The sequence below is a fragment of the Eumetopias jubatus genome, unplaced genomic scaffold (genome assembly GCF_037043125.1).
Source record: "Eumetopias jubatus isolate StellerSeaLion01/CBP00866 unplaced genomic scaffold, mEumJub1_p1.0 scaffold_4, whole genome shotgun sequence".
Taxonomy (NCBI): Eukaryota; Metazoa; Chordata; class Mammalia; order Carnivora; family Otariidae; genus Eumetopias; species Eumetopias jubatus.
The window spans coordinates 156188769-156260857 of NW_028274810.1; the positions used below are offsets into that span (position 1 = coordinate 156188769).

General features: G+C 39.5%; 1 protein-coding gene and 1 pseudogene across 1 annotated transcript; both read left to right on the forward strand.

The window, feature by feature from the left end:
* The first annotated feature begins 4427 nt into the window (after positions 1-4427).
* PSKH2 (protein serine kinase H2) lies at positions 4428-22366 on the forward strand. The gene is made up of 3 exons (XM_028108902.1): positions 4428-4612; positions 8725-9391; positions 22061-22366. The coding sequence occupies exons 1-3, from the start codon at positions 4428-4430 to the stop codon at positions 22364-22366; spliced, it is 1158 nt and encodes a 385-aa protein (XP_027964703.1).
* A 12015-nt stretch (positions 22367-34381) lies between these two features.
* LOC114214873 (26S proteasome non-ATPase regulatory subunit 8 pseudogene) lies at positions 34382-35357 on the forward strand (annotated as a pseudogene).
* Positions 35358-72089: the final 36732 nt, after the last annotated feature.

Here is a 72089-nt window from a genome sequence, read left to right on the forward strand (position 1 = left end):
ATCTTCCCTTTTTTTTTTCAACGGCTAGATGGACACAGTGGTCTGGGTCCTCAAGAGACTTACTATCTAGTTATGATTAGACTTGACCACATGAAAGATCACAGAAACCCAGGCTTGGAAGAGGTTTGAATATTCATCAAGTCCAATCACTTTGAATATTCTCTTCCCCAACAAGGCCAAGTGCTTAAGAGACTACTTAACTCCAGTGAGAAAAAGAGCCTGCAATTTCGTCTCTAGCTATCTTTGACTTTCGAAATGCCTCTTTATAATGAAGTTTCCCTCTCTGGTCTGTGTTCTACCTCTGAGGAAGCCAGTTTCGAAGATGGCCCCCTCAAATGCCCACCTCCTGGTAGTCACAGCCTTGCTTGGCTCCTGCCCACAGGGTACCAGAGTTGTGTGACCAGGAACAGATGGCAAAGGTGATGGGATGTCACTTCTGAGATGGAGTTATAAAAGACTGCAGCTTCGGTTTTGAGTGCTTTCTTCCTCCTTCCCTGGTGCATATTCCCTGGTTCTCTTCCTCTGTTGTGGGGGAAGCTGGCTGCTTGCTGTGTGGAGAGGACATTCAGGCAACCTGTGGAGAAGCGCGTGCGAGGAGGCTGTTCAACAGCCAGCAGGGAACTGAGACTTGCAATAGTTACAGACATAAAATTGGAAGGGTGTTCAGGCTTAGTGTAGCCATGAGCTGCCTGCAGCCTCATTGGACAGCTTGACGGTAACTTCCTGAGACCCTGCGCCAGATGCACTCAGCTAGGGTGCACCCGTCTTAGGTACCTGATCTTTGGAACTGGGAAAAAATAAATCCTTGTTGTTTGAAAGCTGCTAAATTAGGGGGAAATTTGTTACAGAATAATAGATAACTAATACCCCTTGAAGTCATTTACTTATATTTGTTTTCAATGTAACATATTTAATTATATATAATATATAATAATAAGGATATTTATTGAGCAACTATACTCTTCCACGTACTGTTCTAAGTGCTTTACATGAGTTAAGTTATTCACAAAAACCCTATGACATTTATATTGTTATTATTTCAGGTTCCTAGATGAGAAAAATTGCGGGGGGTGCCCAGAAGGTTAAGTAACCTTCCTAAGGTCATAGAGCTGGTAGAGAGTGTCACTGGGACTTGAACGTGGGAGTTCTATTTTCTGAGCCAAGCTCTCAGGAGGTCACATCAAGCTGTAGGCTGGCGCTCTAGCCATCTCAAGGCCCAGTGGGGGTTGGAGAATCTGTTCCCAAGTTTGCTCACATAGTTGTCAGCAGGCCTAATTCCTTACTGTTTATTAGCCAGAGGCTTCCTTCCTCACCACAGGAATTCATCTCATTAGTGAGTTTAAAAAATGAGATCACACCACAAAGGGCTTTCTTTTTTTCTGCCCACCAACATATTATAAATGTTTTTTGATGTAACTAAACATTTCTAACCATCATTTTTTTAAGGCTTTGGATTCAAATTGCCACCTTGAAAAGACAGAATTTCTTTAGGCGAATCAGCTAAAATAGTGAAACACTTTCCCACTTGAATTGATGCACTAAAACAGGGAAACCTCATTCACCATGATGGCTGTCCGCTTCTTGGTTTGCTACTATAAAAAAAGTGAAATTTGTGTTTTTATTTGACAACAGAGCTCTTACCTACAGTATAGTACTACATATACTAATAATTTGTCTTCTTTTTTGTAATTATAAGGTAAAGAATGTTTAAGACTTGAAATTCTACAAAAGTTAGGTATTCTTTATTTAGTGCCAAATGCAGAGAGATATGCAAGTTAACATGAATAATTCACTACTGTAGTGAAGGAAAAACATTTTCGGTCATTGAAAATTTCTTCCTGACTTGTCCGGATTATGGTCTTTGTTTCTTCTTTCTTTTTTGGTAAGGTGTCCTGAGAGTGAGAAATATTCTGCCAAGGGAAGCAGGAAAGTTTCTCCTGTCTCTGACTTTCACACAAAGGCATCCTACTTAGAGACTCTTTTATTACTTGTTCATGGGAACAAAGCTCAGCAAGCAGCTTTGCACTCTTGCTTGCATGCAGTCACATCGCTGTGTTTGTGAAATTGGCTTAAAAGAGCCCCATGCGAGTTGTCATTACAAACACAAATCCTACACCTTGGGAAAAAGGAAGTCAATCAGATGAACACCTTCAAACCGATGTTTCAGGCATGAGATCACTTTAGGGAAAATGGAATTCCAGCAGGAGGGCTCTTAAGAGAAGTAAGACTTGAAAAACAACCACAGCCAAGTTGCAGCTATTCCAGAAGTATCTAATTCTAAATGAAACAAATTCTTCATGTTATCTGTTTAAAATGTCTTTTGGTTATATGTATTGTTTTTAAGATACGAGAGGGTATAGAGTTGTAGGGCTTCCCAGTGTTTCATTTCTTGTGATATCCCTAATTTCTTGTTCTACTCTCCATTACTGAACTGTACTGAAGATCGACAATAGACTAGAATACAAAATGTTGATAATTTTTTTTCATGTTTTCCACTAATCTTGCTCATGTAAGAGTTAAATGAATTCTTTCTAAATGATCATCTGAGTCTTTCATGGGTTTTGTTTTGGCATAATTCCTTACATGCTCTCAGTGGAATACCCTTTAAAAGAGTTGGATTATAATTTACGGGTATAGGTCTCACAGGTCAAGTTACAGAAATCTATTTATGAAGTACAAGCCAGGGCGTTACTTTAGGAAGTTTCTATGGGTTCAGAATCTGTATTGCCCGGAATAATTTTTAGGATTTATCCTCTTTTTTTAGGATTTAACTTCTAACTCTAATTTTTAAAAACCAGTTATAGGATGGAACCTAGCATGGAGTGATTGGAGCAATATATTACATATTGTTATGAATATTATGGCTGACAATGTCATAAGAATTTGTGACTTCGGGGCAATGAGTGGAAGTTGAGAATGAGGTAAGGTTTTTTTTCTTCAGAAGCTGGAGGTTCAATTCATTTAATACTCTTCAGAAAACACCATTGGAGTAAAGTTTAGCCCAAAACCAGACGCTAAACACCATTTTCATTTATTTAGCTGAGTGTTATAGGAAGCCACTCATGGGCATGAAACACTTGATATAAAAATAAAAATTCATTTAAAACTGGCCTTAAGGGGTGCCTGAGTGGCTCAGTCGTTAAGTGTCTGCCTTCGGCTCAGGTCATGATTCCAGGGTCCTGGAATCGAGCCCCTCATCGGGCTCCCTGCTCAGCGGGAAGTCTGCTTCTCCCTCTCCCACTCCCTTTGCTTGTGTTCCTGCTCTTGCTCTCTCTCTCTCTCTCTCTGTCAAATAAATAAATAAAATCTTAAAAAAAAGAAAAAAATAAAATTTAGCAATGTAAATTATATATAATCAATATATTGATATTTAATCAATACATAAAATACCATTTATCAAAAAGAAATATTTGTCAAATATATAAAATATGCATACCCATACATATATGGTAATTACGAATGCAAAGTTGAAATATATAAAACATAAGATTGTATATGTATAACTATAATTAATATAATATTTATATATTATATGATAAGATTACACACTCTCTATATAATATATAGAGAGATTATACAATTTTCTTCTTATTTTTACATATTTTATTCTTGTAACTGCATAACGTGTTGGACTGTGTTCTAGACATCTGGTTTTCTCCCAGTTGTTTTTTTTTTTTAATTTTTTAAAAGATTTTATTTATTTGAGAGCAAGAGAGCACAAGCCAAGGGGGCAGAGGGAGAAGCAGACTCCGCACCGAGCAGGGAGCCTGATGTGGGGCTCCATCCCAGGACCCTGGGATCATGACCTGAGCTGAAGGCAGATGCTTAACTGACTGAGCCACCCAGGCGCCCCTCTCCCAGTCTTTCTATTTCAGGTGAATCATCCAGAGGGAAGGCTCTTCCAGCTGTAGGAGAGTTAGTGGAGTACCAGAAACAGACTAGTGTGTTTAATTAATGCAAGAGAGTACAGTAATATTACATACTCTAAATATTATAAGCTCTTAGAGTTTAAAACATATATATTTAATGTTCATATCATCTGGATATGAGCTCAGCCTTGGAGACATTAAGATCCTTTAAAGAGATGATATCCTTCATTGACTCATATAATTTTTTATGTTCACATCTTCACTTTTCAGGTGAGAAAACAGGCCCAGAGAATGAAGCCGAGGCTCCTGTCTTTTCGCTGTCCACTTTGCTTTTACCATGTCAAACTCTACGCATAGATAAGTGGTCAGTGGCCATCAAGGCGGCCTCACGGCAGCGGGACCTTTTGAAAGTTATTTTCCTAACAAAGACCCACAGTGGGGTTTCTTTCCAAGCCGGCCCTGGGGGCGGACCGATCTGTCCCGCCTCCTCTCGGCCGCTCTGGGGATAAATCGCAGCCCCACCCAGAGCTCCCGGCCCCTCTCCCGAGCGCGGGAGGCATGGGTTGCGGCGTGAGCACTAAGGTGGTCCCAGGGTCGCCTGTGCTGGCGCCGGTCAAGCAGGAGGGTCAAGGCCAGGGCAGCTCCAGAGGCGTAGGCCCCGGGCCCGAGGCCGTGGCCGAGGCGGCTCGGAGGATGCAGGTGGCCCGCTTCCGCGCCAGGTTCGACCCGCGTGTCCTTGCCAGGTAAAGCGCCAGGTGAAGCAGTGGCAGAGGGGCTAGCCTGGGACTGGGTTGAGGAAGATAAACCAAGCACCCATCTCAAGATGGCCTTAACGTTCCCCTCAGTTTGATTAAACCTTAAACAACCTTCTTTCAGATGACAGACCCCTGATGTCCCTAAATTCTTTCTCTGTCCCTTTGAGATGTAAGTCTTCCACAGCCCGGGAATGTCTTTCTCAAGGACAGGGCAGCCACCTCTTTGAAATGTAATCAGGAGGCCACTTTCTCCCAGTCTCTGTGGGAAGGCAGGAGCCCAACTTCCTCAAGCACCAATTAGCAAACACAGGTGGCCTAGTCACGTGGACCCCCCCCCCCCCCCCCGCCCCAGGGCTTTTCTACAAGCCCGCTCAGTAAGGAAAACTCTCTTGCCTTTTGTTTCAACCGAGTTGAAGTCAGTCTCTCTCCCCTACTGCAATAGTTTTGACTCCAGTTGTAATAGTCTGGAATAAAGTCTTCACTGTTTTTTTAATAAGTGTCTGGGGCAAATTCTCTTTGACACCTCTGAGCAGGGAGGGCAGAGGATTGGGAAAATTCCAGACTGATAGTAGAGGAGGCACAGGAGCAAGGAAAGGGAGTGAATCCCTGACCTCAGAGCTGGGGAAGGAGGAAGGCCTCCCAACCCTTACAGGGCTGATGGGGGCCTTGCCACAGATATGCTGGGACTGGGTCCAGTCGGGCCTGTTTGTGAAGGATCTTTACCACATTCTGGAAAAGGAGACCATAAATCATGGAATAGAAACAAGTCTTTGAATCAGCCAGACTTGAGATCCACTCCTGTGTCTTTTATCATGTGTGATTGAGAATGTTCCTTAGCCTTTCTCCTTCCTCAGTTTTTGCCCCAGTAAAGTGGGAATAATAATAATATCGACCCCATACAAATGTTGTGAGGATAATTAAAGTAATATATGCAAATTGTGGTGCACGGTGCATGACAAGTCTTTATTGAGATATTAGTGCAATATTTAGTATTGTCTTCATAAGGCACACGTAAGACCTAGCTGACTCCTTGTAGGAAATGAGCAAGGATGACAAGTTGGTTTGACTTGAAAAAAAAATTTCCTCAGAGTGTACCATTTTGGACATATAGCGGAGAAAATCATGAAATCCTCTTCCACTCTACAGGGCTTGGTGGGACACAGTGGTGGGTGGCTCATCTGGCTTCTCAGGGACATTTCTAGCCCTCGAATTGTATGCACACTTCATTGCAGTGCTGTGAACAGAGTCAATGCCTACTTGGGAACTTCTAATATAAGGAAACCTTGTGGATTAGTCCAGTAGCTGCTAAGCTCAAAGACAAAGTTGGCTGACCCAATTGAACTTGAATCAGAATGGACATAGGATCTTATCATGACTGAATTGGTTAGATGGTGTCTCTGGTCATCTGTAGCCAGAGACATGAGGCTGCTGTGGTCCAGTCTTATCCACTCTCATAACCTCCATCTGCAGCGTAGTCCCAGTCCTTTAGAGTGTGAAGGGGCAGAGAGGTGGAGGGTCACAACAGTGTAAGGGCGACTAACTCAAGGCTCTTTACCTGATGAGGAGTTAAGTCCCAGAAGATTAAGTGAAATAGAAGAAAAGTCTCTTCATAGGTATGCTAATGCTGTTTTATGTTGCTAGGGAAATAGGGCCCTCTCAACCAACTGAGCCACCCAGGCGCTGGAAATAGGGCCCTCTCAAGCCAGAGCAGGAAAGTCCTCAGGGTCATCCGGGTTGGGAGCAACGTCTTGTGTCAGCACTTCTGCTCTGGGTCCATAGTTCTCTGCCCAGAAGATTAAGTGACTTGTCCACGTTAGTGGCAGGATTGAGTCTAGAATACACGTGTCTTTCTTCTCCATTGTGATTCCACTTATAACTCTTGCAGAATAGACGATAGAATTTAAATCTGACTATATGCACTTTCTCCATTGCTTCTATCAAATAAGTTGTGGCATTATTATTGTTTCCGGGTTTCATTTTTTTTATACATGTTTAAAAAATTACTAGTTTGTAGCAGCTGAAGTTTAAGTAATAATTTGAATTTCGAGGATGATGTAAAACTGCACCACCCACAAAATTAACGTTGAGGCTGCTCTGTTGGTGGTGGGCAGGAGTGGAGGAGTGGAAAGGGGAAGGAATGGAATGACCTTGTAATGCCTTCTCCGAGGCTTGATTCGATCCTTAATGTTTCCAAAATATATGTGGTCATTTGGAAATAATACGTGTTCAATGAATGATTCTTTCATTCAATATTTATTGCTGTACCCTCTGTGCCAGGCGCTGCAGAAGATATAGCCACTCAAGTCATAAATATAGTCACCGTCCATGGCCATCACAGGCTCACAAGCAAGGCTGCAGTTACAGGAATTTGTTATGGGACATTTGTTATTCAATCTAAAACCATTTATTTCCACTACTCTACATTTTGGCTTAAAGCCTACTGTTCTCTTCACTGCCAAATTACTAGCATTTTTTTTCAAGTATTTGGTGTATGAAGGCCCCTTAGTATTGAATAAAGCTACTTTTCTTTAAACAAAAGAGTGCAGTTAGTCAGTGATGGTAATTCAACTGATATCTGATGATTAATACCACGAGCAAATGAATTTGCCTGCAGTTTTGAAAGCATAGTGATAAATTAGTATTTGCAAAGTGCTTTCATCCACATTAGAGGTAAATGTAAATTTTGCAATAGAATTTTGAAATGCCTGTGATTATCTTCAAAAATCAACCTGAGAGTGCATGTGAATAAAAAAGCAAAGTTGGAAAGAGAAGAGGTGACAGAATCTATTTAAAATGAGGAAATTGCTATCTGTTTTGATAAAGTAATTGGACAGAAAATTAAATGCACTGCATAGAACAAAGCTGTTTTCTGTAAGCTGGTACAGCCAAATGCCATTTTTATCCAGGAAGCACAGGAATATGAGGAACAGATAGGTAGGGGAAAAAATTACCGGAAGAATAAACTCAGCAAAAAGAAGTAAGGCTATTTACCGCACAGATTGATATTTGCATTTGAATCTCTGTTACTGAGTATGCAACTGAAAGCATTACTTTTCCCTGCATACTCCCTGAGCACATTCCATTCACTGGCACCCTTTTGTGGGAGAAATTTTAATAAGGTGGAAGAGCAGCGAATTACAGTAAAAGTAAGGCTACCTGGGTTCTCATCCTCATTCTAGAACTTAAACAACCAATCTGCTAACCTGATCTTTAAATTTCCTCATTCGTAAAATGAGGGGTTGGATTAAGTCATTCTCTAATATTTTTCCCAGCTATAAAATCATGATTCTAAGTGGAGCACTTTCTCGACATTTCTTAGATAAAGGGTTAAACTTGATAGAATTCTTAAATTCACATAGATGTTTACACAGATAATTCAAGTTTAAGATTGCCAGCCTTTGAAATCCTAGCTGACTTCCTGGCCTTTCCCAGAGAGAGAGAGAGAGAGAGGGAGAATAACTTCATGCATTGACATATATCCCATGTTAAAATTCTGTTTCTTGTGTAGAAATTGCAAGTGCAGGGGGTTAGCTGGGAGGAAACTGTGGCTGTAACCCCGTCCCCACCAGATGTGTTTATGTTATGAATGCTCATCTATCAAGGAGCTACAGGTGGGCGAGATAGGGCATGTGCCCTCACTAGGTGAAACACCTTTGAAGGGGTTGGATTTAAATCCTATCCATTTCAACTACAATCTGTGTGACCTTGGGAAATCACTTAACTTTTGTGATTCTTAATTTCCTTATCTGGAAAAGGGGGATAGTATTATGTTAGCCCATGGGGATATTGTAAGAATTTTTTTCAAAAAATAAATTTTCCGGCGCACAATAAACGTATAATAAATGGTAGCTGCTCTTCTTAAGACTGTTGTCGTAATAGTTATCTTTCCACCAACTAATTACTTTTATATCACTTACCTCCATTTCAAAGAAGAATCTGGGGAGGGTTTCAAAAATAAGAAATACAATTAAGCAACAATGAGCAAGGGAACTGGATTGGCGGGGTATAAAGATAAAAAGAGATGATATAAAGCACCAACTTAGATAATTTTAAGAATCTTCCCTTCAGAGGATAACAGATTTGGCTTTTCTTCCCAATAGATACGACATCAAGGCTCTAATTGGGACAGGCAGTTTCAGCAAGGTTGTCAGGGTGGAGCAGAAGATCACCAAGAAACCTTTTGCAATAAAAGTGATGGAAACCAGAGTGAGGGAAGGCCGGGAAGCGTGTGAATCAGAGCTCACCATCCTGAGGCGAGTTAGCCACCGCTACATTGTCCAGCTTGTGGAGATCTTTGAGGCCCAGGATCGAGTTTACATGGTGATGGAGTTGGCTACGGGAGGAGAGCTCTTTGACCGAGTCATGACTCAGGGATCCTTCACAGAGCAGGACGCTGTCAGAATTCTCCAGATGGTTGCTGATGGCATCAGGTATCTGCATGCGTTGCGAATAACACACAGGGACCTAAAACCTGAAAATCTCTTATATTATCATCCAGGGGCTGAGTCGAAAATTTTAATTACAGATTTTGGTTTGGCACACTCTGGGAACAAAAGTGGAGACTGGACAATGAGGACACTCTGTGGTACCCCAGAGTACGTAGCCCCTGAGATTTTGCTAAGGAAACCTTATACCAGTGCAGTGGACATGTGGGCTCTTGGTGTCATCACATATGTTTTACTTAGTGGAGTCCTGCCTTTTGATGATGAAAGCCATACGAGACTTTACAGGAAGATTCTGGAGGGCAAATATAATTATACTGGAGAGGTAAGAAATAATTTTACTCCTATTGAGTTAACCTAGTGTAGTTTCTCAACCTCAGCACTATTGACATGTAGGGCTGGATGATTCTTCTTTTTTTTTAAACTTTGAACAAAAACAAGATTTAGTAATTTATTACTCACAAGTCCTGGAGGGTACGTGACATGCCCAGAGCCACACAGTGAGGTTGTATGGGGGGGGCAGGAGAGACAGGGCTGGATGATTCTTTCCGGGGGAGCAGGGGGTAGTAGGGTAGGGGTTGGGAGTGGGGCTGTCCTGTGCATTGCAGGATATTTAGAGGCATCCTTGGCCTCCACTCCACCCTCTGTACTACACTTCTGGTAGATACTGGTAGGTACTGGATATCTAGTAAATACACTAGATTCAACACCTTCCTTAAGTTGTGACAACAGAAATTGTCTCCAGACGTTGTTAAATGTCCCCTGCAGGGCAGAATCACCCCTGGCTGAGAGCAGTTGGTCTCAAGGTAGCGAGGGCCTGAATTACTGAGCTGTCTGTGGTTAGCACATGACATTGATAATTAAGTAGACAAGCGAGTTTATAGTTTTTCTTTCATCAGCTGAGTAGACTAATGTGTACTCCCAGAAGCTCAGCATGATGCTTGGGTGTTTGGTGAGAGATTTTCTGCCTTGAATCTAGATGATCTAAGCCCTTTTTGTAATATAATGTTTCCTCAGTGAAATGTTTAACCTCATAGCTTGTGTAAAATATTTATCCACTGTTTAAACTTGGAACTCCCAGTGTTTATGAATGTGTTCACTTCTTGTCGTTTTTGACTAGAGAAAGTCGTCAATGCTTATGTGTAGGAAGCCTGACAAAAGGGGAAATTCATTTCATGTTCAGCAAGTGGTCAAATGTATGTTTAACTATGAAAGTGTTCTTTTTCTCATAAAGGAAAATATTGACAGTTTGATTATAGCTACTTAAGGCCTAACATCTATATGTATAACATCTTAAGCAAAATCAAAAGTGAAATAACTAATTTAAATATTATATTTTCTATACTTTTACAAAGCTTTAGTATCTTATTGTACATGTGTACATTTTTAAAAAACTCATCCAAACTGGTAATTAAGAACTAGAACTTACATGGGAAAGTAGGAAAGGATGGGGAGAATTCACAGACAATGTAGTACCATTGATTATTTAAAAGTTTGAAAGATGTCCAGCCTCACTGATAACCAAAAAATACAAATGAAAACAGTCTTTTAAAAAAATTTTTCAAATCAATAAAGATTAAAAAAAATCCACTTCAACTCTACTCATTGCTGCTAAGAGTACTAAGAGATCAACCATCTCAGTCACTGCTGGTAGAGGGCAAATTTTACAGATTTCTTGGGATGCAGTTTGAAAATATGCATCTAGAACTTTTAAAAGTTTATATATTTCGATCTGGTAATTCCACTTCTAAGAATCTAAAGAAATAATACCAGATGCAGCAAAGGTTTCAGTATAAAGATGCTCATCTGAGCTCTAGTTACAGAAGTGGAAAATTGAAAAAACCCTAAGAGAAAGTTTGACTAAATTATGGGACATCCATATGATAGAGTGTGATAGTACCTAATTATGCAAGCTTAAATATTGTATGGGTGTTGGAAAACGTTCACACTATGCTACCAAGTGAAAATAAAAGGGGAGAATTACAAACTGTATAGAGAATGATCACAATCATGTGGAAAAATGTATGCATAGGAAAAAGGCTTAAAAAATACAGTAAAATGTAGAGTAATAATGATTCCATACTTTCACACACTTCTTAAAATTTTATACAGTTAGACCAATTCCAGAAAGTCTAATGTCTCAAAGTAAAATACACTCCTTACTACTTTTTAGTGAGACATCAAGTTTTCTTCTTGAAGGCAGAAAGACCTTAAAATATTCATACTACTTAATGAATATGTTAAGGACCAGGTTAAATTATTTTCTCAGCTGAGAACTTAGTGTGCCTAGGTAAAGGTGAAACGTTGCTGACTCTGAGAAGCAGTGCTTAGCTCTCAGATAATGGGATCATGTCTGCAACTTTCAGAAACAGTGCTTTATTGCAGCAGTCTTTTCGATTTGACTTTTTTTTTTTAAGATTTTATTTATTTATTTGACAGAGAGAGACACAGCAAGAGGGAACACAAGCAGGGGGAGTGGGAGAGGGAGAAGCAGGCTTCCTGCCGAGCAGGGAGCCCGATGCGGGGCTCGATCCCAGGACCCCGGGATCATGACCTGAGCTGAAGGCAGACGCTTAACGACTGAGCCACCCAGGCGCCCCTTTTTTGGTTTTTTAAATGACACTGAAAATTTAGAAGATCAGTTCATTCTGAAACCTTAAAGGTACCAGATATTTTCTATACTGCAGGATTTCTGATGACATTGAAAGACATATTAAACAGCTTTAGTAAATTCTCTTTCTAGTGCTTTAAAGTTTCCTTTTCAGAAGTAACTCATTTCATTATAAGTAGTTTGAGGCTAAATATTTATGTTCAGATTGAATATTAAATTAACATCATTAAAAAGAAAACAAAACTAAAGTCAACAGTGTTGAAAAAATCTTAAACATAAGATTGATTTTTCTCCAGAATCCCAGAACCATTTATTAATAGGCAAATTGTGTTCTTTATTATTTTTGAGGAAATACTCATTTAATAAAACTGAAAGTCCTAGTACTTATCAGCCTAATACAAATTAAATACTTAAGAAACTTGTTTCAATTTATATCTTATTTCAAAGCACATTTAACTGTTTAAAGCTTTGCATTTTCAGTTACAACCTACAGAAATTTTGAGCCTCTTTTTTTGGATACTTGAAATAGGGAAGGCGATAGAACACTTTGTCATGTTAAATCTGATAAACCTGTTGCAGGAACCATAACTTTGAGGAGTTTCTAAATGAACTATGGGGATCCAGGATTTAGAATTTCTTGATCTAAACTTTATGCTGCATATAACATTAGAAATGCACATTTCATAGTATAAAATATGAAACACATTTTTATACCTTATTATCTAAGGTACTATATGCACCTTTCAAAAAATCAGTGTGTGTTCAAGGAAAGTATATTAGAATAATTATGGGTTGACAGGATTTTTTTTTTATTTGAGGGAAGAGTATTTGTGTGGGATTTTGTTTGTTTATAAATAATCAGACTATAATATCTAAACATGCAAAGTAATTGGCAGTAATGTTGCACTTGTTTACTAAAGATACACTTTAAGTTGTTCCGTGGGTGCCCACATAGACAAACATAAACACAAAGCACTGCACTGAGAATCCTAGAGCTGTGTTGCAGACCATAGCTCAAGCTGTATTTTCAATCAGAAAGAATGTAAAACCTGTCATGAAGGTATAGAATAATTTGGTGGTGAATGTTTTTCTGTACCATTCATGTGCAATTATAGTCTAAATTCTGCTACACTACATGAAAATAAATGGACATTCCAGAATATAGATGGGATTATATAGTCTTAAACTAATTATTATTAAACCAAGATTGCTGAAAATCAGTGATGTATTTGTTATAGAGTATAACTCGTTGTTTACAGTATGTTTTAGGTGATATCATCATAACAATAGAAGGTGATCAAAGTATCCCAGGTAAATTTATATAGCAGTGAAGAATTACATGCCTTCTGTGGATATTTTATAAATGCATTTTATATTGCAATAAATTGTTTTCTCTTTAAAAAAAACACAGTAAAATGTTAACAGAACTTATTCCTGGTTTGGGGATTATGGCTCACTTTGAGTTTTTTCCTTTATATTTATATTTATTTTTATTTATAAATGTATTTATTTTTAATGATTTTATCCATTTGACAGAGAGAGACACACAGCGAGAGAGACAGAGAACACAGCAGGGAGAGTGGGAGAGGGAGAAGCAGGCTTTCCTTGGAGCAGGGAGCCCGCTGTGGGCCTTGATCCCAAGACCTTGGGATCATGACCTGAGCCGAAGGCAGACGCTTAATGACTGAGCCATCCAGGCGCCCCTTTTTCTTTATAATTTGAATATCTTTCTGTTTCTGTTGTTCTTTTGTTTACAAAGAATACGTATTTCTGTTTTGGTTAGAACTCTGTGACTCTTCTGTTCTACATGATGTTGGGAGGAACTGCAGTCACCGGAGCTTGACTGGGATGGAATGTCCATGATGGTCCCTCAGATGTCTGACAGCTTGGTGGGGATGGCTGGACATCTGGGATCAACTAGGTCACTGGAACCACTGGGCCTTATTCACCTTCCTCTCTCAGTGCTTCATAGGGCCATCTCTTCATGGGGGATTCTCTATGGCATCTTCCCAGCAAGGTAGTCAGACTTTTTACATGGTAGTTTAAGCCTTCCGAAAAGGAGTATTCCAAGAGGGAGACAGTGGAAGTTGCCAGTGCTTTTCAAGGCTGGGCTTGGAAATAGCACAGCATTACCTCTGCCTCATTCTGTTGTGAGTCCTGTGAGTCTTATGCTAGCCCAGTTTCAATGTGGAAAGAGACCACATGCAGTCTCACTACTGGGGGTGTGGCTTATTGGGGCTTGTTTGGACTAGATGTAACCATTCCATTTTAATGTGCAAAAACAATAAGCGATATATTGTTTAAAAAGTCCTTTTGTCAGGTTTAATTCAGAGGGTTTCTAGGGTTGGGTTCCTCAAAACCTGAGAAACCCCTGAGAAGACGGTTGATGTTCAAGTGACTTATTGAGGGTGGACTCCCAGGAAGACAGGTAAAGGGCAAGGAGGACAGGAAAGATGAGGAGGCCAGAGCCGTGACAGTCAGCCTCATCTGGCGGGGAAGAATTCTTCAGCGCTTTTCAACCTGGGGCAGGTGAGCTGATTTTCACACCTACCACTCTCTGTTAGTCAATGCAGGTGATGGTGGTGGGGAGCTGGTGGTAAATTTTTTCATTCTCTGGTGATCAAAGACAAGTGGCTCCAGGAGCCCCAAGGTGGTCACTGAAACAAAACAAAACAAAACACCAAAAAAACAAAAGTGTTGGCTTTTAGAAGGAAAGCACTCCAAAGGAAAGGGGTGTGTATACATACAGGAAAGAGGGGCTCAGGGTCTGGATGGAGCACTGACATTGTCTCCATGGTGGCACCCTCTACTTCTTGAAGAAATGCCTATTTGTAGCCTCAGACAACATGCAACCCAGAGTAGGATTGTGGCTGCTTTTAATACTGGGTTTATAGCCCCTTGGCTTTCTCTCCTGTGTTTGTCAGGCACCGATGTCCATCATATTCACCTTCTCTTATAATATTACCAAGTGTCTTAGTCATCTCAAGCTGCCATAACAAAATACCACAGACTGGATGACTTAAACAATAGAAACTTATTTCTCACAGTTCTAGGGGCTGAGAAGTCCAAGATCAAGACACCAACAAGGTAGGTTTCATTATGAGGCCTCCTCTCTTGGTTTGTTGGAAACTGCCATCTTGTGGTGTGCTCAGGTGATCTCTTGTGTGTGTGTGTGTGTGTGTGTGTGTGTATGTGTGTGTGTAGAGATGGGGTGGGGAGAGAGGGAGGGAACTCTGGCGTCTCTTCTTAAAAGGCCACTGATCCTATCAGATCAGGACCCCACCCTCATGATCTCATTTAAAACCTTAATTACTTCTTTCTTGGCCTCATTTCTAAATATAACGATACTAGGGATTAGGGCTTCAACGTACGAATTTCAGAGGGACACAAACATTCAGTCCATAATATCAAGGGAACACAGATTGATAGACTTAGAAAAGCATATCATCATGTTTTCTCTGTCATCATATTATTGTATACCTACCACTTATCAATAAGCATAGTAGTTTCTAAATGCACCGATTTTATTTAAATACTAGGGTGACCATCGATTCTGGAAGCGTAGGTTGGTAGACAGAATAATAGCCCCCTAAAGATGTCCCTACTCAAACACCCAGAATCTGTAGATGTGCCATCTTACGTGGCAAAAAAGAATTTGCAAATGTGACTAAATTAAGGATCTTGAGATGGGGAGATTATCCTGGATTATCTGGGTGAACCCAATGTGATCATAAAGGTCTTTACAGTAGGAAGGTGGGAGGGTCAAATGTAGAGATGTGATGAAGGGAATATAGATTGGAGTGATGTGCTTTGGATATGGAGGAAGGGGTCATGCACCAGGGAACGTGTGCAGTCTCTAGAAACGGGAAAAGGCAAGGAAGGAACTCTCCCCTGGAGCCTCCAGGAAGCAGCTCTGCTGATACCTTGATTTTAGCTTATAAGACCCATTTTGACGTACAGAACTGTAAGATAATAAATGTGGGTTTTTTTTTTTTTACGATTTTATTTATTTGTCAGAGAGAGAGAGGGAGAGAACACAAGCAAGGGGAGTGTCAGGCAGAGGGAGAAGCAGGCTCCCCGCTGAGCAAGGAGCCCGATGCGGGACTCGATCCCAGGACCCCGGGATCATGACCTGAGCCAGAGGCAGACACTTAGCTGACTGATCCACCCAGGGATCCCAGTGTGGGTTGTTTATTAAAGTCCTTTCTTCTATAACCAAAATTCCAAGTGTGACACATTGTGTGAATCACTACTTTTCTTTAGAAGTCAGGTAGAGAAGTGCAATAAATAGGACAAAACTTCCAGGGACTTAAGTGTTGTATCTCTACTGATGGAGAGGAACGATGTGTTTAATATTTATAGCAAATATTTTATAGACACCTGGCTGATATATACTCTGACTCCACCCATGTATAAGCAAAAAATTAGCTATAATATTAATGTTTAATTCTTCTTAATTTTGGTGTGAAATATATTCCTTTTCATGGAGCTTTGATGACCATTCCACTTGTGTTATTCTTTCCTTTTTTCTGAATAGTGTTTAGGATTATAACAAATTTCTTTTGTTTTAACATTTAATCTGTATTTCATCTTTCTAAGATATTATTGGCTCTTTGAAGTCTGGGACTGTAGCATATTTCCCCCCTCATATCCAATAAGATATCATGAAGAGGTAAGCATAGAGAATGCATTTAACAAAAATAAATGCTTTTTAAAAATTATTAAGAGATTCTGGTTTATAACTGCATGAATAAATGCATCTCAACTATAACTGCATTGAGCACAGAGTACAAATTTTAATTTATAGTAAGGTGGATTTTATTTATCTATTTTTCTAATTTTATTTTGTTTTTTTAATTTAAATTCAATTAATTAACATATAATGTATTACTAGTTTCAGAGGTGGAGGTCAGTGATTCATCAGCCTTATATAATTCCCGTGCTCATTATATCATGTGCCCTCCTTAATGTCCATCACCCAGTTACCCTATTCCCCCAACCCCCCTTCCCCTCCAGCAGCCCTCAGTTTGTTTCCTATGATTAAGGGTCTTTTATGGTTTGTCTACCTCTCTGATTTCGTCTTGTTTTATTTTTTCTCTCTTCCCCTATGATCCTCTGTTTTTTTTTCTCAAATTCCACATATGAGTGAGATCATATGATAATTGTCTTTCTCTGATTGACTTATTTCACTCAGCATAATACCCTCTAGTTCCATCCACGTTGTTGCAAATGGCAAGATTTCATTTTTTGTGATGGCTGAGTAGTATTCCATTGTATGTATATATATCACATCTTCTTTATCCATTCATCTGTCGATGGACATCTGGGCTCTTTCCATAGTTTGGCTATTGTGGACATTGCTGCTATAAACATTGGGGTGCAGGTGCCCCTTCAGATCAGTACATTTGTATTGTTGGGGAGTAAGGTGGATTTTAGATAACTAATACCTTCAGTTGCTAAATTTATTAGATTCATTCTGGAATGTTAGGGTGGTTTGGAAGGGTACGGTTGCTCCACTCGCTGGGCTTTGCAGGGTAGGGGTAGGAGTTCCCTTTTCCAGTTGCTTCCTGCAATGCCTGAGAGGCAACCAGGGTAGAAAGACACAGCACATTGTGAAGAAATGATAGGTGCTCAAACAAATTAGGCTTTGTCCAATCCTCTTTAAATTTCAGTGTTTTCCTTATAAGAAAAACTGGAAGCATCACTTCTCTCATGTCAAGAACCCCTTAACTCACAAAAATATTCTCTTTATGAGCCTGGTATGGGATTAATTGGTCCTTCTTCTATTTTTTACTTTGATGTTACCTGTAATAAACTTGTATATATCTCCTGACTTTTCCCAGGGTTTACAAATGCCCCAATGGACATAGCATTCTGATGTAATTAGCTTTGTCTTTGAACAGTTTTAGCTTTGACGAAGATAAAACAACTTAAAGTCTGCTCTTAGATTGGGAAGAAAACATTTAAAATTTTAAATATTTAGAACATAATGATGTACAGAATCTCCTGCTTTCTGTTAGGAGGAAGAGTGATTTTCCTGGTCTACAAGTAATAAAGTTATGGAGAGTTAATTGGTACTTTTGGGCACATTTACATAAAATTTAATTGCAAAGCATAAGTGAAGTCCTACCAAGGCCCTACACTAAAGTTCAAGGGAAGGGAAATGCTAGTCAGAGAATTGTCATCAGTAGAAGTTTTGTTGCTGTTGGTGGTGTTATTGTTTTTTTGTTTTAAGATTTGATTTATTTATTTTAAAGAAAGAGGGGGTGAGCAGGGGGAGGAGCAGAGGGAGAGGGAGAGGGAAATAATCTCTAGCAGACACTGCTCTGAGTGCAGAGCCCTACATGGGGTTCCATCCCAGGACCCTGAGATCATGACCTGAGCTGAAACCAAGAATTGCACGCTTAACTGACTGAGCCACCTAGGTGCACCCAGTAGAAGTTTTTAATAAATGCTACTATTTAAAACATTTTTTTAATTTTTAATTTATTTAATTTTTTAGTAATCTCTACACCCAATGAGGGCTTTGAACTCACTACTCCAAGAGCAAGAGTCACATACTCTTCTGACAGAACCAGCCAGGTGCCCCTAAAAGCTACTATTTTTAGTGGGATAAATGCTACTTTGACTGCTCTTAGCCCAATTTTGAATGATAGCTTATCCATCTACTTAAAAATAGATTATTTGTGGTTTTCTGAAAACTCCATAATTAAATCCATCAATAATTATTACCCTGTACTTCAGTAGCTCTATATTTAGCAAATTTTAACATTAATTACCATCCTTAAAATTTGAAATGTTGCATCTAGCATTTTAGGAACTGTGTATATTCTGTGTGTGCTTGTGTGTGTGTGTGTGTGTGTTTGTAGTGTCTAGCTTCTAATAATGACTTATCCTTTTGGTAAATACCTAGTAGTGCAATTGCTGGATTGGAGGGTAGCTCTATTTTTAACTTTTTGAGGAAGCTCCATACTGTTTCCCAAAGTGGCTGCACCAGCTTGCATTCCCACCAACAGCGTAAAGGGGTTCCCCTTTCTCCATATTTTCGTCAACATCTGTTGTTTCCTGTGTTGTTAATTTTAGCCATTCTGACAGGTGTGAGGTGGTATCTCATTGTAGTTTTGATCTGTATTCTCCTGATGATGAGTGAGCATCTTTTCAGGTGTCTGTTAGCCATTTGTATGTCTTACTACCTTTCTTTTTATTTGGTTCATTATCTCAACGCAGAACATTGTTTTGAGGACACACATTTATCATGATAATAGTAAGTGGACTCAGTATGAGACGTTTTGGATAATTTTCTTCTTCCAGTTCTCTGAATAGAGTAGGTGGATTTGTCCACAAAAGAACTGAAAGAGTTACATTATGCTTTAATAGTAACAAGAACAAGAGCAACAAAAACTTACACTATATTTTATATCTCGAAAACTATTTTTCACATACTTGATCTAATTTTGTTCTAATAACAATCTTGTGAAAGAGATATGATCCCCATTTTTTTGATGAAGAAACTGAGACCCTATGTTTAGAGCTGTATAGGGCTGGGCAGCCTGCGTAGTACAGATCCTCTTGCCTCACTCCCAGGCCTTTCCCACAGTAAGATGGGTTAACAGGCTGACTAATGGCAGTGTCTCTTTGAGACTGAGAAAAACTGAAGAGGGGCGCCTGGGTGGCTCAGTCGTTAAGCGTCTGCCTTTGGCTCAGGTCATGATCCCAGGGTCCTAGGATCGAGCCCCGCATCAGGCTCCCTGCTCCGCGGGAAGCCTGCTTCTCCCTCTCCCACTCCCTCTGCTTGTGTTCCCTCTCTCGCTGTGTCTCTCTCTGTCAAATAAATAAATAAAATCTTAAAAAAAAAAAAGAAAAAAAAAGGGAAAAGCTGAAGAGAGGAATTTTCAAGGCAAAGAGTGGAAATGGCAAGGTGGATGTCCAGGCTGGTGAAGGGACTGAATGATGTCATCAAGTGAGAGTTGGTCCACGATATGAATTTGATTCAATGTGTGGTCTCCAAATTTTTTTTTTAATATCTTAAGTAATCTCTATGCTCAATGTGGGACTCGAACTCGCAACCCCGAGATCAAGAATTACATACTCTACTCACTGAGTCAACCAGATACCTCTCTCAATCATTTTTGGTCATATTAACTCTATTAGTCAAAAAACTGTGAGCATGCACTCAATTTTTATTCATTTATAGAATATATACATATAATACATTAATTTATTTTATACTTTATACAACATAGACAAAAATAAATTTTAGATTAAGAAGATAAAAATAGGGGCGCCTGGGTGGCTCAGTCGGTTAAGCAGCTGCCTTCGGCTCAGGTCATGATCCCAGGGTTCTGGGATCGAGCCCTGCATCGGGCTCTCTGCTTGGTGGAGAGCCTGCTTCTCCCTCTCCCTCTGTCTGCCACTCTGCCTACTTGTGCTCTCTCTCTCTCTCTCTCTCTGTCAAATAAATAAATAAAAATCTTTAAAAAAAAGATAAAAATAAAATAGTTCTGACATTTTTTTCTACACCTGTCATCTTCTACTGTGAAATACGTAATTGACTCCTAGTTACTCTCCAGTTGTTCTCTATGACTCAGGAATCCTGTAATTTCTAACCCATGTTTGAATAATGCACTTTACTGAAGAACTTTTTTTCTATGTTACCTTATTTTCTGCAACTGCATTTTAAGCATTTATTCATTTGGGGTCATCTTAATTAGCTCTCCATAAATCTCACTACATATATTTTATATTTTCCAGAAAGATTCAGTTGCTTGTCTTATAATGTTCCATTGGAGACATCTAACTTAACCTTGAGCCTAGATAAATGTGTCTGGATCCAGAGCCAAATAGATGTCTAGCCAAAGCAGAAGATATGCCATTGTGAGTGTCAGCCACTGATGTACTTTGTCTAGACGTGCAGTGTGTACATTTTATTTTCCCTGTATTTGAGTATTTGGCAAATGTGTTCATTTATTTCATGCGTTTTATTTTGGGGATAAATATTTCTCAGATCTCATTTAACCTAAATAAGCTGAAGGGAAAAAAAAAGAGCAATTCCTTTACTGGTTTCTTTTGATTCAAATTCTAGGTTAATAGAGTGTTAAGAGATTGGAGAGTGTGACTCTGAATTGAGTCTGAGTTTTCCTTATACAAGGACAAAGACAATAGGTTGTAAGGATTTCCTTATCTTTCTTGGGAGATGCAAAAACATGTCAGGCGCCTGGGTGGCTCAGTTGTTAAGCGACTGCCTTCGGCTCAGGTCATGATCCCAGGGTCCTGGGATCGAGCCCCACATTGGACTCCCTGCTCAGCGGGAAGCCTGCTTCTCCCTCTCCCACTCCCCCTGCTTGTGTTCCCTCTCTCGCTGTGTCTCTCTCTGTGTCAAATAAATAAAATCTTAAAAAATATAAAAATAAAAACACATGTCAACCAGAAATTGTTTGAAATACAGCAAATGTACTGGCAATTTTCTCAATGTTTCTCCTTTGTAGATGACAAAGGATACAAAGCTTTAGTTTGTTTTTTTTCCCCTAGGTCTATGGTATGTGTTGGTAGACAATGCAGAAAACAAGTGTAAAGCAGCAGCTCTCTTGTCTCCATCCTCACAAAAGTCACTCTGAATTGCTGCTATTATACTTAAAGTATGTGCAAAAGCTGTAAATATTGCCAGAACAAATCCCTGAAACATCAAATCGCTGGTGTACACATCGCATCCTGCAGTAGTTCCGCTCTGTGCAGAATCCCACTTGGAGCTAACTGATGGGGAACAATGCGGGTCCTGAGTGTGTTGGGGAAATGCACCGCAGGAGGATTCTTCACTGTAGGGCCCTTTTTGTTCTGCCCTTTCTCTCTGGAGGCTATGGAGATGGAAGCATCCTAAGCCTGGGGTCAGCTTTCAAAGGGAGAGAAAAGTTGATTCTCAGTTCATTCCACTTTCCACTTGAGCTGATTCTTGGAGTTGTGGGAGCTCTATGAGATGACCAGAGTGTGGTAAATACTAACCTGATGCTGGTGTACGTCACGGACAACAGCCGCTTTGCCTTGTCCAGCTCACATAAATGTGACGTGGGAACTCACACTGCTAACTGAAGCACACTGGACAGATTTCTAGAAAAGAATTCTCCTTCACTGAACAGAGAGTTTGGAAGACAATTTGTGTTTGTCTTTCCCCCTCACCAAATACATTTTTTTTTTTTTTGCCTCTCTCAAAAGTGATTTTCAGGTTCCTTATATATTTAATGATACTATAGTACTTAACTTGCTTATTTGAAAAAGTCTTTTGGGTTTGTTATGCATTAATCTGTGTAATTAAGAAGATATGCTCTATGCGTGTTTGTGTATTTTTATTTTATTGATTTTTATTCTGTTTTATCTATTTTTCCTTCCTAGCCTTGGCCAAATATTTCCCACCTGGCGAAGGACTTTATAGACAAACTACTTATGTTGGAGGCCAATCATCGCATGTCCGCTGGGCAAGCCCTGGATCATCCCTGGGTGATCACCAGGGCTGCTGGGTCTTCTGTGAAGAATCTTCAGAGGGTCATATCCAGGAACCTCATGCGGAGGGTGTCTCCCCACTCCCAGAGTCCTGAGTCTGCACAGTCTTCTAGGTCGCATTCTTATCACAAATCAAAGCACATATGGAGCATGAGAAACTTAAGGGTAGAAGAATCACCACTGTCTGCACTTTTGTGAACAGATAACCTTCAAAACCTCTTTAACCAATTTTAAGGCAGATCTAGTAACTTCACGGATAGCATTAGGTCAGTAGGGACCATTTGATCATGATTAAAGCACCTAAAAAAGCTCCACGGACATGGGAGCATGCGGTTATTGTTGGAAAAGTTTGACCTTCACTTTAAACATTTTTTGGTTTGTAATGTTTCCCAGGTCTGTATTTATTCCCCAAAATGTACTTCCATAAAAGATAAATAGTATAGTAAATACTAAAAATGGTTATATAGTTAGAAATAGATGAAGAAAATTTCTTGGGAATTGATGGATTAAATAAAGTAGGAGATAATAGGAATAAGGGATATGCATATGAAGAAATGATGAATCAGAGACATAGCAGGCATGGTTAGAAATGGGGAATTAAATGTATTGATACTGAAATTACTGAATTATATTTAAGACCATAGTATGGTATTAATAACCACTAGGTAAAATTCAAGATAATTACAAATACCTGTTAAATTCATATTTAGTCTGCAAATATTAATGGAAATTGTTAACTATGGGGCATATAAAGAAGCTTAATTGGCAGCAAAGCCAAAAATAAAACAGTGGAACTATCTCAAACTAAAAATCTTCTGCACAGCAAGGAAATAATTAACAAAATGAAAAGGCAACCTATGGAATGGGAGAAAATATTTGCAAACCACATATCTGATAAGAGGTTAATCTCCAAAATATGTCAAGAACTCCTAAGATTCATTAGTAAAACAACTAGTAGCCTGATTTAAAAAATGAGCTAAGGACTTGAATAGACATTTCTCCAAAGAAGAGATCAAATGGCCAACGATATCTCCTTGTACCTGTCAGGGTGGCTATTACCAAAAAACAAAAGACCACAAGTGTCGGTGAGATGTGGAAAAAAGGGGACCCTTATACACTGTGGGTGGGAATGCAAAATGGGGCAGTAACTGTGGAAAACAATATACAGGATACTCAAAAAATTAAAAATAGAAATACCACATAATCTAGCAATCCCACTTCTAGGTATTGGTCTAAAATAATTGAAATCATGATCTGGAAGGGATATTAGCAAGGCTATGCTCACTGCAGCACTATTCACAAAAGCCAATATGTGGAAATAAGCTAAATGTCTATCAACAGATGAATAAAGAAAATGTGGCATCCACACATGATGGAATATTATTCAGTCTTAAAAAATAAGGAAATTCTGCCATATGTGACAACATGGGTGGACTGGAGGATATTATGCTAAGTTTAAAAAGCCAGTCACAGAAAGACAAACACCACGTGATTCCACTTGTCTGAGGTATCTAAGATAGACTCAGAATCAAAAAGTGGAATGGTGATTGCTAGGGGCTGAGGAGAGGGAAAATGGGGAGTTACTAATTAATGGGTATAAAGTTTTCATTAAACAAGATGAATAAGCTCTAGAGATCTGCTGTACAACCTAGTACTTAGAGTCAATGATAATGTATTGGACGCTTAAAATTTTGTTAAGAAGCTAGGTTTCATCTTACCACAATAAAATTTAGTAAAAAGAATCTTAAGATACATTTTCTATCCATAAGAGACTCACAGTTTAATTGGGGCATTATCCACTGGAAAATGGGAGTTTTGTGGAATCAGACAATAGTGATTTTTTTCTATTGTTAGCCTTTATCACCCACTATAGTTCACAAAACGGTATGTGATCATATTGTTTCTTTCTTCTACTGTCAGCTCTTTCTGGTTAGCACAGGTTTCTTCTAGAATCATTTAATCAAATACATTGATGGCTCTAAATACCTACCATGGAATAATTATAAATGATGTATTAAAAGAAGTAAGCTCTAAAACTCAGTTCTCCAGGCAAGGCACATATGGTCTGATCTTTAATACAGTAAATTTTTATAAAGTGATACAAAGACTGAAATATTACTAGTAAGTATATCTGTGGTACACTTGTATGAATGGATATAGTAAATAATGAGTCATCAGTTGACATCACTTAATTTGTTTAATGAAGTACAATAATAAAATGCTAGAGTCACATTTCCTATAACTATAAAATCAGTCTTAATTTCCTATTTTATTTTTGTCTTTTAGGTTTCATAAGTGGAACAATCATATGTGATATATAAATATGAATGTGTAATTAGTGACAGAAGTATTTTCACTATATATTGTAATGCTGCACCACGTATGGCAAACAATGGGTTAATTTCCTTTACTATAGAAAGAATTTAGAGTCATTAAAAAAATAAGACAGTGGGCAAATATTTTGACAGGTAATTTATAAAAATACAAATTGCTAATGAACATGAGAAAAATGTTCAATTTCACTCCTAATTAAAAAGAAGAACATTAAAACAACAAAGACATAATAATTTTTCATCTATCAGATTAATGCAGTTTAAAACTTAGATAATACATTTGGTGAAAGATCATAGCAAAGTAGATAGCATGCTCCATTGAGAGATCGGAGTGCAATCTGGTTCTACCTCAAAGGGGAACAGTTTGACAGCAATATTTATTCAAATTAAAAATGCATTGACCCTTTGGCCTAAGAGTGGCATTTCTAGAAATTTGTCCTACACATATTCTTGCCAAAGTGTGCAAAGATATGTGTACAAAAGCATATAAAACATTGGTATTTATATAAATAAGAATCACAAATAAGTATCCATAAATAGGGGAACTCAAAGCATGTTACATTTAAACAAAGGTCTACTATACATTAAAAATGACATGGTACCTCTGTATCTTTTGTTATATGATATGCTATTGTATTAAATGAAAAGGCAAGATGCAGAAGGGTATGATAATATGATCTTATTTGTGTGAAAAATATATTCAGAAGCTTGAAGATTTGTAAGAATTTGATAGAGTGATTATCTCAGGGGAAAAAGAATAGGAAGTCTGGTGGAAGAGAAAGGTTTATTTTTCATTTTATACCTATTTCTACCTTAAAAGTTTTAAAACTGATGCATTTTATTTAAATCTATAGTAAAAAGAAAATCCAGTTAAAAATGCAAGTGGTGGGAGGGTAAAAATAAAAAAGGGAGAAGCCTGAATATGGAGCCCTAGAGAAACTGGAGACTAATCAGATGTGAAACTTGGTTCTTTATCTAATTGGATATTTTTTATATTTTCCACTTGAAACCTTCAGAATAAAAATACAAGCAGTAAAAATTCTAATGCTAGAACTTTCAGATTTCTTAAGTAGCAAGGAAATAGCTTTAACATGTAGCCATGTTATTCTGTCCTAACATTTATTGGACACTCACTCTGTGCCAAGTGCTATGCCCAATACCGTTAACATATATTATCTCATTTACTCCACACAACAAACCTATGAAGTCAGTATTATTCTTAATTTGACTTTACAGATGAGGAAGCCTAGGCTTAGAGGTGTGTGGTAACTTCTGCATGGTCACACAGCAGGTAAATTGCAGATCTGGAATTAGAAACTCAGAACTCCTCCTTCAAGATAAAAATGCAAAAGGCAGGCCTTGATGCCTTCAGTTTTGTCCATATTGACACAAACAAATAGTGGGATACAATGTTGCCTGAAGTTATGATGTAAATATTTGTCATTGCCATGAATAGTTTACGTTCATGTCCTTTACCCTGAGGTGCTTTTCTATCAATGCCAGACTTAAAGAGCCACCAGCAGGCATCCTCTGGTCCAAAGTCAGGACTAGGTTATTGTGGCCAACAGAGGTAACTGATTGCCAGGTGCAGAGCCAGGTTTAGGGGGGGCAGGGCTGGCCTAGGAAGATAGGTCAAGTCTCAGAGATGGGCAAAGACAGGGAGTTATCTAGGGAGGCTGTCTGGGGCAGCAGGGACCAGACAAGAAGGGACGGGAATGCGGTGCCTAAACGGTGTGCCTCTCGATTAGATGGGGCCCCCAAATGTGGGGCGATGATTGGGTGGACCTGAGCCAAAGGCAGGTGTGTAACTGACTGAGCCACCCAGGCGCCCCAACTCTCAACATTAACTTCTCCCCGTCAGGGACCAGACCTTATTTATCTTTGACACCCCAGAATGTGGTAGCTGCATCTAGCAGGAACTCAGTTACAGTTTGAAAAAAAGTGTGGACTATTTACTGCCTACCGTTGCCCCCAAGTTTTCACCCCACTCAGCAGCGAAAATTCCCATTGAAGATCAAAATGTCTTGATCTTTTTGTAGAAGTTGGGTGGATGAGTTGGGAAGAGCATAAGATGCGTAGTGGGGTGTGCACTGGGAATTTTCATGAGTAGGAGAAAACACACTTCTCTTTTGTGCTGGCTACTCCTGGACCCTCCCAGTGTGTCCCTAAACCCTTTAAGGGTTTTGAATGGAAGATTGTGGTTGGGTAATAAGTTCCCTTCTCTCCGACTTTTGTCAAATTCCTACAAATTTCTCAGTTTGTTTCTAACTGTCACTTTGAAAAATGTTCTTTCATGGTCTTAATTTCCTGTTGATCTGTTGTGACAAGAAACTTGTAGGTCATATTTTAATATCCCAGGGTGGTGTATTCCTCACCCTTCTCCCCCTACCCCAGATGAAACAGACTAACAAGCAAATCAACCAAACTAACAACCAACAGTATGTATGTATTATCTCCTATTTTTTTTTAATTTCAAAGATTTTATTTTTTTAAGTAATGTCTGCACCTAATGTGGGGTTCAAACTCACAACCCCGATACCAAGAGTCACACACTCCATTGACTGAGCCAACCAGGCACCCAGCTAATATTTGTTTTTTTTTTTTTTTTAAGATTTTATTTATTTATTTGACAGAGAGAGACACAGCCAGAGAGGGAACACAAGCAGGGGGAGTGGGAGAGGGAGAAGCAGGCTTCCCGCGGAGCAGGGAGCCCAATGTGGGGCTCTATCCCAGGACGCCGGGATCATGACCTGAGCCGAAGGCAGACGCTTAACGACTGAGCCACCCAGGCGCCCTAATATTTGTTTTTGAATAAAAAGATTTTGACAGTTCTACAAGTTAGATTTATCATATATGTTGTGTGAACTCCTGGGAGAAAAATATAAAGAAAAAATATATAAAGAAGCACTTTTCATATGTTTTGACCCTGTTCTACCATCCTCTGGTGAAATTAGGTATTACAAACTAATTTCTAAATATTTGGATATTCTTTTTTTACTTCACCAAGCTTAATATGAATAGAGTAAAAAGAACACCCAGATTATTTTGTAAAAAAAAATACAAAAAACCTCTTATTTCCTTCTCTCTTACTACTTTTATGAAATCATTTCTATTTTTTTCTAAAACAAGTTTATCTTCAACAATAGTATTAACTTACCTTTCATCACTGTCTTGTATCCATTTAGATTTTGTCTTGTATTATTATATGTCCTGAGTTTTCTTGTCTTAGTAAATTCTGTCTTACCCTTTCTCCTTATCTCGTGGTGGTTATGTAATGACTTACTATTATCTTTGCTTGCATATTTTAAAAATGTTTGTCAAGAAGATCTACATTCCATGATATAGGCACAAGGTTGATAACTATATTTTGAGGAATTCTATATTTGATTGACGTAATCTAATAATAGAAGTCATGCACACACGAGCTGTATTTTTTTCATCCTATTGTGTATCATATCATTGTCTATTAAAATACAAATGTGATGGTGAATAGTCTTTAAGTGTATACACTTCTGGAAAGTTAAAATATTTAGGCTGAAGTAGAAACATCTTAAACTTAAATTAGACAAATAATTACTGATTTGTATTTGGAATATTTTTTCTAAATATTTAATATTTAAGCTTCCTCACTTTGAAAAAGTCACTTTAACCAAGTTTAATTCACAGAAAAAGTTTTTAAAACCTAAAACATGAATTTGTGTGATATTTATTTATTTATTTATTTATTTAGAGAGGTTGAAAGAGAGAGCCTGTATGAGTGGAAGCAGGGAGCGGCAGAGGGAGTGTTAGAGAAAGAATCTTAAGTAGGCTCCATGCCCAGGGAGGAAGTGGCAGTTTGGAAAGGTGACTGTGCACAATTACCCACTGCGAAGTGCTGTGCCCCAACGAACCAGTGCAGAGAACGGTCTTCTTGGTGGAAAGTGGGTTGCCCCATGGGAACTGTTTTCCATGGAAGACAGTATGACAGAGAAACTGTTTTTCTATGTTCAAATAGGGGTGATTCTGAAAATAGGGCTTTCTTTAAAGTCTTTAAAGAATATTTTGTGTCTGCTGGATGGAAAAAGAAAGAAAAATGGACTTGGTCAATAACTGAGTCCTCAAAATTTCTACCCATTTAAGACTTTGAAGAAGGGGGAAACCGATGAACACAACTTTATTAACATTTATCAAGAAGAGAAAATGGAAAATGGTATTATTTTCTTTGTAACATCTAATAAGCTTAGTTTTCTACTTAGGAAACTGATTGCTTTCTTAAAAATGGGGAAGACCACCTCTAGTTGATAAGAGAAGGGACCAACTTGTAGATGTTATAAAGATAATGAGAGAGGTGAGGGCAGAAGCCCAAGTTTCCTTCAGTAGTTCTGGGAGCAGAATATCACCTTGTTAGTCAATCAGTATCATTTTTTTTTTTTTTTAGCCTTCTCCATATACAAAGCACTATTATTTTAAGACTTTATCTTAAAAAGTTTTGTTTTGCTAAAACCAACTTTAAATCTTTAAGAATAATATAACTCACTGTATGCTTACCAGTTCTATTTTAAGTCTTCATTGGATTGTAGTAACATTTCCAAGTAATGATAAATATTATACTTTTAAAAAATATGCTGGTTCTTTTTTTTTGAAATATAATTGACAAATAACATCATAATAGTTTCAGGTGTACAACCTAATGAGTCAGTATGTGTACATATTGAGAAATGATCATCACAGTGAGTCTAGTTAATGGCCATCATCACACAGTTATAAATTTTTTTTCTTACGATGAGAAATTTTAAGATCTACATTCTTAGCAACTTTCAGATAAACATTACAGTATGATTAACTATGGTCACCATGTCCAGGACTTATTTATTTTGTAACTGAAAGTTTGTACCTTCTGACCACCTTCACCCATTTCACGTGCCCCTAGCTGCTACCTCTGGCAACCACCAATCTGTGCTCAGAAAGCTATGCCAATTCTGAAATTTGTTTCAGCCAATGAACATTTCCATCTTAAACATACAAGAGGAGCATGAGAAGGGAGATGTGGCCTGTAGAAGTCAATGACCAGAAAATACACACTTTGCTTAGAGTGACCTCGATCTATGACTCCTGGTCACGTGTGGCTTATTTACTGGATGATGACTACCCAGCAGCCCCCTCCAGCAGCTCCCTTCTGTCTGGCCCATCTATGGTCTGCACCTGTATGAGAGATGACATGAGGCTCAGGAAAGAGCAGAGAATGTCTGCTGTACATGCCACTTAACAGAAAAACAACAACAGCAGTAGCAACAACAAACTATAAATATAAATACAAGGAATTCTTTTTTTTTTTTTTTTTGGCTATGTCAAAATTTGCTTCTTTATAAACATACCTATATTCTGAAACTGTATTTTAAAAAAGATCCTGTTTTAAATTATCCGTACAACTGCTCGTCTAACCTTGTGCTTAACGCAGAGGTAGCTGGACTACATAGTACATATATGGTAACACATATAGTACGTAACATATACAATAACACATTGTAACAAATGCCATGTCCTCTAAGGTTGGAAGGGGCTCTTTGTAGCTGTGATAAGCTAGGAGTGGAGTGGCACATTATCACTTGTTAAAGGGGAACAGATTAGTGGAAGTTGTCTATTCAGATAGACAGTAATGATAAAAACATCCAAGGTTTGTGCTAACTGCTCCATCACAGCCTGAGCAGCTGCCTTCTAAGCGTCTCCTCAGTCACTTTCTGCTTCCACTTGACCATCAAGCCCTGTTCCTTCTACACAATGCCTCTCTAATACGTTTCCTTCTTCCCATTTCTGTTGTCCTAGCACTGTTTGAGGAATTTTCATTTATTTTTTAAAATTCCTACTGCAGTAGCTTTCATACTGGTAGTTTTGCCCCTGGTTTCTTTGCTTTCAATTCATCTTCCATATTACACACACACACACACACACACACACACACACACTTCTAAAACACAGATCTTAACTGTGACATCAGTGTGCTTAAAATGCCTGGGAAAACATCCTGCCAATAATCTATTGAACATATCCAGACTCTCAAGTCCTTGCACACCATCTTTCTAGTCTTCCAAGACATTTCAAGTCATCTTTCCAATCTCCTCCCCCTTCCCTGCTTGCACTTCCTACCACATGTTGTGGTCATGCTGTGGCTTTCGGGTCACTGAAACACACAGTGCACGCTGCAACTTCTTCCAACCCCTCCAGTTGTGAGGTCTTGCCACACTGGTGTGAGCCCCATTCTTGTCTTAGCATAGATCTTATACGTGTGCATGCCTTAGTAGAGTCCTGCTATAGGACCATACTAGTATAAGTTATGAAAAGAAAATCTGACGTATATTCTTGTAATCTCATCACATAAATTATGGACAGCAATGACACTTGGCTGGCCCCTGTGACGGTTGCTGAGTTGCAATTACAGAGTCAGGATTATTTTGGAAGAACAATGGATATTTTTGTTCTTCACTAAGGCTTGTGACTCTATCCAACACATGACTCTTCTTCTTTGGCATTTTTTATATATAATTTATTGTTTATTTTTCAGATTATAGTAGGCAATCATGCTCATTGGACAAATCTTTAAACCCCAGAAAGAAAATAAAATTACCCATACCAACACCTAGAGATATCTACTGCTCACATTATCATATTTTATAAAGACGTATACACAGTTTGGTAGTATGTTTTTTCCCCTTCCATTTTTATATTGTGAAATTTTTCTATCTCTTTAAATAATCTTCCATATACTTTTTAAGTGATTACATGATGCTTTATCATGTGGCTATATCATAACTTAGTTAACCATTATGCTACTTTCGAGGATTCAGGTTGTTTCCAAAGTTTTTCTATTGTAAATAAATAGTATAATAAAAATTCTGGTAGTTCTCTTCTTTCCACATTTGTTCTTGGGGTAAATCCCCAGAATGGAATTGCTGGGTCAAAGGGCATGCACTTTTTACTCTCTAGAAAATTTGTATAAATTTATACCTCTTACACCCTTGCCAAAATATTGGGTATTGGTAATTGAAAAAGAATCCTACTCAAATAGATGAAAAATGATATCTTGATTTAATTTGAATTCCTTTACTTTCCACTTGCAAATGATCCTAAAGATGAATTAGAGGGTAGAGAACAGAACTAAGACATGTATGCAAGGATAATGTGTTATTTTGACAAGCTTTTAAAATTCAACCTTGCCCCCTCTAGCCTACCAGGAACATGACAAACAAACCCGGACCCGTAACAGCTTGTCCTATAATTTATTGACAAATAGTACAAAATAGTTTATTTTCAAGAAGTATTCTTGGTAATGGCCTGTCCTGCCCTTTGCAGCCCACCTCAGAGCCTGGAGAGGGCTATAGGAGGCCCCTCCTAGTCAAGGTGGAAGCCTGTCTAAACTCAGGCCTGGAGGAACATTAGCAGTGATGGTTTATGACCTTCACTTTGAGGCAGCGGCGGGATTAGCCTGTTCATTTTCTCCCACATTTCTGTGAGCTGAAAGGAATTGGCCTTATTGTTACTCTGGAGTGTTTGCCACTGTTCTCACTAAGTTTTGTGGGTCTGACAGTTTGTTTATGCTTTCAGGGAAACTTCAGTCAAGTCGCTTTACTCAATTTGGGGAAGTTATCAATCTCTAACAGGCACTTGTTTATGAAAGAAATGGAAAATATAAAAACCCTTATTATCAGTAGCTGGCAACTTCTCACAAGAGATGAAAATACCAATTTTTTACTCTATTTTGCTGAAATATCTGAGACAGCTCAATTTACAATCAGGAAACCAATTCCTACCCCTGAGAAACAAATATGCAAACACAGGCAAACAAACAGAATGGGTTTATTCTTCACTGAAACTGGCATGCCATCCGTAAGTATGCAGATCATGCGCTTCTGATTAGGCAAATGCTCTCATTGACCTCAGTTTGTCCCTCTAGAGTGCCATACAAATGTGAGTCATTTTCTGTGAATAAGGAAGGACCCTGACAACACAATCAGTCTATAAAGAGATAAAGAACAGCTAACCTAACATTGCAGGTATTCATGGGCTTTCCAAACAATGGTTCATGAAATCTCTAGATACCTATGATAGAGATGTTTATTGTTTTTTAATTTTTTTAACTTAAATTCTAGTTAGTTAACATACAGTGCAATATTGGTTTCAGGAGTAGAATTCAATGAGTCATCACTTAGATGCTTATTCTTAGTAGAGCAGATTGGATATATAACTCTTAGACACTAGATGGCGCCATAAGATATTCATATGTTAGTATTTTGGCTCTCTGGAGTGATACTCATTCAAACCCAAGCTGGAGGTTTTATTAAGGAAAAGGCACAGTTTATAAAGTCAACATTTTTTTTTTTTTTACTTTCATAAAGTCTTCATATATTCTTCAAAGCTAAATGGATTAGAGACATACACTTACATAGGCATTTTAGGTGTCCTACCAGTGTACTGGGCTGTCAAAGTGTCCTTAAGGGATAGGTTCCTATTTGCCTGTGCAAGTCTATGCCACCTCTGATCCCACACTCTGGAAGGGTAGAGGCTTGATGTCTGATTCCTTTGGAGTAAGTCTTCTTCCACCCAACGCCCTTTCACACCATGTCCCTGAGCCCGAAAAGGGGTCAGTTTCTAGTCTTAGCTCTTGGGACTGGGTGGCCTTGCGTGGGGGCTTCTGGATTTGCACAGGAAAATTCCCTCAGTCGAGCAGCCCATCCCCACCACACTGAGGGGACTATCATCTCTCAGAGGCTCAAAGCTCACATCCAACCTGAGGCTTTAGTTTAGCTCAAAGACCCAATGGCCTCTCTGGCTTTGCTTCTGCTCACTGTTCCGGCAGCCACTTTTGGCTTTGGTTAAAATGTGCCTGAGAAGTGTTTCACACCTTTTGCACTCAGGCATGCATTCTAAACACTCCATTCTTATATGGTATCCAGAATTTTCATGTTTTCAGAAGAGTGATTCCCTCCCCACCACTATTCAGTCCACCATTTAGACTGGAAGTCCATTTTCACCATTTGAAAAAGAAACTCTTCATTGAGAAAGATAAATGAGCAGGAGCTGAAGGAAATGATGGTGTTCCCAGGTGGCGTGAGCTTTGGTTTCCAGGGCCTCTCCAGCCTGGCTTATCACAATCAGAGTGTTGTCAGCTGTGAGGGATGGTCCTGCAGCTACTTTGCACTTTTTTTTTTTCTTGAAGGTGAGGCACTTTCCCTGAAATTCCCACCCTGTCTAAAGCTATATGTTGGCAGAAAATGCAGGATTTGTGCCTTCCTCAAACACTTGCTTCTATGATTCTGCTTCCCATCCTTAGTGATATGACCACTTAGGTTAGCAGTCTTACTTGTGAGTCCTCAGAGTGTGGTCCTTGCTGCTGTAAAGCCTGCAAGAGGCTTATGTAGAATGTATTCCAGACAATGCCAACGTAGTCTCCATTATTGCCACTCACTCAGGGACCCATGGCAGAAGGGGCCACCAGCACCTTCTTTTCAATAGTCTCTCCTTTCCCCAACCCAGTCCCACATTCCACCTCACAGCACTCTGAGGTCCCATGTCCAGACCTCTTGGTCTCCAAAAGTTACAATCTAAGATAGAAATTGTTTTACGTGAAAAGAGAGGGGAAAGGAAACTCCTAGAGATGATGGTTATGTTTATGGTAGTGTTTATGATGGTGGTTTCACAGGTGTATACTTATGCTCAAACTCATCAAGATGTATACATTAAATGTGGACAGTTTCTTTCGCCTGTCATCGATAACCTCAGTCAAAAAAAGAGTGTATTTTTTGGGAATTCACTAGTAGGAGAATCATTTTAATGAAAATATCTTTAATCCAATGACATCAATTTGTATTTTAAAACTATTCCTTAGAAATAGTCTTCCCCGGCCGCATCACGGATGATGGCGGCCATGGCGGTGAACGGGGCGCCGGGCACTTCAAACTCGGGCCCTGCGGCGGCCTCGGGTGCAGTCCTGCAGGTCGCAGCCGGCAAGTACGAGCAACTTAAGGGCGAATGGAACCGTAAAAGCCCCAATCTTAGCAAGTGCGGTGAAGAGCTGGGCCGTCTCAAGCTGGTTCTGCTGGAGCTCAACTTCTTGCCAACCACAGGGACCAAACTGACCAAATAGCAGCTCATTCTGGCCCGTGACATTCTGGAGATTGGGGCCCAGTGGAGCATCCTGCGCAAGGACATCCCCTCCTTCGAGCGCTACATGGCCCAGCTCAAATGCTACTACTTCGATTACAAGGAGCAGCTCCCCGAGTCAGCCTACATGCACCAGCTCTTGGGCCTCAACCTCCTCTTCCTGCTCTCCCAGAACCGGGTGGCTGAGTTCCACACAGAGTTGGAGCGGCTGCCTGCCAAAGACATCCAGACCAATGTATACATCAAGCATCCTATGTCCCTGGAGCAATACCTGATGGAGGGCAGCTATAACAAGGTGTTCCTGGCCAAAGGCAACATCCCTGCTGAGAGCTATAGCTTCTTCATTGACATCCTGCTTGACACTATCAGGGATGAGATTGATGGGTGCATCGAGAAGGCCTATGAGAAAATCCTTTACACTGAGGCGACCCGGATCCTCTTCTTCAACACGCCCTAAAAGATGACCGACTACGCCAAGAAGCAAGGGTGCGTTCTGGGCCTTAACAATTACTACAGCTTTGCCAGCCAGCAGCAGAAGCCAGAAGATACCACCGTCTCCTCCACGGAACTGGCCAAGCAGGTCATCGAGTATGCCCAGCAGCTGGAGATGATCGTCTGAGCCTGCTCGGTGCCGGGCTGGGGCCGGACTTGCCGTATTTAAAGCAGTGGCAGGGCAGGGCTTCCTCCAATAAAGGTGGATTGACATTCTAAAAAAAAAAAAATAGTCTTCCCCCTCCCAATTCATGTAGACATTCCACAGGATGCTATAGGCAGCATCAGATTAACCAAAGCATTGAAAACTGCTGAGAGCAGGTACTGCTGATAATTCAGGGGTAGAGTTGTTACGCTCACGTGTGTGTATATGTTTTTGTATTGAACTTGCTCGTCTTCCTGCTTTTTTTTTTTTAACAGAAGTATAATTGGCACGCAATGCTGCATTAGTTTTGGGTGTAGAGCATGGTGACTGGACGACTCTATACGCTAAGCTATGGACTTCTTGTTTTCTTAATGTCATCACCGCCCTCCAGTTTTCCAAGCTAGAAACCTCAGAACCATCGTCAGCATCTTCTCTCCTGTCCCCTACATTCAAGCGTTCACCAAGGCATGTCACTAACTCCAAAACGCCTCTCAAATTTACCCCCCTTTTGTATTGCTTTTCCTTTGGCTCTGGCTTTAACAGTCTCACCTGGATTACTTAGTACCTTCTGATTAGTCTCCTTGGCTTCAGCCCCGTCCCCCTGAAATCCATTTTTCACACCTAGTTGGAGGCAGCTTTCTAAAACATCCATCTGATAACAGTCCTCCCCCAGAGCGATGGTGGCCCCAAGCCTAAAGGCTCAAGGCTAACCTCCTTTGCATGTGACAAGGCCCTGCGCAGGCACATGGCAGCCCATCTGGGCCCTTCCCTGGTGGCTGGTCCTGCGGGTGCGATGAGGCGTTGCTCCAGGGAACCGGACTGTGCTCAGGCCTGTGGGCTTGCTCATCTCCGCTGCAGTGCAGATGGGAACTGCTAAGCAAGGAGGCTGGGGTGGAGGGAGGGCAAATAAGCTCCACTTCGGTAAGTGGGGATGGAGTCTGATGGTTCTTCACGGGGGAAGCGAGGAGTTCTATTTTTATTTCTGTGTTTGGGGGGAGTTTTTAAAAGGCCTTGGAGGAGCCCCTTCCTTTCACACACCTTCCGTGTTTGTTGCTGTTTCCCTCACTCTGTTCATTGGCTCCTGCTCTTCTCTCGGCTGAGAACTCCTGTCTCTCCTTCAGCTTCTTGGTTTTCCCACCTTCTTGGTTCCACTACCCAGTCTTCTGTGTATTAACTGACCACTGGTATTCTGAGAAACTGAGATTCTGGTTGTTTCTTCCAGCTTTCCTAGAGCCAAGACCTGCTTAGAACCACTAGTCTTAGTCTGTTGGGAAATGTTGATGCAAAATGAACAAACTTTTAAAAAAAATTTAAAGAAAATGGAATAGAGTTTTATTCGAGCCCAAGTTAGGACAGCTGCCCAGAATACACCACCTTCACAAAGAAGAGGGTGCTCTTGGGAAGGAACATTTGGTGCAGGATTATATATATATATTTTTAACATAAAGAGTACACGTTGTCATAACATGGGATACTCCAGAAAGTTATAGAATTTCTCTTATGTTTATAGTGTGCACAAGGCTTTATGAATTCAATCTTATGTGAACCAGGGACGGTTTTTTTTTTTTCTTTTCTTTATGTTTGGAATGCTCCTTCTTGGTTATTTTTTCAATGAAGCAGATGCACAATGTATGCTCAGGGCAGAAATCGACCCCATGCTTTGATATCCTGGTGAGTCATTTTGACCTTGGTACATGTTAAAGTATAGTTTCCTTGGGAGCCCAGGAACAGGGCCCACAAACATGAAAGGTTGAAAATCGGGGTACCTGGGTGGCTCAGTAGGTTAAGCATCCGACTCTTGATTTTGGCTCAGGTCATAATCTCAGGGTTGTGAGATGGAGCCCTGCAACAGGCTCTGTGCTAGGTGTGGAGCCTGCTTAAGAGTCCCTCCCTCTGCCCTTCCCCACGGCTCACCCACACACTCTTTCTTTCTCTCTCTCTCTCTCCCCCCAAAAAACAGAAAAAAAGTTGAAAATTTCTTGTACTTTATCATCTCTACAGTCACTTTTCCTATGTTTTTTTTCTCACATTCCTTTTATGTGTAACTATCTTTTACCTTGAATAAAAATCACCTAATCAAGGAGTGATTAAATGTAACAAACATTTCCTTTAAATAAAAATTAAAAAAAAAGATGAGTTATGTGCAGTATCTTTGAAATACCTTGTTGCATTTTAGTGGCCATGTCTATACGCAGAGCTAAATATATATGTGAGCCACATACAGTTAGCATCTTTGAGCCACTGCTGGCCCCTTTTTTGTGGGACACTCTCCCCACTCTTGACTGGTTAACTACTGCTCACTTTTCCTGCCTCAATTTAAATGTCCTTTTCTGAGAGACCTGATGAGAATCCATGCTGTTCTTTTTCAGAGAACCTATATTACTTGTTATTGTGCTTGCACAATTGGAAATACGTGCTTATTTGAGTGATTGCTTATTAAACCTTTCTTTTGCTCTAGACTATAAACTATGAAGCCCTTGTTTCCCCAGTATCTTGCACAGTGCTTGGCACGTGGCAGACACTCTAAACATTTATTATGTGAAGGCATTAATGAATCTTGCTCCTTTAAAGAAATTGTGCAGCTAGCTAACAGATGTGGTTATATTCAAAAAGCAATGGTTCTTTGGCAATAGGGGAACATTTGAAAATATTTATTTGGCTCCACTCAAACCCACATAGCTCAGGACAAATTTCCTTATTGGCCACGAGAATGGCTTTCCGAGTTCTAATTATTAAGTTGTAAGTGAACTATCCACCCATAGGAGGTTGGTGATGAAAGGTGAAAAATAAATTGATTTTTAAAAGAAATAGACTGGTTGAACCTGGGATAGGGAAAAAAGGCATCTGCTATCTTGTGGATATAAGACTTACGTTTCACAAGCATAACAAATAGAGAGGCCCATGTTGGCAAGGGGGAAACTGAAATGCAGAGCATAACAATCGCAATCATAGTTTGCTCTTGCGGGGCTTACAATATTGTCAGTGTTTATTGACAAGCTTTTGGGACAAGAGATAACTGAACAGATAGTTATAATAAAGCAAATAAGAGCAATGATTGTAATATTTATAGAAATGCATGATAGTAAGAGGAGTGATTAATTCTGTACTGGAGAGTCGAGGAAGGTTGGACAGAGGAGGTGATATCATAGCAGGTCCTGAAGGATGACGAGGGGGCTTGCACCCTGGCAACAAGAAGGAAGGGAATTCCTGGAAGAAGAAACGTACACATAATGGCATGAAGGTATTAGGGACCATGGCTCATCCGAATGTGAGAGAGACCTGGCATGAGGATGGGGTAGAGGCAACCAGTGGGTAGTGAGCAAGCCTGGGAGGCAAGGCTGTGGTTGAATTGTTGAAGAACTCTGTAAGCCATAGTAAGAAATGCGTGAGTTAGCTTTCAGGGCTGGCAATGGGAAAAATAGTTTACTCTGTCCATTTAAAAATAGCATGGCAATCAATGACTTCCAGGGAGATACATTTCTTGGCCTGCGTATCTCTGGTGGAATCTTCCCTTCTGAGGTTCTCACACTTGAAAATAAAGAGGAAAACAATTCAGTGTAAATGCGATCGCATTTGTTACTTTGGCAATTAAAAGTGTCTCAAATACAGTAACAGGCTTTCTGATCCCTCAGCAGAGTATTTTTGGAAAAGACAGCGGTAGAGGAGAGTGGTTCAGAGCACAGTTTGGCTTCAAATTGTCTAGGTTTGAGTCCTGGCTCCACCTCGAGTAAGCTACTAACCCCTTAAAACCTCAGTTTTCTCATCTGTGAAATGGATATAAAGATAATATTGCTTACCTCATGGAGCTGCATGAGGATTAAGATAATGCCTATAAAGCTCTTAGCTCAGTCCCTTGAGTACAGGGAAATGCTACATTAATATTTGCTAATGAAAGATCCAGCTATCATCCAAGATGTATTTAGTGCACATCACAATCCAGTCCCTTATCCATGAAGCCTGAATTAGTCATTGTTCAGGTCTAGAGCTACCTTACTAGAAATTTGCTAAAGTTAGAAATGAGTCTTGTTTTTCAGGGGCCTTATTAAATTGTCCTTCCCGGACTCTACGTGAAATCCCAATGGATGATGCACAACAGCTAGTCTGCATGTCTGTCACCCCGAGACTTTAAATTCATTAAGATCATAAATCTGAATACAAGTAGTTTTGTCTTAATTATTTAGGGGGACAATTAAGAGCTTTGAAAAATCATATTTTTGGTCACTGTAAAGCAGAAAAATTGGAGTTACTTTGGAGCAGTCATTACTCTTGTCATCATGGTACTGAAAGAATAAAATGAGCTAAGACATGCAAGTAAACAGAGAATCATCTGCAAATCCTAATACAACGTGGCTTAGAAAATTCAAGGAAAAGTTGTAGTTAGGTGAGGGGAAGGCCATGGATAAGAAAGTCTGTAAGAAGAGCTTTGAAAGAAATGGCTGGTAAGAACAGATGTCCATCTCTGTCTCCTCCTCCCTTGGAAGGTGTGGAGGGTGAGCTGGAATGGGGAGAAATTGGTTGAGAGGCTGGTTTAGCACAGCCAACGACAACAATAATTCTAGGAAAGGTCCTGGACATCCTGCACGTTTAACACAGAAGAGAAAACAAAACGAAATAGGCAGAAAGGATTTTTGGCAAAAAGAGTGAAAGACATTTCCTCCCATTTTATCATGAAGGAACAAATCATTTTCACGCAGCCCATCTGCACTCTCTGCTGGGGTGAACACAGAAAATGGAAAGGAGGCAATTCTGTGCTGAATCCACAAAGAACTGAGGAATTTCAAGAAAAAGAATGGATGTTAATTTAGAAAATCACCTCAGACCAGACCTTTGATATGACTCTGGGGATTATGAAAATGAATTCTTCTCCTATGTGATGATTCCATGACGAACCTGACAGGTTTGTACTTCTATTTCTTAGGTCTGCTGAGGATTGCATTGCCCCCACTACACATTCTCCCTCTCTCTTTCTCCTTCTCTCAATCCTCCGTTGGATCATTTGAGTTAATATTTCAAGGGGAAAACAACATTAGAGACAAAACCAATGAATGACTGAGTCAACATGCATATGTTTTAGCTTTTACCCACTAGATTTTAAAGTTGTTAAGGGCAAGAAATGTCATGGTATTCCCCACAACATCCTATATTTACTGCTAGTGTGACCTTGGCTGTAAGCTGTCTGCACACAATTTTATTAGCTGTGAAATACGGATATTAGTAGTTCCAACCTCATTTGGTTGTTGTGATAACATAATGAAATGATACGAGTGTGTATCACAGTGCCTGACATTTGTGCTGTATTTGCTAATATATTGCTCACTGTTTCTAAACGTAGTGATCGACCTTTCATTCAGAGTGCTCGATCTCTCAACATAGTTATCATTCTACTTCTGAAGCTTCTGTAATGAAACCCCACAAACTGGGTGGCCTAAAACAACAGAGATATATTGTCTCATAGTTCTAGAGGCTGGAAGTCCAAGATCTAGGTATTGGCAGGGTCACAGTTCCTGTGACACCCCCAGGAGAGAATCCTTCCTTGCCTCTTCTTAGCTTCTAGTGGTTTCTCGTCAATCCTTGGCATTCCTTGGCTTGTAGCTTTAGCACCTCAGTCTCTGCCTCCATCATCACATGGTGCTCTCCTTGCATGTCTGTTTCTCATCTTGCTACAAGGACACCAACCATATTGCAGTAAGGGTCCACGCTATGCCAGCATGATGTCAGCACAACTAATGACATCTCCAATGATCCTAATTCAAAATAAGGTCACATTCTCAGATACTAGGGGTTAGGATTTGAATGTATCTTGTTGGGGGACACAATTCAACTCATCACACTCCTTCATTTTTTTAATTATTATTATTTATAATTTAAATTCAATTAATTAACATATAATGCATTATTTGTTTCAGGGGTACAGGTCTGTGATTCATCAGTCTTATGTAATACCCAGTGCTCATTACAACACATACCCTCCCCAATACCCATCACCCAGTTACCGCATCACCCCAAACCCCACCCCTCCAGCAACCCTCAGTTTGTTTCCTATGATTAAGAGTCTCTTATGGTTTGTTTCCCTCTCCGGTTTTGTCTTATTTCATTTTTCCCTCCCTTCCCCTATGATCCTCTGTTTTGTTTCTTAAATTCCACATATCAGTGAGATCATATGATAATTGTCTTTCTCTGATTGGCTTATATCGCTCAGCATAATACCCTCTAGTTCCATCCATGTTGTTGCATATGGCAAGATTTCATTTTTTGATGGCTGCATAATATTCCATTGTGTGTGTGTGTGTGTGTGTGTGTGTGTGTGTGTTTGTGTGTGTGTACCACATCTTCTTTATCCATTCATCTGTCGATGGACATCTGGACCCTTTCTATAGTTTGGCTATTGTGGACATTGCTGCTATAAACATTGGTGTGCAGGTGCCCCTTCAGATCACTGCATTTGTATCTTTGGGGTAAATACCCAGTACACACTCCTTCATTTTAAGTTCATTACAACTATGATTATATATGATCATCAGGCATTAGTTCAAAATCAAAATGAACTATGAGGGACACCTGGGTGGTTCAGTCGGTTAAGTGTCTGCCTTAGGCTCAGGTCATGATCCCAGGGTCCTGGGATCGAGTCCTGCATCCGGCTCCCTGCTCAGGGAGGAGTCTGCTTCTCCCTCTGCCTGCCGCTCCCCCTGCTTGTGCACACACTCTCTCTCTCTCTGACAAATAAATAAATAAAATCTTAGGGAAAAAAAAGAACTATGGAAGAGGAGGTTGTTTAAATTACCCAAGATTATAACAAACTGGAAATCAAACTCTTTGGTTCATAGCTCTTTCCCTAATACAAAAACTTATCTGCAGTCACACGGCTGTAGATTAATGGCTAGCGCAGGAAATGTCAGCTTTTTTGGTAAGTGATTGCTTGACTGACATGTATTTACACACATTGTGGTGATTCTAATCTGGAACCAATTAGGATTGTGCTTTCATTCCTGGTTCCATTGCAACATTAAAGAAGGCAATCACAAAGCAAACAATCTAGAAATAGAGTAAATGGTATTGTGAACACAGCCTGGTACAGATGAGGGAGACAAATATGAAGTTGAAGGCCTTTGCTGTTTCATTTGTTTGAGATTTTTTGCTTCATTTGTTCGTTCAATCAAAAGGAAAGATAGTTTTCTAAGAAAAAGACTACAGAGGGAATCCTACAAGAAGAGTACTTTTGGGTATTTAAAAAATATATAGATACAGATTTATTTTAAGAAGTTGGCTCATGTGATTGTGGGGGCTGACATATCTGAAATCTGCAGTGGCAGGGGGGCATGAGCTGGAAGCTGAGGGACAAGCTGATGTTGCAGTTTTGAGTTGAAAGTGTGTAGGGCTGGTGGACAGGCTGGAAACCCAGGCAGGATCTCTCTGTTACAATCTTGAGGGAGAATTCCTTCTTTTCTGGAAAATCTCAGATTTTGCTCAAAAGGCCTTCAATGGATTGGATAAGTCCCATCCACATTTTCAAGGGCAATCTCTCTCTCTTTTTTTACTTTTTGGGATCTCAAGGAAGTCAGAACCAAGTTGCAATGTTGTCCAAATTTCAAGGAGCATATGTATAGGAGAGCAATATAAATGTTTGATTCATATATGACCTGAGCAGTCCAAACAGCTCATTAACGATGAGGAGACAGAAGTGCGTGAAGTCACTTTCCTGACATTATAGGACAGGGCACAGCTAGAAAGCTGGGCTCCAGACCCCTTGCCCAATTCATTGTCTGGTGCAGCTCCAGTGTCAGCTACTGCAGTAGCCTCCTCCCTGGGCTCCCTGCCTCTACATCCAACCTCATCAAGTGGTCTTGGATCCAGAGCTTGTACTCGGGCCTCTGGACGCTCACCTCCTCAGAGAAAACGTCATTGATCAATAATTATTCTCATTGCATCAATCTTTTTGCATGTTTTCATCATATTTATTAAAGGATATCTAATTTTGATGGATTATATTTTCTAGGCATGAGCTTGAGTATTTGAAATTCACTTTAAAAACCTGCATCACAGCAAGAAAAATTATGGAACATCAGTTAAGCAATGTCATACATCACTGACCCCAGTCCTATCCCCCATCTCTTTGATCCTCAGAACTCCCAGAGGTTAGAAAACAGAGTCAGTGAGGTTGGTCCACAACCTCTCAGAAGGAAACAATTCAGTTGGAAGTGATCTTAGGATCATCTTGTTCTTAAATGTCTCTCTTCTCTTCTGGAAGCTGGCTAGGCCCAAGGCTCTTGCTAATTATGCTTTTTGTATGTATAAGTCCACCACAAGGCCATCACTCTGGAATGTGTCTTAGATAATTTAAAATATATCTCAGGTGCAATTAAAGTGCTGGTCCCCCTCAGAGTCACATAGCATAGTTCTGCAAGGCTGTTCCCAAAGAAGTGTCACATTTGCAGACAATCAGCTCCACAGTGCACTATGCTGGCTATTCTAAATCTCTGCATCTTCTAGATGTTTAATCCAGAAATGGGCTAAGAAAATGCAATGCACACGGAGTGCTTTGGAAAATCAAACATTTTTGCAAAAATGATGTTTTTCAGGGTTTCTGTGTGTGTGTGTGTGTGTGTGTGTGTGTGTGTGTGTGTGTGTATCCCTGGCTGCAATTCTTCAGAAGGAATTTTTATGCTGACTGACGGTTAGCACAGAACATTGAGCCTCTTACAATCTCATCTCCTCCCTCAAGTCCGTGTTTCTGTTGAATCATAAATACGGCAGGCACATTCTTGAATGATTTTTGTCTTCCTGGCATTTGCCTGAAAGAGTAAGTCCGTTGCTCATTTTAATCATCTCTCTTTTTCTTTGACGTATTGTTATTCAGATTTTCCTTTGTCCGTAAAGATGAGCAGTTCTCCTGTGATGAGCTGGTCTCAGTTATTTATGAGATTGAAGAAGGCAGTCGCATGGAGGGATTAAGTGTGAGAACCTGGGCCAGACGGAAGGTCAGAATCCCAGCTCTGCTTCTTTATGGAAAATCACTTGCTCTGGTCTTACTTTACTCCTCAGAAAAATAAGGATGATCGTCATTGTACCTAGTTCTTAGGGGTTTAGTGGAGATTATAGGAAAGCAGGCACTCAAACTGCATAGCACAATGCCTGGCACAGAGTAAATCGAGAATACATATCATCCAAAATTATTTTCCCAGTCACTTGTTTCAGTTCAGAAGCCAGAGGGTTTGCACCTAAACTTTTTATAATTATTTACTGAGAACTTGCACACATATGGATGTCTTGAGAAATCCAAACAACTTTGTGAGTTAATCTCTAATGTGAATCGGTGAACACTTGGCGTCTGTTTCTAGGACACCAGGCACTCCACTTGGTGCTGAGAGTACAAAGGTGACCAATCATGAACCCTGTTCGTGGGTAGTGCACAGCCCATGGGGAGACAGTTACAGAAACTTGTGGTTGCCCGTTCCTGGGCCGTGAGGCAGGTGCACCGGGAGCTCAGAGGAGGCACCAGGGAGCTCTGAGCGGCTTCCCAGGGAGAGGTCACAAACGTGCTGAAGGCATGCAGGCAACATGCAGACTCTTCCTTCTCTCTAGAAGCATCTAGAGTTTAATTTGTCCAGAGCACCACCGGTTTCTGCCAGGTTCACCTTAAATGTTTCTTGCCGCTCCATACCACTCCAGTGTCCCAGTTCAGACGCTCCAACTCTGGTCTGGACTGTTGCAATGGTCCCATGTGGGCTCCAGGCTTTTTCCTGTCCAGTCCATTGAAAAAGAAAACACAAATCTGGACATAGTAAGGAGAGACTGTATTTAAAAGGATTATGGCAAGGTGGGGTGTGAAATGGATTATTGCCACAGGGAGAATGCTCTGACCATGAGATCGCAAGCATCAAAAGGGGTTTTCTTTCAGGGGAGGAGTAAATAAGGCTAGAGAGAGCTGGATGTGGGCAAGTGGGATGAGCGGGAGTGGCATGATTGGAGAATATCCCCAAGGATGCTCTGAGGCGACTCGGCTCTCAGGAGGGATTGTCAAGGAGGGACTGCGTGCTGGGTCAGGCTGCTAAGGGCCAAAGTTTACCTTACCAAAATTTGATTAACAAGCATTTTGTTCTCATTCATCAGTGGGGGGCAAGACAGTTTAGCTAATTATTTATGAAGCAAAGAATGGGAATTTGGAGGGTCTGTGTCTGGCTTTGTCATAGGTAAACAAGGGGGCCTCTACGAATCTTATCTAAGGATATGGGGACTTACTTTTTTGTAAGTATTTTCAGAGCCCAAAGGGACTTCTTAAGCTTCACCATTTTCTAGGAATGCAGGGCTCAGGTAAAGTTCAACATTGTCACCATTCTCTCCTCAGCTACAATCACTTTCTTTCTGAATGACAGATATGGCCAAATGGCTCCTTGCTTAACGTAGTTCAATGGCTCTCCTCTTGATAGCCCTCGCTTACCTCTTCTGCCGTATCTTCAGTTTTGGACTCCAGAAACACCCAAGAGCTCTGCCTGTCTATGTGCCATGTGGTATCTAATCTCTGTGTCTTTGTTCAGCCTGTCCTCGATGCCTGCAATGCCATCTAATGACACCTAAACTCTTAATTATTCTCAAAGTCTCAGATGAGGTGACATCTTCGGGAGAATTTCCTCAGCCCTGTACCAGATGGAGGTTGGTTATTTTCTTTGTGTTTCTGTAACATTGTGGACTTACAGCTCTTGTTGCACTCGGCACATTGTGATAATTGTTCTTTGTGTGTTTAGCATCAGGGACTATGTTACAAACCCTCTCAGTCAATATTTGTTTAGTGTGTGTCTGGTTCTCTGGCAAATACTATAAACTCACTTATTTTTTTTTAAGATTTATTTATTTATTTTAGAGGGTAGGGTGGGGTAGAGGTAGAGAGAGAGAATCCTGAAGCAGACTCCTCACTGAGTGCAGAGCCCACATGGGGTTCCATCCTACGACCCTGAGATCATGACCTGAGCTGAAATCAAGAGTTGGACCTTAAACGACTGAGCCACCCAGATGCTCCAAACTCACTTATTTGTTGATCTCCATTTTTCAGATGAGAACACTGAGATTAGGCAGCTAAGCAATTTACCAGCTATCATGCAGAGACTTTGAATTGAATAGAATGGATATGCTGATGTGAAGAGTATTTTAGAATCCTATCTCTAGAGTTCTCTTATCATTTGCTCTGGTAGTGATAGAATGTTCGAGCTTAGTGGGATCATGGTGTTCACCCAGTTCATTGCCACCAACACGCAAGTTTTTAACCTCCGGGAGGTAAAAGACACAGAACTCTGGTGCTTGAACCATATTGGCTCCTCTTAGTGCCCGTTGAGGTTTAGAACAGTGAGCATATCTTCCTCAGTAGTGTAACATTCAAGGTAACTAGTGCGTATGGTCAACACAGCCCTGGAAAGCTGATATCTTTATTCAGAATTCTGAGTAAAGTGTTCAGAAGTTGCTTAGCTTTCAGTCCCCAGGAAAGTTTTCTGAAGTTTCAGAGACTCTTCCCTTGTCCCATTCTCTGATACTGTAACAGTGGCAAAATGTGGGTTCTGTGGCCTTATTTATGGCGGACAAAGACCTACTGAGAAATCCAGTGGTTGTTCATTCTTTCATTCATGCAATTAACTATTTACTCACTCATTAGATAATTTGACCAATATTTCTTAACCACTTAATTTGTGTCAGATACTATCTCAGGCTCGGGGGATAAAGAAAAAAAACAGGATGTGGTTCCTATCCTTCAGGAATTTATAAGCTTTTAAAAGAATTAGTCAGGTAGGCAAATAAGCCATAAAAAGATACCAATGCTAAGTCAGAAATACTGCTGGGCTGGAGAAAGGGAAAACGGTGGTTGACAGGACAAAACTCTGAAACAGACATTCTTAGGAGATTTTTGTTCCTCATATTTGTTTTCTATTCTTGTCCCTCCCACACTCTTGTCAGAGCTCTGGTGCCACCTGCCTCATATCCAAGAGCACACAGGAAGGCCCATCTTTTTGCTAGAAGGCCTCTGGGGCTTATTGACTTACAAAAGTTCATACAAGCCCAGGAAATGTCTCTCTTTCCTCATGGACTTCTTACTCAAATGAGAACAAAATATGCTAACTTATTCCGACTGCCAGTGTTGTTTGCAAGATGGCCTCATCTTCTTTGCTGAGCTAGTGAATCTTTGCAGGACTCCTTCTGAGATGAGGCTGAGGTCCCAACACAACTTATTGGAGCCTCTTTCTCTTCTCACCAAGTGAGGACAGTAGTTTTCTTCCCCTGGGGAGGCTGCTTATATTTACAAAATTCAGCAGAATTAGAAACAGTCCAATTTTGGGAAAATGAAAAAAAAAAGATAATATACAATACAATACCAACATTTTGAGTTGATTTTTTTTTTTGAGTTGAGTTTTTACTTTTTTTTCAGAAGAACACCACAGTGGAAAGTGGATGGTATCCAGAAACCAGATAGACCTGTGATTGATGGCTCTTACACTTATTAGCTGAGTGACTTGGATTAATTTTCTCACTTCATTTTCCTTCTACATGAAAGAACATGTTTAACAGTTATACGGTTAAATGTAGGTTGAGGCCAAGGATGCTGCTAAACATCACTAGATGTCACTAGCATATCCCTCCCACACCCAGCTGTGACAATAAAAAATGTCTCTAGCCATTGCCTGGATGTCAATATCATCTCGGGCTGAGAACCATCACTAGAAAAAAAGGTGCTTTGGATTCGGAGTGGGGAGAATGGGTTGTACTTCTGGTTATTCTACCTACTAATTCTAATTTTCACTTTTCTCACCTTTAAAAAGTAGGGGTTGGCAAGATGATCTTTAAGGTGCCTTCTACATCCAACCAGCTGTGATTCTATGCAAGGAAGAAATAAAGATAAGGAAGTTTTTTTAAAAAGATTTTTTATTTATTTATTTGACACAGAGAGAGAGCTCACAAGCAGGCAGGCAGGGAGAGGGAGAGGGAGAAGCAGGCTCCCTGCTGAGCATGGAGCTGATGAGGGGCTCGATCCCAGGACCCCGGGATCATGACCTGAGCAAAAGGCAGATGCTCAATGGACTGAGCCACCCAGGTGCCTCAAGATAATGAAGATTTAGGAAGACTTGGAAGTGAGGGCCAGGGAAATTGACTAAGATGTGGAGTAGTCCCATAAGTTCTGTATTTCTGAACGAAGTTGAGCATCTATACCACTAATTAGAAGGAGTTGTTAATCTAAGCTGACTAGCTAGGGAACAAAGGATCAGAAATCCAGACAAGGAACTGGGACTTTTACAGATGATGGTGAAAATGTTGATGATGAAGAAGAAGAAGTAGAAGATGATGAGGATGATGATGGTGGTGGTGGTGGTGATGGCGTTGGTGGTAAGGACAGAGCAGCTAACATTTATTAAGCACTAACTATGGACTTGGCTCTCAGGCATGTGGGTGGCAAAAGCTCAGCATTTAGGCTCGGGTGGAATGTAATGGTAAGAGTCACAAAGAAAAGCTGCAAGAGGTAGACTGCTCTCAGATTTGGGGTAAATCAGAGCCAAAGGAAGTGAAGAAACTTGGGATTTTAGCACATGTTTTGTAGAAGGAAAAATGCAACAAGGTCAGCTGAGGAAAGTGTTAATACTTCATTATTAAAATCCAAGTGGGGGTCATTTTCAATGGAAATCGAAGAAGGGGAACAGCAGGGCACCTGGGTGGCTCAGTTGGTGAGCGCCTAACTCTTGGTTTTGGCCCAGGTCATGATCTCATGGACTGTGGGATAGAGCTCTGAGTTGGGCTCCTCACTCAGCAAGGAGTCTGCTTGAAAGATTCTCTCCCTTTGCCTCTCTCCCCATTCACCTGCGAGCACATGAACACTCTCTCTCTCTCAGTAAATAAATAAATCTTAAAAGAAGAAGAAGAAGAAGAAGAAAAAGAAAAAGAAAGGGAACAGTAAGAGGAAGGGAAATGTAAAGGTGCTAAGATACAATGAAAGTGGCCAAATAGCAAATTAGTCTCATTAATGAAAATATTTCTTAACTCTTATTCTTTTTCTCTTAGGTATATTGTTTTTTTATCGCATTTTACTGATTTATGTTTACTAGAACTTAATAGGCCAGGGCAGTTTTTTTGTTGTTATGGTTGTTTTGATTTTAGGATCAGTCTATGGTTATTTGTCAGAGATTTAATACGCTCTTGGAGATGTGCACACGTTTTACATCGTCCTTTGTGAAGCCACTCCAATTTCTCTTGGGTTTTTGGTGCTGGTCAAATGAATTCTATTCTTAACTTCTTCCTTCATCACGCTTCTTTGTTTGGCTTTTAAAAGCATCAGTGTGTTAGACTGGATTTATAGTCAGTTACCAAGGAGGAACTTTGAGACGCTAAATTCTCAGTGTGCCAAAACTTGTCCTTTGGATAATGGCCCCTTCTGTGCATCTTAACCCAATAACTTAAGTACAATAGTAGCCTAGTTTAAGTAAGTAAAGTGGTGGGGGGGATAAAAATTCAATAGAATGAGGTAAGAGTGATTTTTTTTCTGTAGTAGGAGAGAAATTGGAATATTTCCAAGGGCACCGGAAAGGGTGTATGCAGTAATGTAGTTGAGATACTAATATGTGGATGGGTGGGGCATTAGGAATTAGAATTTTGTGATAATAATTCAAACTAAAGTGAGTTAAGAACAATAATGTTCAACGTAGTTCTTGGCCTTTTCCCTGAGAAGGCTATTGATGATTTTTAGTATCATGATTCCCTTATATTCTTTTATTCTATATTACCAGAATATTAGACAAGATGACCAATTTTGAGGGGTGAGTGTGGCAGGGGTAATGGGGGAAATTATAAGTCTCTGGCTATGCTGAGCCTATTATAATTGAGAAGAAAATCTATCATCTCTCTCTCTTTCTCTGCATCTCTATCATCTCTATCTCTCTAAAATATCTATAGATTCCACTTCCTACTTGTGGTAACTTATTTTTACAAATTAAGGATTTTGAAAGCAACTTTATTCTCAGAAATAAGAATAATCTTGGGTTAAAATTTTGCAGTGAGGCGTCATTTCTCCATAGTCCTGTTAAAATATTCAGTTGAAGCTCACCTGATGCATTTATAATTCTTCCAATCATTGTGCAGTAACTCAGGCAGAAAAAGGAGTTTTATTATGAATCTTATGCTAGCGTGTGCTTGTAAGTGCTAATCCATCAGCACTACTTTCATGAAGAAATAATAAAGAGTTAGTTTTGCAAGTAGTAGAGAAAAGAAACCATCACTATTAATGTCATAATCCAAACACAAACACATAGGACATATGTACATTTCTCCTACTTACATTTTTAAAAAAAAGCAATCTAAAAAACCAATTATGTTAGTTAAAAGTATGTAGGCATGCGTTTTGATTTGACAGTGTTACCAACCAAAGAAAAACACATACTTAAATGCATAGATAAAATCAGATAGTTCTAAATACATTTCAATCACCTTAACATTTGTCCTATAATTCGCTGATCAGACTAAAAAATAGATTTGGAAAAAGTTGGCTTTCTCATAGGAATACTAAGTAACTGAAGATAACATTAGTGCTTTACTATCAATATTTACGAAGTGCCTCATATCTTCAAGGCAATTCACTAAATGAATGCTTTCGCTTGTCACCTACCAGCAACAAAATCACTTCAAATAAAAAGAGAAAAAAAGATTTGCCTAGGCCTAGTTGGATTATGGCACCTGCAGAGGACTTCAATGCCTTCCCACTGTCTAATGATAAAGCCTCTCATTTAGGGCTCCCCGTACTCTGTCTCAGACCTGTCATTCTGATCTGCTACTTTTCCCAAAATAGGATCCAACTACATATTTTTTATTTTATCTTCCATTTTCTCTTTCTTCCCATCATGCTCTCACCAAGCTGAGGAATTTTCTTGCCTCAGTCTCTTTGCTAGTGTATTACCTCTTGTTTAGAATTTCCATTTTTTTATCTCCATCTGTGAAATTCTTTGCAACCCTGAGGCCCCATCCAACCTTACATCTTTTTTGAGGTCTCTCATGATCCTTCCTGTTGGGCATGTTTTCGTCTCTCTTCTAAGCAAGCAGGGCTGGTATCAATTCCTGCACCATGCCTAGCCCAGAGTGTTGTACAAGACACGCACACGTTAAACATCGATTGAATGGGCTGTATGTGGAATGACTGTAGCAGAGGCCAGCAGAGATGTTTTCCTTTCCGCATCCACAGTGTGTTTGCATCCACTTTGGGATAATGTGGGAGGAGAGGGAGTACATCTGTCTTGGCTCAGAGGAACAGTCAGAGTAAAGGCTAAGTTGCTACAGCAAAATGACCCAGATATACAATATACAGTGCTTGCAACAGACTGGAGCTTCTTCCCTTTTACACAGTGGTCTATGTGGTTGAGGCTGCGGGATAGCTCTGCTCTATATGGTCATTCAGGGACATGTTGCTTCCATCATTTTTCTTCTTTTCCTAGGGCACTGGCTTATCTGGAAGGCTGAAGCTGCCTCTCAGGCATATTTGTGGCTAGTTAGTACAGGAATAACAGAGCAAGTCAAGGGAAAGTAATTTCCTACTAACCAAATGAAGCAGAATTTGTATACATCACTTCTCCTTGCATTCCACTGGTGAAAATTTAGTCACATGGCCATGCTGAGCTGCAAGTGTGGGTACCCAGGAAGAAGAGGAAAAATGCATTTAATGAAGACAGCTACAAGGCTACCTCGGTTAGTAACTAGGTGTCCAGCCCAGCGAGGATCTGATTGGACTTAGGTGGGTCCATGCACTCTCAGGGCCTGGATTCCCTCTGAATCAGAAATCCCTGAGAGGAATCAGGAATCCCTGAGAAGAAAGAGAAATGCCACAATGTACTCCCTGCATTTAGTTTCAAAAGGAGCAAAATATTTTAAAAATAACATCAAGTTATATACCGACACAAAGATAACATTATGGAATATTCATCACTTGGAGGTCAGAGTGGGGAAAGGTAGAGAAGGACAAAGCAAGGAGACCAAATGCACGTCTTCTACCACCTAGTGCAACGTGGAGCCACTTGGTAGAAGCAGAGGATTGATTTTAAAAAAATCAAAATTTATTGAATCCCCAAATGGATTGATTGAGGCCCAACACCAATCCATGAAAGCTGCTGATGTGGAGAAAATAGAAGACTAGTTCATAGTTTTCTGGAGAGCCATACAAAATTTAAAAACATTAACATTCTGAAGGCTTAAACAGACAGTTGCAGTAATAGGGAGAAAGGAAAAATGTAAAGCATTGTGAAGGAGCAAGAGATTCCAAATTAACCAAGGATGACACATTTGGAAGTGTCATTTCCACTGAATGAGTTAGGATCTGCCATGAAGCTAGCAGCAGTTTCTCCCACGGACGTTTACTGCCTATGGTGGAAGGTGAGAGCATTTTCAGAGTGCCATTTCACTAACCTTTCTATAAATTGCAAAAGCAATACCAGAGAATGTTAAGAGCCTTATTTTTTTTTCTACTGAGTATAATAAAATCTGTAATAGCTGTGCCCACATTGTAGCAGCTCAGAGAATATAAAGTGCTTCTATTATCGTGTCTGCAGGAAACCGAGTGGAGAACAGGTGCCATGGATGAAATTTGGAAAAAGAAGTCATATTTTCAGAATCAAAAATAAGAGTGTTTATTCCTCCTGAAAAAAAGGCTATATAACCAACAAAATACTTCTAAATTATAAATAATTTTCTTATCCTAAAAATGACAGCCAGACATGGAACAGAAATTCTAAGAGACTAGAAGGGTCAGTAATGTGCATAATAAAAAACAGTCAAGACTGAGGCTCAAGGAATTGAGGCTTTGTTTTTGATATCAAGGAGAAATTAATGGGAGATTGGAGAGGCTGAGTTTCAGACCATGGGGAAACATCACTTTTTAGCAAACTGATGTACTCTCTCATTGACAAAGTAGTGGCCATTCTCTGACCTGAGCTAACAAAGTGAGGAGGAGCAGTTTTATGAAGCAGAAACCTTGTGAGAATCACTCTAAGCTTCCGGCTTCTGAATCTTCTCTACCTTTGTTCCTGCACGTCTGAAATGGTCTCTTCACAGACTTTCCATGTCTCATTCTATTCTTTATTTCACCCTCTGTAAATCTATCGCAACTTTGCCCATAGAAATTTCAATTTCCTCTGAACTCAGAACATTTACTATCTGTAACATCTGCTTGGCAGTTAGGATTGGCTTCATTGCCTTTTTATTTAGTTTTAGAACTGTTTGTCCAGTCTCCCCTTATTGATGGTATCCGCCCCTCCCTGCCATGAAGTCAGGCACCAGACAGAAGCTGTTTCAGGGATGCATTGCATGTGAGAACTCATGAGAGTTGTTGATTGTGGGGAAGGAGAAACATGTTGGATTTGAGGACACACTGAGTCGGTCCACTGAGTATAGGTATCCATTTATTTTATTTAACAAGCACTGATATGGAGCTCACTGTGTGCCAGGCTAAGCACTTTACAAACAATAATTCAGTGAACCAAGGAGCTAGACACTGTATTTCTGGATAGTCACTACCATCTCTAAACCCTATTTATGGAAGCCATGTATTGTTACCATTTCCCAGATGACATTTGAACTTTGGGGTGTCTTTGCTCCTATTGTCAACCTCCTAATAGAACCTGAGCAGAAATCAAGAGTCAGTCATTTAACTGACCGAGCCACCCAGCTGCCCCTACATTCATCTATTAATCCACAAATACTTCTGGCATGACTACTATGCTCCAGGTAATGTGGTGTTGCCCCATTTCAAAGGCTTTAGTGAAGTCACTCTGAATTTAGTTTACTGATTGGACAGGATGTTTTGAAAATAGTGTTACTTTTCTTATATACGTGACTGCTCCTGGGCTCTATGAAAATCCACTTCTTTGTTCCAGATATATTAAGAACATATTAATGTACAAAATGCCGAAGAAGCTGGTAAAATCCCAACTTCAGATTTATATTTAATAATTTTTTGTTGCTGTTCTCTTCTGAATATTGAGGTGCATCAAAGACAGCAAGTTACCTTGGAGCTGCCTGCTTGTGTTTTGGGGAGATAGGTACAAGTTCTAAAGCCATAAAGCAAGGCAGCATTTGATATCCTAGAGGAAGGATAGGATAGGACAGCTTTTTAAAAAATGACTGACAGGCCCGTTTGCTTCTTAGTTAATATTCCTAGAATTGTGAAACTGGAATTCTGAAGGAGTAGATCATGTGCATAAAAAGGGAAAACTTAGGTCCCCAAAGAGAAAGAGAATGGAATCCTTGAACCCTTCCCTTTGCGAGTAAAGTTTTATTAGATTATCTGGATGCATTATGAAGCCCCCAGTTGCACTCTGCTTGCACAAAAAAACCCCAAACCTTCTGGACTTATGAATGCCCACATTTTGTCCTTTCTTATCAGATGGACTGAATTCATTCAGTGGGATGAAAAATTACATTGGTCAAATCCCATGCTAATCTCTCTGCTACTAAGTGTTGATTCCGTGTAACACATAATTGCCATATACTGAAGTGGTAGAGAGTGGATGAGGGCACTAGGAATGAAGATGAGTGAGGTATTTAAAATTTTTCAGAGTGTTAGCAATTGCACCTGATATTTTAGTATTTATTAAGAAAAACCCTACTCAAAGTCATATGATACTTATTTCTGTCCCCAGAACTAGAGATACCCTATATAACTACCTCAATTGTCCATGCAATTCTGATTTGGTATGAATATTTTTATCAAAAGGAATTTACATTCCTTATGCTGAATTTAAATGTACCGATGTGCTGTCAAACTTGTGTGATTCACGAAGGTCAATTTATTTGGAATATAATGATGACACCAAGATATATATTTGGCAAGCATTCTCAGATGCAATACCCATTAGGAAGCATGCACACAGATGGTCACATGGTAACAAAAATCTCCTACTGAAGATGTGTTAAGCTTAGACATTTCACGCTAGATTGCTTTTCTCCAAAGAGAAGTCTGAAGAGGGTATTAGTCATTTAAATGTTTTTAGAAACAACTCTCTGTAGGAAGAATAACATGGTACAAAATATTGTGGTCCCTCATACCAGCATCTGTAAAATAGTGTCATATGGTGAAAATCTACTCTCCCTGTAGCATTTTCCTTCTCTCAATCCCACCATGATTCCTTCTTCGGAATTATCTATACAACTGTAATGATACGTGGACAACTCCTCATTTCTAGGTAAAATTACACATCAAAATTTTGTGTGATCATCTGTTTAGATCGAAAGGCATGGAGCTATGTATCTTTTCATCAGGATGCCTCAGTGCTTATGAGGAGAAAGAGTCAAATTTGGGGAGATGATGCCCTCCAATTCGCTGAACAGAACACGAGGGCCAACTGGACTTGAGATGGGAATGTGAGTGTCCGAGTAAGACCAAGCAACGCTTTCTTACTTTGTTCTCTGCTTTTTCTTTGCCCATATTTGCAGTGTGTTGGTTGGGAGGTGTCTGGGGAATCTTATGGACAGCTGCTATTTCATGCCCTGCCTGTCAGGGTCACAGTGTGCTCTTTCAAGCCAGTAATCTTACCGAAGACTGAGAAAATAGTTTGCAAAGGATCCTGTCATGTTATCACTTTCCACGGTGGAGGAAATTAAAACCAAAATGACCACTGAAAAGAGGTTGTCAAGAGAAAACTGGAGAAAAATGCCATCTTGTCAACAGAGTTAGATTTTGTGTAGCCTTTTAGAAGTCACACTTGGTTCTTCATAAGACACTTTACATGCAAGAACCTCAGCCCACTCATTTAGCTCTGCAGTGATTCATTCAGTCAATTTACAGATGTTTTTGATTGCCTACTCTGTATAAGGAAATACTGTTTGCCCATTTTTAAAAAGCTTTCATTATAACCTATCTACCTTCATTTTCTTGCCTAGATGGCAAAATAGTTTTAAAGTACAGTGTGATTTTTAATGTAAATAATTTTTGATTCTAGACTCCATGAACTATCACTTCTTCCCTTATTTCAAATATTTAATTCCATTTTAATAAACAAATTGGCAAAATCTCAAGTCTTTATATCCAAAGATGTTTTCAAGTATGTCTGAGTAATAATAGGCTCCCTAGTCACATGCAAATGCAGCTACTGACCCACTCAGCAAGACATGTTTTTAAGACTTACTTGCCCGTAAAGGAGAAGAGTGTATGCAAATCATTCATAGTCCCAAACCCAATTTCCAGTTCACACATTTTGCTAGAAACCTGGGCAACCAGCCAGGGTAGGGAGGAAGAGAGGAGAGAAATTCCTCACAAGGGAAGCCTAGTGATCCAAAGTGGAACTAAACTCTTGACTGCAAGAACTGTGGCGGTTCTAACCAATGGAGATAACTAGACTGGCCCTTGCACTATTGAATTGGCCTATGTGGAATGAGGTACTGTTGAATGGGAATGTTTATCAGCACCAGTAGACCATCTTCTAGGTCATGAGGTGATCCTCTTCCGTCCAAGTTAAATCATGTTTTCACATGTTCCTATAGTTGCCTGCTTTCCCCCATGTATAACATTCAGCAGTCCGATGCTTACCTATTTAACGTGGTTTCCTTGATTGACTGTGAACTCCAAGAAGGCAAAGACCCACCCCCCTTGCCTCACTGAGGGCCATAATCCCAGCACCTAGGACAAGCACTCAAAATTACACAGAATTAAATTCTATTTAACTGAATAATATTAAATAATTAACGTTATTTAGTTAAAATATGTTTTTGTTTTCTTTATAGAAATGGATGGCTTAAATGTATTTTATATTAACAAAAAATATAAACACTCTGAGTTTATTTTACTATTTACATATTTATAAAAATTTGTTTGGTTCATCAGGATTTTAGTTACTACACAGAAAATTAAGAAAAAGATTGTCCATGGAGGGGCGCCTGGGTGTCTCTGTTGGCCAAGCATCTGCCTTCAGCTCAGGTCATGATCCCAGGGTCCTGGGATCCAGTCCCATGTTGGACTCCTTGCTCAGCGGGGAGCCTGCTTCTCCCTCTGCTTGTGTGCTCTCTTTTTCTGACAAATGAATAAATAAAATCTTAAAAAAAAAGATTGTCCATGGAGTAACCTTAGAAATGACCCTTTTATATAAATTCTTGATGTACAAGGCAAATTATCTTTCAAATAGAGATGTACCCTTTTACAAAAAAGAGAATAGTTTCATTTTCAGAGGTAATTCAAGGACATATTTGCCCATAGTCTCCTGCCCTCTATTAGCATTAGCTACTGAACACAACTGTCGAGTGACATTTGTGATATTGTACATGCCCTTCAAGGTAAAAAATCAAAGGTTCATGAGTCTTTAATGATTGCCTTATTATTTTATATAAAGGAAGGCAGTAAGTGATAATTAGGTTTGTAGATTTAGATTTTCAGTGTCACACAGACTGAAGTACATAATTCTCACTAATAATTATATAATTATTATATAATAATTTCTGTGTTCAAATACCTACACACTAACTTGCATATTTACCCATTAATACATGGTCTGTAAAACATGAGAATATATGCAACATATTGTTTTGGCTGCTTAATAGCAGTATGTCCAGAATAGAAAACTGGCTCAAAAGAAAGGTGAGGTCTGAGAAAGGAATTAGTATGGGAAAAGGAAAGGAAAGAAGCTTGTGAGCTCATTTCATCCATATGCACATAAAGAACAAAGGAAAGTAAGATAATGAGAAAAAATAAAGGACCTAATAAAAAGTTGTATCAGTGGAATAAAGTGTATGCAGTTAAAGCAAACAAAGAGCAAAATGTGTGGGCCAGGGAAGAGGCATGAATTGTCTTGAAGAAGAAGTGCTGCTCATATTTGATCTAAATGTCAGAAGAGGCTGGGCTAAAAAAAAAATCATAGTAATATAATCACAGAAGGTGAAATTTTAGACTCACATTCTAGATATAAATAAATTTGGATTTAATAATGACAAAACACAATAACCATAGTGGTTTACAAAATGGCATTATGAAGACATCAGGCTCAACTTCTGGCTCTGGATATTTGAAAATTGGAGGAAGAACTTGACAGTGACCAGATACCAACATAAATTGATCTTAAGCTATCTGTACACATTGGAAATTCTTTTTGCTGTTATAATATATTTGGAAAAGTTATTCTTATTTACTTCAGAATAAAAGACGATATTAATGGATTTCAGTTTCAGATCCTAGAAATCCAAAAAAATGAAAAAATCCAGCAAAACCAATAGAAGAAACTCAGAAACATGGTGGGAAATCATTCCTGTTTTCCAATTCTTAGTCTTTTCCATTTATTTCTCACTATTTAATTATGTAAGCTCATATTCAAACAGTTTTTTATTTATTATCCATGATAGAAAATCAAGTAGGACTATATCTCCTCACAGCCAGGGAATATAACCTCAGTTCAAAAATTTACTGAGATTCCAAGGAGCCTTGAAGCTTGGTTAAATATCTTCTAATCTGCCACCCTGCCATCCAACATAAAAGAATAGACACTGAAAACGTTGTAAGAGGTTTGTTTTTTGTGCATTGGTACTTTTGTAAACAACCTGTACTCTGGAGTTGGTGAATCTTGAACTATTCACTATGAAGAGCTATGTCAGGTTGAGTTTAGAGGAGTGTAAAGTGTTTGGCAAGTTCTGATTTGCTCAGGTCAGAGAGACATAGAGCAGGTGCAGGGAGTCATTTATTCAGGGACAGTCCCTACTCCCTCTTTGTATTCCGAATCAATGGCTTGTTTGTAGTCAAGGCTACAGTGACGCATTCCGAGGCCAGGGAGAAATACAATCTGAGCCCTGAAGTTGGTGGAAAGAATACAGATTTATAGAACACAAATTAGTCTCTCGGATGTTTTAGGTCATTTGTTTTCACAGATAGCTTTTTAGTTTCTTAATTATTAACCCAAAACAAAATGACCCTATTGTTTTCCAGTCAAACTGTTTTCTCTCTTAACAGGTCAGTTACTCATGTAAGGACAGCTTTCTAAATAATCACAGAGAGTTTAGGTAGTTTTCAGGGAAGATTGCAAGGAAAAACTATGGTTTAAAGAATATAAAAAGCTACTGATATATTTCTACCATTATAAATCTCACTGTGAAATTATTTCTTTAATGGGCTGTTAAATGAGTTGAGACAAGACCAGAAGGAGTAATAGCTAGGAGACCTTTAAGTATTTTGTTTCTACTGACTAAACAGAAGAACTGTAAAGAATATTCCTATAGGAATATCTGGTTTAGAACTTGCAAATGCTCCTTTTAATTGGTTGAGGGATATCACCCTAAATTGATCTTAGTTAACATTACTCGTCTTCACAAACTAACTTGAAACTTCCTTTATTAAAAAAAAAAAGGTATTGTTACTTCTGTCAGAGAGATCTTTACAAAAGTATTCCAGATTACTTCATTCCTCATTTTTTTGATTCAGTCAGACACACACACACACATACACACACACACACACACACACTCAAGAAATCTTTAGGAAATTAAATGACCATAATCATCTTGTTTGGCGTTTCGGGGAGGTGGAAGACACTCAAATGGGAAGAGAATCAAGCAGCATGAATCTGAGGAAAGAGGAAGAACAAATGAGCACTGTTCACAAAGCATGGAAACAAATTAGCTAATTAACTAGCAAATTTGCAGTTTCTACCCAAGGGGAAAAAGGTCTTTGGCTACTAAACACATGGGGGCTGAAGAGCTTCTGGAGACACAAATGTGAATAAGAACTACAAAGATGGTCGAGTTTTACCAGTAAACAATCTTATATGTGAACATGATTAAGTAGTCTCCACTGATAGGGTGCATGTATGACTTTCTGGTAAATACCAAGTGTTTCATGATTTAAAAAAAATGTACACGTATCCTTTTACTTAACAACTTTTTAGCTGAGAAAGTTCTAGTAAGACAAAGGTAGAGATGGTTTTATGGGGATTAGGGACTATGTGTAAGGTGTTACTATTAACATTGAGTAAAGCTTCATTGTACTTAACTTTACTAATTCTCTATGTGCCATAATATCATATTATTCATTTTTAAGAAGATGAAAATGAATTATTTTAATAACAGTAATACAGAAACATATGGTTTTCCCAGAAGTTATGAAAAAAATAGAAGATGAATCCTATTTCAACTATCTTGTAATTTCAACAATTTTTTCCAAATTCCATCTCTTATAGAAAACAATTTAACATATCTCAGTGCACTTTCTTTTTAAATTCACATACAGAAAACTTCACTTTTTGGAGTGTGCAGTTTTATGAGTCTTGACAAATGCATAGAGCCCTGTGACTACACCACAGTCAAGATACAGAACAGCTCCATCTCCCCAAATTCCATCCTGCTGCCAGTTTATTGTCACACTCTCCCTCCATACTTAATTCTTGGTGACCACTGATCTGTTTTCTGTTCTCATAATTTTGCCTTTTCCAGAATGTCATATAAATGCAATCAGCCATATACTATTTACTTTTTGTCAGTATCTTCAAAATCTCAAGGAGATCGATGTGCTTTTTTATCTTTTATTTTTTTACAAGATTTTATTTATTTAACTGAGAAAGAGAGCATGAGTGGGGGGAGGGGCAAAGGAAGAGGGAGCAGGACAAGCAGACTCCCCGCTGAGCAAGGAGCCTGATGTGGGACTTGGTCCCTAGGCCCTCGAGATCATGACCTGAGCCGAAGCCAGATACTTAACTGACTGAGCCACTCAGGCACCCCTCTATGTGCTTTTTATTTTTTAAAAAGAAAAGAATAGATAGAAAATATCATAGCTTCCAAGTATAGTAGACTTATTATATTGGCATTTAACTATTTCATAAAAATATATATGGGAAGAGTATTAGTCATGATTCACAGACTATGAATCTCCTGTTAGCCTCTGAAAGATTAGGCGAGTTCAGGTAGATTGAATGAAAATAGAACCTCTGATCAAAAGGGGCATTGAGCTGGAGCTATTTCTGAAACAAGAAGGGACAGTTAACTCTGCGAAGGGCAAGATACCACTTCCTGTTGGCTTCTGGTTGAGCTTATTGTAGAGATAGCACTTGATGAATGAATGGTCTTTGAAACACTCAAACGTGTGTGTGAGGGTACATTTGTAGATGAAATAGGTCACTCTACTAAACCTTTGAGCTGAATCCGCTGATATGGCTTTCTTGATAGGTTTCCAGAACATGCAAACCTTTGCCAGTGAGGTCTCAGTGAAACATAGGATCTCCCTGGTGGAGGGGAGCTCTTCACTAGTCAGGGACACAAGGGAAGCTGCATTCCTTTTGGAAAACCTTGAAACATGTTTTATTAAAAAACACACACAGGAAGAGCACCTGGGCTGGCTTAGTTGGTAGAGCATGCAACTCTTATTCTCTGGGTTGTAAGTTCAAGCCCCACATGGGGTGTAGAGATTACTTAAAAATAAAAATCTGGAAAAAAGGGTAAAAGTCTCTTAGTCAGCAGTTTCTTCACACAGAATGGCTCTTTCCTGGCCTCTGTCGAATCATCTGATTTGTTGACGGATCAAAAGTGGTCCCATCAAGGAAAACTAATGGTATTAAAGTGGTCCTTGGGGCCTCATGCAGGTTCAGCCCAAGTTGGCTGCCCTTGCTCAAAATAGCACAGTGATACATTTATTTGGTATTTGGTTTTGGATAACAATGATACTGATTTTTTTTGTAATTTCAAGTTTTATTCTTCTAAAAGTCTGCAAAAAGATCTTTAATTTAACATGAGTTAAGTAGGCTCCCTGGGGTCAAAAGGCATATCTTGATGGGTAAATCTTACTGTTATATTGTAGGCATTTCTTAAAGTTGGAAATATTTTACTAAATCTATTTAAAAATGTCTCTGAATCCATTAATATTAAGGGATTGCAAGTACATGTAAATTATTTAAATGCATGTAGTGAGATAATATCTTGAAATATTAGTGTTTGTATTTTACTGTCCTCTACTTATTTATGCATGACCTTTCTTCCACATTAATTCAAACAGTAAGATTGTTTTACTGGGAACAAAAGATGAAGAAGTAGTTTGTCCATCCTTATTTACTTATTTTTTTAAAGTTTTTTAAGTCATACTCTGGATGATCATCAGGCAGAAAGACCTGAGGTAAATACACCCAGGATGTTATGGATTAACAATGGATTTGGAAAGAAATACAAGAACTGATTGCTGTATCTACACAGTCTTCCCACCCCTTTCAATCAGAAGCAAGATTTCCAGGAAAAAGAGAGATATGGATGGTTAGCAGGAGTTAGGAACTTCCCTTACCGGAGACTAGAGGAATGCGAGATGAGTGAATGGGAATTGACTGGACCCCTGTGAAGACCTGGGAGCAGCGGGGAGGCTGCTGAGGACCTCAGGCACTAAGCAGGGCTAGCAAACCCTGAGAAGCATAGCTTGTGGCTTTGGGAAGGCTGCCATTTGTCTCTTCACTGTAGGAGACTTTGATGATCCCAGTTGATCCCAGGGACTGGGGATTGTCTCAGCAGTCCAGGACATAGTTCAGCCTCTGCAACAGAAGGTTGGCATCCTTCATACTCAAAAAGGAACGGGGATGGGTAAGGGAAAGCTCCAACCCTGGCTCGCGGTGAAACCAACAAAGAGTGAGAGATAATTATTCAGCTACTGAAAACAGGTAGTCTAATTAGAGTATCCAAATAAGATGGGGTGAGTGTGGTCATCACAGAAGCAACAAAAATTCAAAATTTATTATCTGGTGTTTCCTGCTGCTCCAATGTTCATATTCTTCCCTGGGAGCCTGCCTCCTAGTGTATCAAATTCATAGCTAGCTATTACCCAAATCCTTAACAAAGCTGTCAGCCAACACATTTTGGGGAGACACTTGCATTTTTAAGAGTGACAAGTTTTTTTTTCACTAATACTTTTTTTTAAAGATTTTATTCATTTATTTAAGACAGAGAGCACACAAGCCAGTGGAGGGGCAGAGAAACAGACTCCCTACTGAGCAGGGAGCCTGATGCGGGACTCTGATTCCAGGACTCCGGGATCACGACCTGAGCTGAGGGCAGATGCTTAACCAACTGAGCCACCCAGGCGCCCTAAGAGTGACAAGTTAAAGGTCAAAAAGTTTTCTTGACTCAAAATGATGCCTCATGGTGAAATTAAAAGTTTTAGGAGGTTGGGTGGGAAAAGAAGTAATAAAGAGGAATGAGCTTTAAAACATGTAACAATGTGAATCAAAATAAATTATTAGGCTGAGTGAAAGGAGTTAGACAAAAAGAGTATGTACTATCTAATACTACTTACATGAAACACTAGAAAATGCAAACTAAAGTATAGTAATAGTTGCTTGGGGATGAATGCAGGGGCTGGGAAGGACAGGAGGGAGAGATTAAAAGGGGGCACAAGGAGATTTTGGGAGTGATGGATATGTTCAGTATCCTGATTGTGATGATGGTTTCAAGGATGTATGCATATGTCAAAACATATCAAAATGCACACTTTAAATATGTGTAGTTTATTGTATATAAGTTACACTTCCATAAAGTTATTAAACAAACAAACGAACAAACAAAGCTTGATGCAGTGAGGAAGGAGCTTGCTTCCTTCCAGTTGCTTGCTCCACGGACTCAGAAAGTCACACTTGAGAACAGTTGCTACTTTTCCTTGGAGCAGAGGAAGCTAAGGGCAGGACCAAGAAGAAGTGACTTATGAAAGACCAGATGGTTTGGGCTGCCTCCTCTGCTGTGTTACCACAGAGCCGCATGCTGGGAACTACTCAGATTTGAAGTGTCTCAAAGAAGCAAGGTTTCCTGAGCTGTCCTTTCGATCTCCGTAGAAGTATTACCTAGCTTTAATTAGCAGCCAATAGATGTCTCTGACTGCGTGTGTCATGGGAAGACACATATTTTCATCTAAATTAACACATTAGACATGACCGCAGTAGCTAAATTAGTAAGTCCTTGTGACTTGTCATTCGCTTTCCTTCTCTTTGTACTATTTCTCTGAGTTGCTTAATAAGCAGTCCTAATTTAGCCTTGAAGAGAGTATCCTAACTACCCTTTTATGTGTATTCGGGATCTCGTTTAAAGTTGCTAAGTTCCTTCAACAGAGAGGGAACTTTCTTAAAAGGTGTTTGGGGTTGTGGTAATACCACTTAGCTTTAACATGTTTGGATTTCAGAGCCCTTTACACGTACTGGCCCCTGTGACTTCTCATGCTCCCTACCTCCTCCTCCTGCACCTCTGGAAATGGAGTCATTTCCTGTGAGGAAGGTCACAGGCCGTTCAGAGAGGACTTAAGGCTGCCAGGCCTCCCACCCAGTGCTCTTTGTTTTCTGAACTTCCCAGGGAGCCAGCTTTCCTACTTGGACTTAGGTGTCTGAGAGGAGGAAACCCCTCCACCATCACTCCCACCTTTTCCCAAGTGCCTCACAGGGATGGGAGTTCACTTTATTTATAAGCAAATACTCATTTCAATTATTCAATATTTTAATATTTACCCTTCATTGAATATCCTCTCATTCCATGTGCAAACTGGTAAAAATTGGGCTGCTTAGAATATTTTTTACTAGTGATGCCTTAAACAAACATTTAGTGGTTAAACATTCTATTATCTGTAAAGGATTAATTATTGAGATCCTGAACTGAAATTATAACAAATATCAGCTTCTTTCTAACAACGAGCTTAAAAGGTATGGTCTGTGCCAAGAGCATTATACAGAAACAGGATTTAAATAATTAAAATAAACCCCTAATAGTTTTTCCTTTCCAAAAGAGATGAGTCATTTTTCTGCTCATCTTTATATATCTGTCAAAAAAAAGTCAAACTTCAGCATCTGAGATGCCCCATGGATTTAAGCCCCTAAACAATCCCCTCCTCTCTCCCAGAAAATTAAATTAATCCATGCCTGAAAGCATAGCCCTGTTTCCTTTGCTTATTTTTGTCCCAGAGCACGTCTAATCTCTCCCTGCCTGTCTCTACTCTAATCCTGCTTATGGACCTTAACTCCCTGAGGTCAGGAAAGGATGCGGGGCAGAAATTATTTTAAAGTGTCCTGAGATAACACAACTACTTAAGGTTCTTAATGTATTTTTAATATATTTTGAGATACCTCCTCACTTTTGTTGACTGAAAAAAAAAAAAAAAAAACCCTCTTCTGGAAAGGGAGCAAAGCAAACCATCAAGAAATCAATGCCAAAAAGTACCAGAGCTTGGGGTGGGTGTCTTCAAGTGGAGGGCACAGTGGCTTGTCTACAGGCTCTACCATAGGAGGGAGGGTGCTGGTGAAGGATTATGAAATCATTCTCCTGAAATGGGAGAAGGGCACTATCTTGGTTTTGATTTAAGGTAGCTATCTGAGGCAACCTCCTGCAGCCCTAGGAGAGGGTGTGGGGGAAGCAGGGGAGGATTGAATCTGTGAGTGGGGGGAAGGGTGTGCTAGGAGATTATTTAGCTGATAGTCTAAGATCGTGGTTACCATGAAGTCCATCAAATCCTGCGGGGGGGGTTTTTGTTTTGTTTGTTTTGTTTTTTACTTTTTATTGAGATCCTTAAGGTCGCTGGTTGGATAGTCTCAAAGTAAATAGATCATTTTTCATCTACTCAGGGATGTAAAGTTATGTTTACTGTTTATACTAAATATGTATTTCATGGGTAAAGCAAATACCTTCTTTATGTTGTCTGCCAAAGAAGCAATCTGGCTAAGCAGTCAGCTGAGCAGATTGCCTTTCATAGTGCTGATGACCAGCCAGTTCACTCTAATATTTCAAAAGCCTAATGAACTCCCACCCCCACCACAAATATCCAAAATTAAACCAGTTACCAAACCAACACAATTCTACATTGGTAACAAGTCCCTTACAAAACAATTGCTTTACTGAGCATCCTAAAAAATAATAATGAAAAAGGAAAATAAAATCATTTGAGAGACAAAGCAACACAGAAGGCATTTCTTAAACAACTTATTATTTTAAAAAGTGAGCATTTCTTGAACAAGTTATTATTTTAAAAAGTGAGCCAAAGAAGAAGAAAAAGTAGTTTCTTATTGTTCGTGAAAATTACCTAAGAGTTTTATTTTAGATTTCAATAGACTTCACACCTAAAATCTTGCTGTATGGAAAAGTTTTTGTGATATTGACTCCAAACATAAGCAAAAGTGTTAAATTTAAGTATAGGACTGTCTTAATTCCACTTTTGATAATGAACTTTAAGAATTTCTGACATATTTGATTTCTATAGCTTTTTCTCAGCCCCTATCAATGGACATTTCCTAATATCATGGCAAAATAATTCTTCCAGGAACTTTGGTGGTATTGGACTTAGAAAACCAGAAAAATCTTTAAGATCTAGAGGAATAAGTGGTGAAATTTCAGGCCTGGTGACAGAATGTGGGGAAGCTAATTTGGGACCCAGGGCCATCCCAAAGGCAGTCACATAGGCATGGAATAAGTGGTCAGGTTGATCCCAATTCGATTGTCTTTTTATATATTGTACAAGAAACAAACCAGAAGGCAATAACAAGATTATCCAGGCACTCTCCAGGGAAGGAAACAACCAGAAATGGTGTATAAACATGAAAAAGAGACTTGAAATTTGGGCATCTCTCCCAACTAAGAAAACAGAGATGGACTTCAGGGCTGGACTGCCCTTTGAATGGAAACTTGACCAGTTAGCCTAGAATTCAGCCTGTTGCCTCTCTAGGTCCCACAGTCAGCTCTTAATTGCTAGTGTGATCCTGGGTTTATCAATAACCTACACGGGGGCTTCATTTTTCACATTTTAAATTGTGAATATTAGATAAGTTGAGCCCCTCAATCCCTTTTCAGATCCCAACTATCAATCAGGAGGACATGATCCTGACTGAACATCTCCTCTATTTTAGCTGTCAGAACACGTGGTGTGTTCCAGCTGACTTGTAGGACTCCTGAGAGCCAAGACTGCTCATCTTTCTAATTCTGCCTTCTGCGACAACACAAGGGTAGTTTGAAAACCGGGTGAGTGCAGGGGTTTACACCACAGAAAGGGACAGACTCTAAAAATCAGTGTTCCACTTTCTCCCTACCCAGGGAAGGCTGTTTAACATTCACTGGCATATACTGAATGAGTTAATATATATGTAAAATATAGTATATAAGTAAAGTTAATATATATGTAAAGTTAATATATATGTAAAGTACAGTGCTGCTACATTGCAACTTTTATATAAGAGCCAGCTCTTTTTGAAATACATCTTCATAGGAGATTATTACTTCTAGGAATTAAACTTTTAAGAAATCTACTCTTTCTGTTCATGTGTTCTCTCACTAGAGGGTAAAACTAAATGTAAATGCTATTACTGGTGTGTGTGTGTGTGTTTTGAACAGACAACTAGGCCAATTTAGTCTTCTTAATTAAGTCTAATTCAGGCTACAGATATCTATAATACCAAATGCAATAAGATTTTTAAGATGTAAATCAGAGGATTTAATTTTTGGGCTATATAATGCCAAGAAACAAACTGATTACTTTCATTGAATTGGCAACATTTAAAGGCTGTTCTGAATTCCTTGACACCCCAGCTTCTCTCTAATGTCTGCTCTTACTGCTGTCCTTTCTTCTTTAAAGTCCTATAGGGCTCGAAGTTAACATCACCAAGTCTAACACTGAGCCGTGTCCTCTTCGGTGTGACTTCCTTATTTTTTAGTGTATGACACACACTTCCCAACTAGACAGGACCTCCTCTGAGCATGGCAGCCACACTTTCTCTTCTTCTGTCTCCATGATCCAGCCTCTGTGGACACCTGAGAGTCAATGCTATCCATCAATGAATTGAACAAGGCCAAAGAGTGGGGATGGTTACCAAGTTCACTCAGATTCCCACCTTATGTTTCCATCCCACATTTGCTCATTTTCTGCCTCCTGCTTGAACTCTCAATCATGTTCTCTCTTCAACTGAGGTTGTTTAGTCACTGATGACAAGCATAGCACCACACACCTGCTTGTAATTCCAGGACCCTTGTCAAACGTAGTTACAGTTCTTCAGTGCAATCCACAGAAACTAACCATGCTTAACTTCAACTAAAATTATATTTATTGAACATTTATGTAAGAGCTTAAATGCTTGACAGGAGAGCCGCAGCTCCAGGCCCTGAACAAATAGGTCGGGGGGAGACCTGCAGGAAACGTCTGAAGATCTTCCATAGGCACAGCCACTGTAATCTGTCAGCCCCATCTGCTTCTTCTGTGCTTGTGTCACTCTGCCCATAATCCAAAACTGCCTAGATAGAGAGTAATCGAGCAAGTTATGCTCTATGCTCATTCTCCACTGTGTCTGGACAGTGAGAAGGGTTGACAGCCCATGGCAATACTTTAACTTTCTGAGAGGTAGAGAAGGGTCTGCATTTCCTCAGCAGGGCTACACACAACTCTTAAGAATTTTGGGAAGCTTCCAAATACAACTTCCCATTAAAGGATTCAATAACTATTTGATGTTTTGTTGATAATTAATGAATAGATATGAGGGCTAAGATTTATTTTTCAAATTGATTTGGTAGGAAAGAGTATCTTTTTACAAATTTTGATGCTAATTTTTAATACTTTACTAGACTTATAAAAAACCATAAAAGAATGCTTATTGAAAATAACTGAATGGGAAGGTAAAAAATGTTTTCAATAGAATTTTATTTTAGCATAAGGTAACCATTAGAAAGAAGCCTCTTGGGGTGCCTGGGTGGCTCAGTTGTTAAGCATCTGCCTTCGGATCAGGTCGTGATCCCAGGGTCCTGGTATCAAGCCCCACATTGAGCCCTACATTGGACCCCTTGCTCAGTGAGAAGCCTGCTTCTCCCTCTCCCACTCCCCCTACTTGTGTTCCCTCTCTCGCTGTGTCTCTCTCTGTCAAATAAATAAATAAAATCTTTTAAAAAAAAGAAAGAAAGAAGCCTCTTATAAATCAGTCTTTTCTGTATCCAAATTGGGTGTGGCTATATGGAAAGCACTGAGACAATCAGCCTATGTTCTGGAACCATGATCCTCATTGCACAGGGAGCTTTGATGTGCCTTCTATGTTTATCACTGAGATTGTGTTCTCAGTACCACCCATGGTTGACCATCACAAAGCCCTGGGCTACCTGAACCCATTGCTAATAGTTCCAGGGCAATCTAGGTCATGTGGCTTCCATAATACCTGCAGCTCTTCTCTACATTGCGCAAGGCCATTGACTTCAAAGGAGATCCTAAGAGGGGTAGTAGGACGATCCTGGAAGAACTGGGTTTTGGTGGCATAGTCTGCTTGTGGCATTTATGTACTTATTCTTTCCTTTATCCACACATTCACCAAACATTTATTTAGCATCCAGCATTTTCCCAGGCACTATGCTAGGCACTGGGAATAGAATAGCTCTAATATTTAACCAGCCCCCAGCTATGGCCACATTAATGGTTTACAGTCAGCATCTGTTGGGATTGGTCAGAGCCTTTCCTATACTGGTTGTTAAACATTTTGAGTATCATCCCTGGATATAAAGATAAGTGGCTTATAGTTCCTTCTTTCAAGAAGCTTACCATTTGGTAGAAAGGACAGACACATAAACAAATGAAAACAAAATGTTAAAATAAGTGCTACTCTTCCACTGATAACTTGTTTTTTAGTTTGGTCTATTTCAGGCTTCTGCATTTTCTTTATACATGCATTTTCATTGTAAAAATTAAATCCACCCAGAAACAAAGTAAAAGTAAGCTATATTAACATCCAAGACATTGCTGGAACTCTCTGACCTCTTTCAAAGCAAAGTCTCTCACTCTAAAAAATTCTTGGAAATGATTTATTTTCCCAGGGCTTGTACATTCATACAAGCATAACAAATTGTGTAATGAGAGACAGAGGCAGAAAATAGCAAATGAGCAGCTGTGTTCCTTCTTTTTCTCAGTTATTTACTATGGTGGCTTTTCGTTCACCTCTAAAAACGAATAACCACCAAGAACCTACTACGAGTCAGGCGATAGATATAAACATAAATATTTGAAAAATGTGGCTCCTTTGAGAAACTACAAATAATTTAGTATAGCTAAATGCAAAGTATGTGTGTTAAGAAATATGAGTCCCAGAGAAGTTAAATAATTTGCCCAGATTTGCTGAGTCTCTACCTCTTCAAATAATCATTTCACAATTAATTTTTAGAGTATTGTAAGGAAAACATAGTTAAGACACATCGTATCTTTATTTTTGTTTTCTGCATTTAATTTTATTGGCACATCTGCCACTCTGGATTTCTTTGGAGGAGTAGGCTAAGGCTGAAGGAAGTGCTATCCCATGCAATCTTGTATCTGTAAGAGTGACCTTAGCTCAGTTAACGAATGAAGAAAAAAAAAGACTACAGCATCTTTTTAGAAGGTTTTCTTAGAGTGATATGATCAGTATGCCTTGGGCTTCTCATCTTTCGCTTTTTATCTGTGGCTAATATCATCCCACCAGCACACATGCCTTTTTGAATCCTCCTGTTCATTTCCGTCCATGTTTATTTTACAGGCAACGAAAGCCCATGGATCAGCTGGGGGAGACTTCATGTATGTGTGATGTACATTTTTAAGGAGTTGCCAGTACAGAGACAGCATACATCACGAGCAGATCGAATCTGCTTGGCGGTCCCAGATGCAACATGACAATGTCAAATTCTAAGTGGTGATGTCCAGAAAAGAGTTTGTCAAGTGCAGACTGTGCATCTTATATGCTCATATGAAGAGTCACTTGGGGAACGCTAGATTTCCAGTTGTTTCAAGCAGAATCAGCTTCTATCATTAGCAGGTCATTGGTCAGAGGTGATGAAATAGTTGCAAATAAATTCCGGGTTAATATATTAAATTTCAAACCCCAGTGAAAACTAATTACCTCAGGGTGCTTTCTTCTATTTCATACGTCAGTCTACAAAATGTGTATCTTCACTCCTACAAAGGAAAACTATTGGCGAGTCTCCCTGCTTTAAACACCTAGAGACTTGTTTGCTTTCAGTGAAGAGATAATGAAGATGATTGAAAACACTCATTGCAAGTTAATATTTTATAGTTTATTCAAGCTTCAACTTTCTCTTATGATACAGACAACCGATATTCAGTTAAATAAACAGAAATATTATTGTTTTAAATCAAAATTCATATTTTAAGTAAGAGTGATGAAAAAGTCTTCAAGGTCTTTCACAATTACCTCCATGTATGTTATTAGAAACTTTCTGGGCCTGTTTCTTTTCTGTACAAATGTAATTTGACAACTATTTCTTGAATGCTTATCATTTGCTAGGAACTGTTAGAGAAGAACAGAGAGGAGGGAAGGGAGAGAGGAAGGGTTGGGGGCACCCATTTAGCAGAAGCTCATGGCACGCATTCTGAAGATTCTAGCTCTGCCACCTTCGAGCTATGTGCTCCTGTAATAGTTCCTAAATTTCTGTGCCCTCAAATATAAAATTGAGACAACGATAATAATAAAACAATAATAACCACCACGTTTTAGGAGGAATCAGTAAATTAATATTTGCCAAGAACTAGAGCAGTGCCTGGCATATGGTAAATGCTATGTGCTTGTTAAATAAAGTCGTAGTGATTATGATGATAGCTGACATTGGCTGGACCCAAATTTTACACCAGGCACTTGTGTTTATTAGCTCCTTTACCTTCACCACAACCCGATGGAGCTGAAATTATCATTATCCCCATTTCATAGATGTGGGAACTGAGGAGTGAGGTGATCAGGGAGCTTGTTCAAGGTCACAGAGATATAAGGGAGTCAGCAGAATCTGGAATCTATGCCGCCTGAGTCTAAAGTGCTCTCACTTGGCTTATGGTGTAGTTTATGGTAAGTAAAATAAAGGTAAACCAACAATCAACAGTTTTATGAGAATAGGATGCAGTACACATAACTGA

Excerpts from the sequence above, each read along its gene's own strand:
- PSKH2 (XM_028108902.1), top strand. The coding sequence starts at position 4,428 with ATGGGTTGCGGCGTGAGCACTAAGGTGGTCCCAGGGTCGCCTGTGCTG. Across the intron at positions 4,613-8,724 it reads GACCCGCGTGTCCTTGCCAG|ATACGACATCAAGGCTCTAA; the intron begins GTAAAGCGCCAG and ends TCTTCCCAATAG. Across the intron at positions 9,392-22,060 it reads AATATAATTATACTGGAGAG|CCTTGGCCAAATATTTCCCA; the intron begins GTAAGAAATAAT and ends TTTCCTTCCTAG.